We start from the raw sequence: 72,089 nt of genomic DNA, 5'->3' as shown, positions 1-72,089 counted from the left end.
TGGAGATGATCACAACACCTTACGATTTTGAAATGAATACTTGTTCTTGACACTAGAAAATTACAAATTCAGACCAAAAACAATAGTAACAGGATAATCGACCATCAACAGCAATCAAACTCTTTCCTACGATTGAAATCGACACTTGCGACAATTTCAAATCAAAGGACGACAGTACGATTATGCTACTTTTGCAAAGGAGAACTGAAAATGACTCAACAAACACACAAAAACATCTACAATTCTTTTGTACAAAGGAGGCGGAATAACAGCAAGGAAAAGGGGTTTCAAACAGACATATACTGATCACAGGCAGAAAAATTTAGGAATAGAACTAGAAATAATGAATCACAGAAACCAAAAATGCACAGAGCCTAGTCTGATCAGCGCACCTGTAACACAAAGAATTTGAAATGCAGTGCACCTTGTCCAGTCGGGAAGTGCGCTGAAGTTCAGATTCTCTGAACAGTACCTGCTCTGGGACAGAAATGAGATTCTGTTTGGGTTCCATGTCACAGTTTGCAGTTCAGTTCTTGGGTTTTGGCCAAGCAAAAAGCAATCAGTAATGCAACAATCAGGGTTAGATCTAAGGAGGATCTAAGAGCTATCACAAGGGCAATCAAATAGTTTGTGAATCAGTTGTTTAAATCATAAATAGATCCAGTAGATGGATTGAAGTAGCATTTATCTACTTTGCATTTGTTATAGCAAATGCAGTTCGAATACGACCTGTAAGTTTATGAAACAGACAACAAAGAATGATAAACAAACAAACTAATTCCTCCCCAACTGAGTCGCCATTTTGTTACAGGGAAAAGTGTCTATATAGAACTGCTTTATCCCACTAAGGTGTGGCAGCTACCTTAGAAACAAACAGAGAAAAGCTACTTTCGTTTTTCCTTTATGAATTATAGATAGAGAGGAACAGAAAGACCAACCTCTGTCTTGCGCTAATCTCTTGATTTGATTCCTTTCTTTTTTGATAGTCTTTAGCTACCTGCTCCCTTGCACGCCCAGCTTCACAAAGTACCTGTAAGATCACAGTAGCATAGCACTATACAAAGACATGGATCTATAATCATAAACAATCTAGGATCAGATGTAAATTGACCATACAAATGTAACAAACATCAATGACACAAGAGCATGGAGGAAAACTTGAATAGCTTTTATTGATAAACAAGAAAGAGCCAAGAGGAGTTACAACTAGTTGTTCTAACCCAGCATCAACCTCTCAGCAAGGAAGCCCCTCTTCACCTCATACAAAGCTTAGATCACCCAACAATCTGATGTTTGTCTCAAGAAACCAACAGCAATTCCTTACAATATGCAAAATTCCAGCCTCTGCATCTCTGGGATGAGGGATCCATATATAGATATCTATAATGGAGATGAGTCAGCTTATGATTTGATTAGTGTCTTCCCTCTGATAGTTCTTTCTTCCACTTGGAGATTGATGATCTCTTACTCATCCTTGGTCGAATTCAGAGAGGCAAGTGTCACAGGAGAATTTTCTGGAAGCTTCCATTGCCTCTCCACCTCGCGGAATGACACTGCCATTTGTCATTTCTCGCCCATCGCACCCCATAGAAGGGATTTTTGAAATGCAACGCACCCACACAGTGTATTTAGGTGAGATGCAACGCACTTGGCCAGTGGAGCAGCTGAAATGATCTTGTTTTGACCAATTCTGAGCAGTTTTTCATGGAGAACTTCTGGGAGAAGCTGTAATTTGTTGACATTGTTCCTTTAGGGGTTAGAACAACACTTTTAGGGACTTAGGAGCCCTTGGTTTATGGACATTTCATGCTTGGGGTTGTAGTGCCCAAATATGTCTATAACAATAATACAATCAACTTCGCTAGGAAAACTGAATAATTTAATAGATTCTTCATCCACTAAATTTAAACAATCAATAGTTTGCTCAACCTAATTCATTATTTCATCCATTGCAAGAATCTTGTTCTTCATGTTTATCTGAGAGTTAGCAATGATAATTGTTTCATAGTCAAGCATAACATTCACATAAGGTCTAATCCTAGTGATTCTTTCATTGACTAATTCCCATATTTTATTCCTTTCATCAGTTAGTGTGGCTCTATCAAACATTATAGTATTTTGTAAATATGTTTGAAAGGGCTGTAGTTATTTTTTGTTTTCCTTCAATACCAGTTGCACTCCTTCAATGGTATAATATTTACCATTAATTTCATTCACCTAACTCTCCACAAGCTCTTCCTTCTCGTGTTCCTAATTTTTAATTTGTTCTTCTAGTTCAAAAACCTTTATTTCAAATAACTTAATTTTATCTGGATCAATATTTACCACTATGCCTTGTTGAAGAACACGATCAACATTCACTTTATATTCATCTATTTTACTTTGATATGTTTTCTCCCTTTTTTGGGATTCTTTACGCTTCTTAACAATTTGTTTCTTAGAATATTTAAGCTATGATTATTTTATATTGATAATTATCTGCAATCCTTGCACTTTCTTTTCTTTATATTCTTTATATTGGTATGTAATTCTGAGATCTTAAAATTAGAAGAATCTAAAGTTGATTCAGATATTTGATTTCCTTATCCTTTGATTCTAATAATTATTTCATAATAGTTCCATTCTTAGGTAACCTTGCTAAGCTGACTATCTTATTTTCCAAGTCATTAATCTTATTTGCTTTACTTTTGAAAACTACTTTAGTATTATCCAATTACACTTCAACCCTCGTTAACGAAGTCTGCAACCTTATGTTACTAGTAGTAGACTCTATTAGCTTTTTAGAAACCACTTCTCTTGGTTGCTTATACCATTCAACCATACCGATATCATGCACCTGAACTTAATCAACATCAATTGAAGTAGTTATGGAACCAATGAGCTTTGTTCTAGACTTGATCTATGGATGAATAATAGTTAAACTAAAGATATTTTGATCAAAATTAGTGGAAATGTGAACTTGGAACCTACACTAAAAGACATTGCTTCACTACCCGATTCTTTTGTAACCTTTGTTCTCATTGCTACAATCATCACTTCCTTATCTTTTCCACTTGTAAATTTTTTATTATTTACATTTGTGGAAATGAGCACAGCTAGAACTTTGGATTCTTTAGGTCGCATTTATTTTAAGAAACCTTGTACCTGATCTGACAATTATTTATTAATCATTTGGAAAACAATATCCTCATCATATTCTTGTTGCTCTTAACCATGCGACTCTGTTCATCAAACTATGTATCAAATGCCCTTCCTTTTAGTGGTAGTTACTGATATTTCTAGTCACAAGAAAATAATTCTCCTTAGTGTCTAACACTTGTACAATAGCTTACTTTGCTACTTCTGTGTTCTAGGTAAAATTTTCTTGAACTAGTTCAATTTCCATGTCTGATCTCCCAGCTATAGCTTCTTTGACTACCTGTAAACTTTTTCCTTTATCATTGTTTTTAGGTCATGTATTAGTATTGGCCATCTTTTCAATCTCGGTATCAAACATATTGATATAAGTAGATACACCTTGCTTTCTTCATAAGTCAAAATAATATGCAATGGATCATATTTCCAAGCACAAGCCTTTTCCAAACCATATGAAATTAAATCATTTTCAATGATTTCCAAATCAGAACTATTTCTAATCAGTAAAGATAAAATTTCAAATGGAATTGCAATCATTGACTTTTTACTTTTAGACACAAGTGAACATCATCAGCATATAGCCTCTATCTAGCTACTTCTAAATAAAAAAGATATGCGGTAACAAATTTTGGTAGATGGTAGGGTTGACCTTCAAAACTATAGATTCTTATAATAACATGGTTCTCAAGATACTAGTCCCCTATACTGGTTTCCTTTTCTAACTGTGAAATCTTCCTGAAATCCTTTGGCATTATTTCGAGGGATTTATTAAGAAATTTTTCTTGAATGTGAAACAAGATACAATCTATAAATTTAACATAGCCTTACTATATCCTCTATGGGTATAATACTTCATTCCACTTGTCAAATTTCTTCAATTTCTGTTGGACATCTTTAATTTTTTTATAATAGTCCATTACTAATGAAATTATATGAATAACAAAATAAGATTGGGTGCATGAGATACTGTTGTAGCAGCTACAAACACCCTCCGAAATTTTTCCTTAGCTTCATTTTGGAGCGTCCCTACCAACCATCCTCAGTAACATATCTCGCATTGTCAAGGACATAGGCTTCAGGTGGTTCTCACTGTCCAGTTAGCCTGCGTATGTTAGTTTGCTTCACTCCCCTCATAGGATGTCTTCCCAGACTTAGACCATGTGCTAGCCAAGCAACTTCCCTAGAAAATTGTGCAATTATGGAGGGGAACCAACCTTCCCTCCCGAAATTGTGCAAATCAGCTAGCCAACCTATTGATCTCAAGAATTGCACAGAACAGTCTGTCGAGCTTACCTCAGAAAATTGTGCAATTCTAGGGGGGAAACAACCTTCCCTCTAGAAATTACACAAATCAATCAGGTAGCCTGTTGGGATCTAGAATTGCATAGAGCAGTCAGACTGGCTTCCCTCCCAAAACTACACAATCTTTCTCGACACAACAGCTCAACCCAAAAATTGCACAATTATGGGAGACAGTCACCTGCTCATCCCAGAAATTGTGCAATCCCTTTAGGACAACCAGCCTATCTCAACCCACAAACTATATAAATCCTTCTCCAAAGCTTGCAGACTATTTCATGTACCTTCAAGTTGACCGGTCCCCTCCAGAACTGAGAGAAATTGGTTTGCATGCATGGACTTTTGTTCCCGAAATAACACAAGGCAGCATGCAAAGGCATCCCTAGATACTAGGGATCCATTTTAGCAGCTGGAGGTCACATGCAAAGATCGTTTTAGAAGCGTCTCACTAAGTGTCTCTTTTTCCTATATTTGTGGCATCCGCGTCATGACCTCAATCTTATCAAAACTTATGTACTGAATGATGCATAGCTCATTCCTCGCATAGATCTTGCAGCTTTTACATCCCACATCGCATCTAGGAGTCATAGGCACATATAGCTCAGTTGTTTTGGGTAAGCCTGCTTTGCATGTCTTGCACTGTGTTTCTGTTACTTTTGGTTTTTCATTTTGTCTGAGTGTTGCATGCTTGATTTCTATGAATGCTTGCTATCGTTTGCATGCATGTTAGCTTTTACAAGCACTGTTTCATTTTTCGTTCACATCTCACTGTTGTCGCATGCATGACACTGTTTTTGCACTAACGGTCGTCATTGCAGTGACCTATTTCACACACATGCATGTTTTCTCATTTTCTGAATCTTGCACTTATTGTTTACATGCATGATCATTCACTCTTATTTACACTTAGTATCACCATACATTCAAAATTCTCATGTTTTTAGTTGCCCATCAGTGGATCTGGGCTGCCTTGGCTAGGACCTTGTCTTGCCCAGCTCGCACTGTGCATTTCCAAAAGCGAAGGCTTTGCCTTCCCTCCAGAAATTGCACAAGTCTATCCCAACACTGACATCCATGCTTGCATTACAGAAATCTTGGATGCAGTGTCCTACTGGCCCTAGAAACTCTGAAATGCAGTTGGATGGTTGCATGTCACTGCCGACTGAAATTGTGCAGTGTGCAGTTTCAGTCCTCAGCAACCGAGGATTGACTATGCATTGCATAGTTCTAACAATCAGTTAGCCTCCTGACAGCATGGACTGTGTCTTGCACAGTGTTGATAGTCAGTCTCCCGACCTCCTAGTGGAAATTACACAACCTTCATGATCAATCACACATGTATGTTGCAAGTCAATCCTCAAGTTTGTTTGGGTTTTCGACTGGCAGATTACTTGCCATGTGTTGCTACATATCTAGGCATCACAGATGTTCATTTGTCTCTCAGCAGCACTATAATAGCCTTTAGGAGAGCAGAGTCAAAAGACATCATTGAGAGCACAATGGCGGTTGTAGCGAAAAAAGTTTCTATGAGCTTGCCTACCTATGAAGACATCAAGTTGTTCATATACAAGGACATTAAGATGATATGGCAGTAGTGTCATAAAGAACAATACCATCAACAATAGTAGAAGATAGCACACCTACATGCAACAAATGCAAGAGGAAGGTTGTTGATAGCGTAGAGGCGGAAAAAAGTTGCAAGCTCAAGCAAATCCACTTGTGATGAAAGCAACTTTAGAGATTGAGCATATGAGGTGACAACACGACAAGAGGATCGCACAAAGATAGTGAGAGAAATGGAGGACTTATAGGTGTTGAAGAAGCAAATCAAGGAAGAATAGGAGTTACACAAACAACAGAAGGAGTTTCAGCAGGAATAGGCACAGCAGGAAGCGCAACATGCACAAACTGATGAAACTGTGCCCATAAAAGCTATATATCTATTCAGTAGTCAACATGGATCATACAAGATGAGTAGTGTCATTGATCACATGTGAGGGTGTTCAGAAGTATGGATTTCATTATGTGCATGCATGCGATACCACCCATTGGCACACTCACCGAGGCAAAGATAAGAAGCAAGTCCAACATGAGCTAGACATTTATTTCGACAAGTTGATGTTCATGGTCACCAACGCACACTTGGAGATAAGGACATACACTATGCATGAGTACGTTATTGTTCCAGTTGTACTCAAGGTGATGATGCGCATGTTAACAAACGAGTTGGACAGAGGAGCCATATCAGTGTACCAGGATGCAATGGAGGCAAGAGTTCGATTTCAGTAGGATGTCACCATTGAGAACGTGACCACCATCACAGATGACCAAGCTTGGTATCATTTCGCCACCGCCAATCATCGCAAGGATGTCAAAGAGTTGGTCTTACCACAATGGTCTGAGTGTTAGTGGGAGCTTGAACAGCTTTCTCAAGCCTATTTTGTCTCACATGGGTACATGTGAAGATTGTATGTAACATCTTGTAAAGTGGAAGTCCAAGTGTCGACAGTTGAATCTAATAGTCATAGAGTAGTTGAAGAGTCATGAGGGTAGGTGAATAGTCACAAAGGGGAATGTCAAGGGTCACCCCCACACTTTTTCTATTTATAGTACCTCATAACTTTCACTTGGTTGTGAATTTAATTGTATTTTTGTGATATTTTATTATCTTAATTTTATTTGTATTAATTATTTCATATTTTATTTCTATTTATTTTAATTATGTTTATTTCAATTAATTGAATTTAATTATATTTCTGTGATATTTTGTTATCTTAATTTTATATGTATTAATTATTTCATATTTTAATTCTATTTATTCTAATTATGTTTACTTCAATTAATTGAATTTCATTGTATTTTTGTGATATTTTACTATCTTAATTTTATTTGTATTAATTATTTCATATTTTAATTCTATTTATTTTAATTATGTTTACTTCAATCTATTAAATTTAATTGTGTTTTTGTGATATTTTATTATCTTAATTTTATTTGTATTAATTATTTCATATTTTAATTCTATTTATTTTAATTATGTTGACTTCAATTAATTAAATTTAATTGTATTTTTGTGATATTTTATTATACTAATTTTATTTGTATTAATTATTTCGTATTTTAATTCTATTTATTTTAATTATGTTGACTTCAATTAATTAAATTAGTTGTAATTTTGTGATATTTTATTATTTTAATTTTATTTGTATGAATTATTTCATATTTTAATTCTATTTATTTTAATTATGCTGACTTAAATTAATTAAATTTAATTGTATTTTTGTGATATTTTATTATCTTAATTTTATTTGTATTAATTATTTCATATTTTAATTCCATTTATTTTAATTATGTTAATTTCAATTAATTAAATTTAAATGTATTTTTGTGATATTTTATTATCTTAATTTTATTTGTATTAATTATTTCATACTTTAATTCTATTTATTTTAATTATGTTGAGCTCAATTAATAAAATTTAATAGTATTTTTGTGATATTTTATTATCTTAATTTTATTTGTATTAAATATTTCATATTTTAATTCTATTTATTTTAATTATGGTTAATTCAATTAATTAAATTTAATTGTATTTTTGTGATATTTTATTATCTTAATTTTATTTGTATTAAATATTTCATATTTTAATTAATTTATTTTAACTATGGTTACTTCAATTAATTAAATTTAATTGTAGTTTTGTGATATTTTATTATCTTAATTTTATTTGTATTAAATATTTCATATTCTAATTCTATTTATTTTAATTATCGTTACTCCAACTAATTAAATTTAATTGTATTTTTGTTATATTTTATTATCTAAATTTTATTTGTATTAAATATTTCATATTTTAATTATGTTGACATCAATTAATTAAATTTAATTGTATTTTTCTGATATTTTATTATCTTAATTTTATTTGTATTAATTATTTCATATTTTAATTCTATTTATTTTAATTATGTTGACTTCAGTTAATTAAATTTAATTGTATTTTTGTGATATTTTATTATCTTAATTTTATTTGTATTAATTATTTCATATTTTAATTCTATTTATTTTAATTATGTTGACTTCAGTTAATTAAACTTAATTGTATTTTTGTGATATTTTGTTATCTTAATTTTATATGTATTAGTTATTTCATATTTTAATTATGTTTACTTCAATTAATTGAATTTAATTGTATTTTTGTGATATTTTATTATCTTAATTTTATTTGTATTAATTATTTCATATTTTAATTATGTTTACTTCAATTAATTAAATTTAATTGCATTTTTGTGATATTTTATTATCCTAATTTTATTTGTATTAATTATTTCATATTTTAATTCTATTTATTTTAATTAGGTTGACTTCAATTAATTAAATTTAATTGTATTTTCCTGATATTTTATTGCACTAATGTTATTTGTATTAATTATTTCATATTTTCATTATGTTGACTTCAATTAATTAAATTTAATTGTATTTTTGTGATATTTTATTATCTTAATTTTATTTGTATTAATTAGTTCATATTTTAATTATGTTGACTTCAATTAATTCAATTTAATTGTACTTTTGTGATATTTTATTATCTTAATTTTATTTGTATTAATTATTTCATATTTTAATTTTATTTATTTTAATTATGTTGACTTAAATTAATTAAATTTAATTGTATTTTTGTGATATTTTATTATCTTAATTTTATTTGTATTAAAAATTTCATATTTTAATTCTATTTATTTTAATTATGGTTACTTCAGTTAATTAAATTTAATTGTATTTTTGTGATATTTTCTTATCTTAATCTTATTTGTATTAAATATTTCATATTTTAATTCTATTTATTTTAATTATGTTGACTTCAATTAATTAACTTTAATTGTATTTTTCTGATATTTTATTATCTTAATTTTATTTGTATTAATTATTTCATATTTTAATTCTATTTATTTTAATTATGTTGACTTCAGTTAATTAAATTTAATTGTATTTTTGTGATATTTTATTATCATAATTTTATTTGTATTAATTATTTCATATTTTAATTCTATTTATTTTAATTATGTTGACTTCAATTAATTAAATTTAATGTATTTTTGTGATATTTTATTATCTTAATTTTATTTGTATTAATTATTTTAATTCTATTTATTTTAATTAGGTTGACTTCAATTAATTAAATTTAATTGTATTTTGTGATATTTTATTATCTTAATTTTATTTTTATTAATTATTTCGTATTTTAATTCTATTTATTTTAATTATGTTTACTTCAATTAATTAAATTTAATTGTTTTTTGTGATATTTTATTATCTTAATTTTATTTTTATTAATTATTTCATATTTTAATTTATTTATTTGAATTATGTTTACTTCAATTAATTGAATTTAATTGTATTTTTGTGATATTTTATTATCTTGATTTTACTTGTATTAATTATTTCATAATAATTTAATTCTATTTAATTTAATTATGTTTACTTCAATTAATTGAATTTAATTCTGTTTTTGTGACATTTTATTATCTTAATTTTATTTGTATTAATTATTTCATATTTTAATTCTATTTATTTTAATTATGTTTACTTCAATTAATTAAATTTAATTGTATTTTTGTGATATTTTATTATCTTAATTTTATTTGTATTAATTATTTCGTATTTTAATTCTATCTATTTTAATTATGTTTACTTCAATTAATTGAATTTAGTTGTATTTTTGTGTTATTTTATTATCTTAATTTTTTGTATTAATTATTTCATATTTTAATTCTATTTATTTTAATTATGTTGACTTCAATTAATTAAATTTAATTGTATTTTTGTGATATTTTATTATCTTAATTTTATTTGTATTAATTATTTCATATTTTAATTACGTTTACTTCAATAATTGAATTTAATTGTATTTTTGTGATATTTTATTATCTTAATTTTATTTGTATTAATTATTTCATATTTTAATTCCATTTATTTTAATTATGTTTATTTCAATTAATTGAATTTAATTCTATTTTTGTGATATTTTATTATCTTAATTTTATTTGTATTAATTATTTCGTATTTTAATTCTATTTATTTTGGTTATATTTACTTCAATTAATTAAATTTAATTCTATTTTTGTGATATTTTATTATCTTAATTTTATTTGTATTAATTATTTCATATTTTAATTCTATTTATTTTAATTATGTTGACTTCAGTTAATTAAATTTAATTGTATTTTTCTGATATTTTATTATCTTAATTTTATTTGTATTAATTATTTCATATTTTAATTCTATTTATTTTAATTTTAATTTGAGGCTGCGATTGAAGAGCGACAATCCAATTTTGGGAGAGAAGTAAGAATCTTTATTAAATTTTATAAAGTAGAATTATTTAAAAAATTGATAAAGTAAATATGGTTAATGAATTAAGTGGACAATTTTCCCAGTAATTAAGCCGACAATTATGTGAGAAATATATTTACTAATAATAAAATGTTTTGAAAATTAATTAATTAAAAATTAATATCAGATTTTAAAAATTACACGAAGATCTTTTATTTAAATAAAAAAGAAAATTTAATATATTTAGTATTATAAAATAATTAAATTAAAATATATATATATATATATATATATATATATATATATATATATATATATATATATATTTATGTTACATGAGTTTTGGGAATGTTTTGAAATTAGGATATAAGTGTCCGAAAGTTTCTCAAAATTTATAGAAATCAGCTGATCAAGAGTGATAATATTATATAATAAAAAAATTAATTATATAATTTATATAATAATTAAAATTAAAATTAATATAAAATATTCAAATATTAAAATCAATTTAAATATATAAATATATAATATATAATTTTTTTTATATAAATATATTCTCTCTTTCATATATATAAAATGTTAAGTTTGTTATTAGTTTTTTGACATGTTTTTCTAATTATTTTTACTAGAGAAAACAACTCTAATGTGTAAGCATTGATTACCACATACAATATGCACACACAATGTTCAGTCATATATATATACATAAACCATAAAAGAAATACTCACCAGCATGACATTTCAAATATCCCTCTTAAATCAAGATGCTACATGCTTCCTTAACCCATCAAGACTCGTTAACCTATCAAAAAATCGCTCAAATTTCTCAATTAAAGATAAACTTTGTATTTCCCAACCCTAAAAAAATTCAAAAATCCAAAAAACAGTGTTCAAAACTCCCAACTTTCCAAACTCCAGTGAAAAAAATAACTTTACCATACAATTTCAAAGCTATCAATCGCAAACTCTCAAAAGCTATTCAGTGTAACATAGTATACTTTTAATTAAATAAATATATATATAAAAAATTAGAATTTAATAGTGTATAAGTTAAAGAAAATCTAAATTAGATAACTTACCTATCCTAATTGGATAAATAATATAAACAGTGATGTTCTCGTACAAGAGTTAGATTTAAATACGTTCATTAGTTTTTTTTTTTTTTTTAAAGATGGTTTATGAAATATAAAATAAACTTTTTATTAAGAATTTTATTGACCTAGTTTAATTGTTTTATGTTTTATTTTTTATATATTTTTAAATTAATTTTATTTAAAATTTAATAATAATTATGATTTCAAATTTATAAAATTATTTATAAATTTAAATAATAAAAAATTATAGTTTTTTTAGTTTTACTAATGTAATAAGAACACAAAACTTATGACCATCATATTAAACTCTTTTTATTTTAGTATTTATTATAAATTAAGATTAATTACTCATATTAAATTTCCTTATTACCATGGACTTACAACCTTTCCAACTTTGCAACACAAACTATCCAAATCCAATTATGCGAGCTGGACTCTGAAATAAATGCATTGAAACCCATTTCATTTCAACCTCATCACCAATTTAATTTAAAATTTTGACTTCGTAACTTCCGCCAATTCAATTACAGAGGGACTTGTATTACAATCTGAACGATGACTACCAACAATTTGTTGCTGGTTATCACGTTACTTGTAACAATCCTGAGCTGCAGGGTCAATGGTGAAGATAAGCAGGTAGTAATTTCACAAGTTCTGTATTTTCTGGACAAACTCGAATTTGCAGCATGTAAGATTTGTGCATTTTGTTTATTTTGTGTGACATTCTGCAGGTATACATTGTTTACATGGGCGGCTCCCGTGACGGTGGAAAGGCTTCCGTAGTTAGCAGCTATGTGTCCCTGCTGTCCTCTGTGATAGGAAGGTAAGGCGCGGTTTTAATCGTGGCACCAGTGTGATTCAACAGTACTGTTTTTACAATTTTTCAGTTCTAACATTATCTTCCGATGGCTTGCAGTCGCAAGGATGCAGAGTCATCGCTCGTCTATGGCTATAGACATGCTTTCGCAGGCTTCTCTGCAGTTATTTCCAAAAAGCAAGCATCTGCTATTTCTGGTATACCATTAAATTACGTCCTGGTTTTGTACCGTTAATGGATTGGATATTGGGAATTGTCTACGGAGGTGGAGGAATTGCCCGGAAGGTTAAAAGTGGTTGGAATTCGGGCAAAAAATTTCAAAAAATTTTGTGGTGGTTTTGATGGTGGAAATAGATTAGCACCATCACAAACTTATAACACACTTAAAATTTTTAAATTTAACAACTATAACTTGGATTTACAAAAATCCTTGCCAAATTTTCTCTAAATATGACCGGAATTTCCATAACTTTCCGAGCCATTCCTCCACTAGTTAGACTACGGCTACTGTATAGAATACGAGCCATTCCTCCACTAGTTAGACTACGGCTACTGTATAGAATATGTTTGAATGTGATTATATTGTACTTGATGGTTCGGACTGGTTCGATCAGAAAACGCTGGGGTCGTATCAGTTTTCCCAGATCCGTTGCTCAAGCTGCACACGACGCGTAGCTGGGACTTCCTGCAATCTGAATCCGGCTTGCCGCGGCTTGCCGAGACCTTCTTACAATATTACAGGAGACTCCATAATTGGCCTGCTGGATACAGGTTGTATATAGAATATATTTTTTACTTTAGTCAAAGTTTTGAATTCAGTTTACGCGTAGCTGGGACTTCCTGCAATCTGAATCCGGCTTGCCGAGACCTTCTTACAATATTACAGGAGACTCCATAATTGGCCTGCTGGATACAGGTTGTATATAGAATATATTTTTTAGTTTAGTCAAAGTTTTGAATTCAGTTTTGGTGAAATCAAAATATTAGCGGACCTATCCGGGTTCATTCGGGACGAACTGCTTTTATGGTTTTCTTTTTTCTATGATTAATGCGTTTAGTTCGAAGTGGAGAATGTGTTTTGCTTCCTTGAAAGACGCTAATAACATGGCTCATGCGCACAGGCGTCTGGCCTGAATCACTAAGCTTCAACGATGCCGGGATTGGTCCGGTTCCTTCTCGGTGGAAAGGAGTATGCGCTGGAGGAAGGGATTTCAAGTGCAATAGGTATGTAATTCTTCATCTGGTAGTTACTTAACTCTCACTTAACTTTTCCCATCCACCATTAATCTAAGGGGCAGGAAGAGAAGATTTTAGATCAAGTAAATGTCATTTGAAATATTCCTAGTTCAGATTCTTTCTTCAACTCAATATGATCTTCAGATCTGGGTTTTCTTTCTTCGGCCCGACCTCAATTTTATTGGTATGTATTAAAAACCTTAATCAAATTATTCCATTACACTTCAAATACTTTGCAGTCTAGATCAATTTCCCTCCATTTCCATTTAATGAATGTTTCTTCCAATATGCCGTCTTAATAGGTCAATGTTAAAGATGAATCTAGTCTCATTTATAGCAACATTCCATGCAGAAGACTAACTATTTCTTATATCTGGTCATGATGTATAAACAGAAAAATCATCGGAACACGCTTTTACAATACAACTAGCGGTGAAGGATCAGGGAACCATGCATCGTCATCGAGAGACGACAACGGGCATGGAACACACACAGCCTCAACTGCAGGGGGTAGTGTGGTGGCGGAAGCCAACTACTATGGAATTGCCAACGGATCTGCAAGAGGAGGATCTCCCACCTCCAGAATCGCAGTCTACAAAGTCTGCTCTGCTCAGGGCCGTTGTCAGGGATCCGCCATTCTAGTGGCACTGGACGATGCTGTGCACGATGGAGTGGATGTGATATCCATGTCATTTGGATTCCCTTTGAACTTCCAAACAGATTTCCTCTCCGACCCAATATCGATAGGAGCATTTCACGCGTTCCAGAAAGGAATACTGGTGGTATGCTCTGGGGGCAACGACGGGCCCGGGTTAGGCACAGTGGTGAACACCGCTCCCTGGATTGTGACGGTCGCTGCAACGACGATTGACAGAGATTTGGAATCAGACGTAATTTTGGGTAATGGGAAAATAATCAAGGTAAGTAATTGCAGGCAACGTTTTACAATTAGAATTTCTGGGTTTAGGCCAGAGATTAACACAGTGTGGCAGGGGGGAGCCATAAATTTTTCTAACCTTACCCGTTCGGAGCTGCTTCCTATTGTCAACGGAAATGTAAGGTAATCCATTTTCCACATTTCACCCCATGTTGTTTAGATAAGCGGATCCGAAATTATCAAATTCCGTGAAGTGGTCATTTATAATTAAATTAAGTCACAAATATTTTAATTTTGAATTAAACATTAAATTTTATGAAAGTAAAATGTTTGTACCCAAAAAAATTAAGAGTGACATTTGTATCTTTAATAATGAGTTATAAATTTTGAAAAGTAATTAAATTATAAATTTATTTTAAATAATAATAATTAATATAAAAAAATTAATATGTAACCAGATTTTTAATTATGGAGATTTAGATTATTATTTTAATTAGTTTTTGTTACAAAATTATGGGTTAATATTATGATTTATTAATATCAAATACTCAAAAAACTATAACTAATTTTATATAACACTAGTTCATATAACATTTTTGTAATTAAGTAATTTAATTAAAAATAAATAAATATACAACTCTTTTAAAATAAATCTTAATTTGTTATTATGTATATTACTAAAAACTAATTTTAAAATATTCCATTAAAAATAAATTCTTAACATTTTCATAATAATTATTAATACTTAAAATAAAATTTTAAAATCCAACCTAATTAATTTCAATATAAAATATTTTAAAATAAACTATAAATTTAATATTTGAATTTCTTTCAGCTATGTAGGTATGAAATACCAGAAAATTTTAGTATTTCTTTCATTGATGTCGGCGTGAAATACCAGATTGAAATAAATTTAAATGTAAAACTAAAATAAACTAAAACTAATTTAATGAGAAGAAGGTAGATTTAAATTTATTTAAATGTAAAATAAAAATAAAATCCAATTAATTTAATGAAATGAAGGTAGATTTAACTGTACGATTAAATCCCGAGTTAAAACAAAGTTAAAATTTTTAAATAATTTTATTAATTTTGTTAGAAACTTTATCTACAATTAAATCAGAGTTAAAACTAACCTAAAATACATGAGCGAGAAGATGATTGTAATTGCTGTGGCTGCTAGCGGTGGTTGTGGTTTTGGATCTTTGATTCCGGCAAAAGTAAGAGGAGCAATCGTGGTATGTTCAACCGAAGATACGAAGATAAAGACAGTCCACAGCGCAGCGGCCAGAGGGTTGGTTCTCATCGACGATTATATCAGAGCTGTAGCTTACGATTATGGCACGTTTCCCTTAACAGCAGTCAGCACTGAAGATGGATCGCGGATTAGATCTTATATAAAATCTGAACGTTAATGTACCTCTGGATCCTTCGCAATCCATTTTCTACCTTGTGGATCTTTTAATGGTTTGCCCTCGTATTTAGCTCCGAATATTTGTGTGGATGTCTCAGAAATCCTGTAGCAACAATTCTCAGTACTGTAACAGTCTTGAATTACAAGCCCGCACCAGTCGTTGCCGAATTCTCGTCGAGGGGTCCCGGATTATTCACTCAAAGCCTCCTCAAGGTTGAACTTCAATTCAATCGTTCCCTGAAAATAAGCGTCGTATGTTACATGATAATATTAGAAAACTAATAAACTTAAACAGCGATTCTACATGTGGAAAGAACTGAAAAGAATCACTGAAACTTAATGCCCAGGGATACGAGTTACCTCCAGCCATTGGTGAAACTGTTGATGCAATTTCCTTCTGAAACACCACGCTCCAGCTGCGCATGCAAAAAGAAAAGAAGACAACTAATCTGAAGGCACTTCCAAGCTCTTCTATCTCAGCTAGATGGTGTAAAACTGAAGGGGATTGAGATGCAAGCTTGGGGACCAAACAGATGAATTTATAGCTAAGCTTCCATCAAGCTTTTGATAGCTATGTGTCAGATGTCCCACAGATCAAGGCAGAGAACTCCAGATGGGAGTAATGGACCACTTCAGTAGCTCCTAACAATAAATTTATTAGTTGTAGTTGATTTCCTTAACTTAAGGAAACTACTGCAGTTGGTTTCCATAAGTTAAGGAAAGACTGCAGTTTAAATTCCATAATTTTAGGCAGCAATTTTGCATAAACGAATGGAGCTTAACATTCTCCCACTTGGTCCATACTTCCAAACTTAATGTCTCAACTTAAAAACCATTGATAATCTGTATTAAGTAATAGATACATGAATCATGGCGATAAGTCCTCTAATGACGAGTATTATCTTCCGTGTATTACTATGTATTTATTCTTATTATAATTTATGTGGCAACAATTTCTTAATGAATAAACCCTATGTTTATTCTTGGTCCTTCTTAAATGAATTTTCTCAAATCAACTTAAGGTGCACATAAATATGAGAAAAAACATCACAATAATTAAGAATTTCATTAACATTGTCCATACAATGAAAAACTGCATAATGGAACCAAGTCCCATATTCAATACATGATCCTTGAATTTAAACGGTGGCATGCCCTTGGTCAAAGGATCAGTGATCATTAACTCAGTGCTAACGTGCTCAATGACCACTTTCTTTTCTTTAACACGTTCCCTTATAGTTAAATACTTAATGTCGATGTGTTTATTTCGACTCCCACTTTTTAGCCATAAAACCAGCAGCTGAATTATCACAATATATTCTCAATGGCTTAGAGATAGAATCCATAATTCTAAGCCCAGAAATGAAATTCTTAAGCCATACACCATGTAAAGCAGCCTCAAACAGGATATACATAAGCATGTAGTCTTTGGTCCCTTGAAGGTACCTCATTACTTTCTTTGCAGCTCTCCAGTGGTCTAAACCTGGATCACTCTGACATCGTCCCAACATTCCCAATGGGAGCTACACTTGGTGAACAATCCTTCATCCGAAATTTCTCTAAAATTTTATTAATATAGGTTTCCTGTGACAGACCCAAGATGCCTCGAAATCTGTCTCTATGGATCTTAATGCCAATAACATAAGATGCCTCACCTATATCCTTCATATCAAAACTTTTAGAGAGGAATTGTCTCACCTCATGTAGCAAACCCTTATCATTGGTTGCTAGCAAAAAGGTCATCCACATATAAAACAAGAAAACAAATTTTACTCCCACTAACCTTCAGGTATATACATTGATCCATAATGTTTTCTAAAAAACCAAAAGAAGAAATTACATTATGGAATTTCAAATACCATTGGCAGGATGCTTGTTTTAAACCATATAATGACTTCTTGAGCTTGCAAACCAATTGCTCACCATGACTAGAGGGGAATCAATGAAGATGTGTTATTAATGAAGAAGTGTTGTCAATCATTAATGACGAAGTGTTATTAATGAAGAAGTGTTAATAACCATCATCTTTTAGTGCCAGTGTGAACATGCATTGAATCATATGTGACATTGTTTTGTAAATTAATGCAGTAAAGACCATTAGACAAAATACCATTCCCAACATAATCAGATTTATAGAATAGACTGAAAGATTCTTTTCTGAAAAGTTTAAGGAATATCCAAAAGGTACAAGCCTTGAAACTGAGATCAAGTTTCTAGAGAAACTTGGAACATAAAAAGTCTTTTCTAACTCCAAAACAAAACCACTACTTAAAGCTAAATAACATGTTCCTATAGCTTCCACATGCGAGCCCATCTTGTTTCCTGATAAGATGCTTTGCTCACTTCCCACTGGCTTCCTTAGGTTCTGCAAACCCTGCAAGGAATTCAAAATGTGAATTGTCGATCCAGAATCAATCCACCATGTGTTAATATCAACGTTAACCATATTAGATTCATAACAAACAAACGAGATTAAATTACTTTTGTCTGCAAGCCATTTCTGATATTTGGCGCATTCCTTCTTTATGTGTCCCTTCTTCTTACAGAAAAAACACTTGGAAACCTTCTTGATATCAGCTTGGGGAGGTGCTTTACCTTTCCCTTTCCAATTGGCTTGAGATTTGCCCTTTCCACGCGTTGCCAGCATTGCACTCTCTCCCAGTTCCATCACCAGTCTCTCTTCCTCTTGAACACACATGGTCATGAGTTCATTAATTGACCATTTATCCTTATGTGTGTTGTATGAGATTTTGAAAGGTCCATATTGGTGCGGAAGGGTGTTCAGGATGTAGTGCACTAGGAAGGACTCCGATATTTCAACCTCGAGTTTCTTCAATTGAGCCACAGTGTCCCTCATCTGCATGATGTGCTCGCGCACACCTTTCACACTGGTGAGCCTTAGGGACGAGAACTTCATGATTAGGGTGCTTGCTAGTGCCTTGTCTGAAGAGACGAATTGTTCATCAATGGCCTTCAACAAGTCTCGGACCTTATCATGCTGATCAACGGAACCTCGAATACCAGCTGAAATTTTGGTCTTAATGAACATCATGCTTAGACGATTGGATCGCTCCCATCGTTCATAAAGCGCGACGTCCGCTGCAGTGCTGGTATTAGTGAGTGTCGATGGTTCATCTTTCCTGATAGCATAATCTATGTCCATCCACCCTAAATGAAGGAGAATTCTCTCCTTCCAAATCTTGTAGTTATCTCCCTTAAGTTCGGGAATGTCACAAGGAATTTCAGAGAAATTTGCAGGTTGTACTGTTGCATCAAAAGGATCACATGCTTATGTTAAAATTGAGGCTTAATAACTTTCATGTTTTACCAATGTAAATCATGCAAAAAAATTGAATCAAATGACATGAAAATTGCCTGTGGGCTAAATTTTCAATTCAAACAGACTCAATAAAACTTTATGAACTTTCATGTTTTACCAATGTAAAACATGCTAAAAAGAATTGAATCAAATGACATGAAAATTGCCTGTGGGCTAAATTTTCAATTCAAACAGACTCTAAAACTTTATGAACTTTCATGTTTTACCAATGCAAAACATGCAAAAAAGAATTGAATCAAATGACATGAAAATTGCTTGTGGGCTAAATTTTCAATTCAAACAGACTCAATAAAACTTTATGAACTTTCATGTTTTACCAATGTAAAACATGCTAAAAAGAATTGAACCAAATCACATGAAAATTGCCTGTGGGCTAAATTTTCAATTCAAACAGATTCAATAAAACTTTATGATAATGTTAAAAAGAATTGAATCAAATGACATGAAAATTTCTTGTGGGCTAAATTTTCAATTCAAACAGATTCAATAAAACTTTATGATAAAACTTATTAATTCATAACTCCTGTGGGTAGGTTATGAAATTTTATCCTAATTAATCACATAAATATAATAAAAATTCCTGTGGGATAAGATTTATTATATTCAGTGTAATTAATTACAATTTAATGTCTAAATAATCTTTATGTGATCTTGCCAATTAATATATAATTTTATTTAATTAAAGATGCTGTGGCTATTCTCTAATTAATTAAAATCATATGGATCACTAGACATTATTTTGTTGCATAAACAAAACTTAACCAGAGAGAAAAATAATGTTTACTGAAAGGAGTAAGTCAAAATGACATTTTAATAAACTCCATATAACTGTAATATTTTTCCAGCAAAATCAAATTTACATTCCTTAGTCTAACTGTCCCATAATTTATTTAAGACTAATTCTTAAATTAATTACAAAAATGGGCTCTAAAAAGTTATAATTATTTCTTTAAATAATTTGCAAAAACTGCAAATTTGAAATAATTTGAAACAAAAGACTAAACCATTTCAAATATTGAAATATTGAAATATTTAAGAATGCATAAACTATTTCCTTTAACATGACTCATATAAAAAAGAATAGACTTCACAAAACATTTCATGTTCATACCTGAGACTTTGTGGAGAGCCTTTATGTCATGAATGTTCTTGAATGAATCAGGTCATATATTGACCTTTCCATTTACTTTAAATATACATTTATAAAATCATCTAAAGTTATATAACCAAAATATATATAACCAAAGTTATAACCGAAATATATCTAAGTTTCCAAAATTATAACCAAAATACCGTGTAACGAGCATTTTGCCCGTTAAATCAAATTCTAATCCTCATAGGCATAACATAATTACGGGTCGAATCTCATTCTTCCCTTAACAATATTATCGGTGATGGCAACTGTAAGTTTGAAGCTCTCATGATATCTCCTATAAAAATTCTATATTTATTAGATGCCATATTTATTAGTTTGCAACAATGATTCTGCACATTACAAGCTTCATTGTTCCTGGTTTCCTTCAATTTAAATATTATCAATGAGATAGCCGTGTTATGTGCTCATGCTTTTCAAAGCAAAAGGCAAATTTATTACATAAATGCAGCACATATTCATATGTTTATATTTAGACATGTTCCCATAACTTAAATATGCAGGCTGTGTAGAAATTGCTTAGAGGAGTATTTCCATTTAATATTATTTAAAATGAATTTCACGTTTTTATTTAAAACAAACCAAACAATATGGTATATCATCAAAAGTAAAAAGAGTTTATACAAACCTAACTCTTATAATCACTCAACGTAGTTATATAATTATGAATTTAATAATTATATTATTTTATGGAGCCCACTTTGGGATCCTTGAGTTAGTTGCGTGAATCATTACTCAAAAGAAAACGTGTGTTTCAGTGGGGAACGGTTTGTCCGAACTTGAGTTTCGATTCTTTTATTCCCACACGAAACCCTTTGTTTCAACTATGCGTAGACAACCATGTAACTCCATTAATCCTACCCTGTTAAAGGTTAACAACTACCAGAGAATCAATTTACTCCATTACGGGAATCAATTTAATGACCATAGTCAGTACACCCATCTGCGAATGCAAAATTAGCAATGCGCCTTTATATTGCAATCACAGCAAGATTATATGATAACAAGACCACCATTGTGTCAGATGTATTTCAAATACACCCATCACAAATGCGGATCGCTTCTGTAAGTACGGTAAATGACTGATGAAAATAAAAGGCAATACAAGATTCTCTGAAGAGAGATCTGTAGGGTCTCTGCATCAGATTATTTTCAGTGAAATTGCGCGAAATGCAATTATTCGCATTAGGGTATTGTAGTTCCACATAGGATAGGATTATGTGCATTTTATTGACATAAATATTATTTTCCCCAACATGCATTACAAATCAGATTCCAAATATATGCAACAAAAGCTAACTATGCAGCCAATCGCAGAAAAGAAGATCTGTACGCAAGCTATAGACTTCATTTCCAAACCCACAAAAAACATGCCAAAGTAGAGGCGTTAGATCAATCAAGCTATCTATGGCCACTCACTCTACCCTGCTACGGCTGGACAGATTAAATTAAAATAGCTTCTCAGCTGTATTATAAAAGACATTATAAGGGCGAATGGCACGAATCCGGGGTCGAGCAACAAAATGAAGCCATACAATAAAATGCAAGTCGAAAAGCAAGCAGAACTCATGCATGTCGTTCTTGCTCTCCAACGTTTTGGGCAGGACAAGGGATGCAGGACGTGGAGTTTGAGGGTTTCTAAACAGCGCAAGGCCGGAACCCTCTGAGAACGACATGCATATACTGAAAATGACTGTTATGCTTAATAGGCCATGCCCAAAATTAAGAATTCGTTTCTTGGCCAACACACAGCAAGGCAGAGGTAAAAGTGCTCTGATACCAAATGTTAGAAAACTAATAAACTTAAACAGTGATTCTACATGCGGAAAGAACTGAAAAGAATCACTGAAACTTAATGCCCAGGGATACGAGTTACCTCCAGCCATTGGTGAAACTGTTGATGCAATTTCCTTCTGAAACACCATGCTCCAGCTGCGCATGCAAAAAGGAAAGAAGACAACTAATCTGAAGGCACTTCCAAGCTCTGCTATCTCAGCTAGATGGTGTAAAACTTAAGGGGATTGAGATGCAAGCTTGGGGACCAAACAGATGAATTTATAGCTAAGCTTCCATCAAGCTTCTGATAGCTATGTGTCAGATGTCCCACAGATCAAGGCAAAGAACTCCAGATGGGAGTAATGGACCACTTTAGTAGCTCCTAACAATAAATTTATTAGCTGTAGTTGATTTCCTTAACTTAAGGAAACTACTGCAGTTGGTTTCCATAAGTTAAGGAAAGATTGCAGTTTAAATTCCATAATTTTAGGCAGCAATTTTGCATAAACTAATGGAGCTTAACAGATAATTGTGGGTTTTGCTGTAGCCAGACATAGGCGCGTCGGGCGTGGATATCCTCGCAAGTTGGATACCTGCTAACGCTTCTGGGGATATTCCGCCTGGACAAAAGCCGTCGAACTTCGCAGTGGTGTCTGGAACATCCATGGCTGCTCCTCACGTGAGCGGGACAGCGGCACTCTTGAAAGCTGTACATCCCACTTGGAGCACGGCTGCCATCAGGTCGGCCATCATCACCACTGGTAAGACTCTAGCAGAAGTCATTGATGTCACGATTTCAAACTGGGGTAGCATATATTCTATAGTATTTCAAATGAATATTTGATTGAATAAACATTGTAGTGAATCTGAAGGAGTTGTCTATAATGCGATTTTTGTTGGAATATTAATTCCAACTGCAGGCACCGTGGACGCAGCATGGACAGCAACGGCAGGGAAGCCTTCAGCCGGATTCTGCCATAAACTCAGCCAGCACGCAGCAACGAAACTGCTCGGCAAAACCACTTGACTTTTCGGACCTCCTTTTGGTGCGAAGTTGTTTCCGGACAGTCGAGTCCCATCCAGTGAAATTTCTCCACGCGTCCAGGACTTTTTGCAAAACCACCTGCCATATCGGGACGTAAAGTTCGGTAACAAGGGGCCTTCCGATATTCATTCTAGCCGTCCAATGGGGTTCTTCGTTCTCCGCCGTCCATCGTTTAAACATGCACTCGAAGCTGCATTAAATACTTGCGTGGAGTAAAGTCGAAGTTTGGTTGACCGCCGGTAAAGAAATTCAATGCTTTAATTGTGTGTATTGGTAAGAGTCTTTACTTTTAATTTTTTTTTATAAGTCGGAAGTATGGGCATATGCTCTTACGTATTATATTTTTTTTTGTATGGCATACATATTATATATGTTAAGTTTTTGTTGCGTTGACCATTGAGAAACGAAGCAGCAGCGAAAACGAAGGTTTTTGCACAGCAGTGCAACCTAAGAAAAACAAGGGGGAGCGGGGAGCGGATAAGTTTAAGAGATGTAATACTTTACATTTCGCACATGGAAGGAAATCAGAGCAGGCGCCAGCAAAAGAAAACAAGGTTATTGCACAGCAGCGCATAAAGACAGAACAGAGGGAAGCGCATATGTTTTGGTAGAAAGTTTTTATATGCGTTGTTTTTTTATGAAGCAGGGAGTATATACATTGCACAGCAGTGCGAGGAGTGTGAGCACATAATGCTTTTTTATTATTACTGCACATGTAAAAATTTGTTTTATAGCAGTATGAGTAAAACAGTTTTCACACTAGTAAATGTAAAAGGGTTTTACAGCAGTAAATGAAAATGGGTTTTTACACACCAGCAGTGTAAATTCTCAGGAGGAGACAGAGTTTTATTTTTGTTGGCTAAATGTATTTTTGGTGAATCTCTCTCAGTAAAAGAGGATGAATATGTATCAGGCATTATATTTTAATGAATACAAATATCTTTGTGTGGGTGTGTAATACTCTGTTCTCAAGAAAAAAAATTTAAGCTTCCCTGTGCAAAAGATCCTGTGGAAAGAAGGAAACAGAGCATTGCCTCTATGTGTTTAGTTTGTTTGTTTTTGGGATTTTACCAGAAAAAATCCCAATAGTGGTATCAGAGTAGGCTTAGGCTCTTTGAAGGTGTTCAAGACACTGAAGAAAGGAGTTCTTTTGCTGCAACAACTTCTCCAGCAGAGTGAAGTCTCAGGCAAAAGGATTCAGGTATTTCTCAAATTAATTTTCTGTGTTGCTATTGAAGAAACAGTGAGTCATTTTAAAAACACAGTCAAGTATTTTAAAAATAGTCAAGAATGACAAGGTCAAAGAAGAAAGCCTCCAATCCTCCTAAGGTTGTGTCTCCCTCTACTACTAAAACATAAGATAATCTATTTTAAAGCATTCTATTTGAGGCTTCAAAGTTTAATGGAAATTTTGATATGTGAGAAATAAAAATGAGGACTGTCTTACAGTCTCAAGGGATTGAAATTTGGCAATCAGTGATTGATGATAGCAAGATGGATAGAGAATCCAAGGAGTATAATTCACAAGCAAAAAAAATAATCTTGGATGGACTGCCTGATTCTGTAAAGAAGAATCTAGGAAAATATTCATCAGCAAAGGATATATGGGACAGACTTCATAACCTTGATGCAAAGGGAGCACTGACCATGACCATCAATCAAGAAGAAAATTCTGAACCCATCATAGAAGCTGAAAGTGAGAAGATTGACCTCATCAAACTTCAAGTAAAAGAAAGGGATGAAGAGCTTGCCAAGCTTAAGAAGGAACTTGATCAAAGCAAGAGGAAGCATCATGAAGAAGTCATCTCCATGACAAATCAGTTGAATAAAGTAAAAAAGCAGGAAGATATCTTGTCAAATCAACTTGAACAAAGGCACAAGAGAGTGAACAAACTTGTAGAAGAGATTGGATAGTACAAGGCAGAGGTCTCCTCCCTTAAGTCTAAACTACAAGAAGCCAGGAAGCAGGCACAAGAAGCTGAAAAGAAAATGGAGAGCAGTCAAGCGGAAATCTCTAAAATGAAGACAGATATTATCTCCCTTAAAATAGTAGCAACTGAAGCTACTCGTAGCAAAGAAGAAATTGAGGAACAACTTGCAAAGAAGAATAATGAGTGTGAAAGATTGGAAGAAGAGATTGTCCTCCTCAGGAAAAAGGTTGAAGGGATGAACAAAATCATGAAGAGCTCTCAAGCCTTGGATGACATGCTCAGCTATCACAGATCTCATTCTGATAAATTAGGACTCGGGTATGTAGGTGAACCTTCAAACAAGAATGAATATGCTTTAAGCAAAGGAGATGTGAAAAAGCCAGAAAAAAATTGTGATGCTCCTAGTTCCAGCAAAGGCAAGGAGAAAGATCATGGGTACAATAGAAGAAATCCTACTCCAGCAGAAAACCAGCTCCAAGAAGAAATGTAGCTGATGTCAAAGAGGCAAGAGGCGATGGTTATCATCAAAGGATCTCAAGGCAATAAGGCTTCAGAAGTACATCAAGAAAACCTCCATCTCCCAGGTACCAAAGTTCATTTTTTGGCTATTGCTATTCTTGTTCAAACTTTGGTCATATGGTAAAAGACTGTAGAGCATTTCATAGAGATAGATGTTGTAGTCTCAGACAACATTCAAGAAATAATTTTACAAGAAGAAATCATGAAATCTTATTCATGAACAATGTAGAATGCTTCAAGTGTCATAACATTGGGCATATGGCACATGATTGTAACTTAACATGGGCACCTACGCAAGCTAGACCCATGCAAAAGAAGAAAGTTACACAAGTATGGAGAAGGAAGGAAATACAGTATGAAAGCCCCTTGAGCTCCCCAGTCGATCTAAGTTTCTTTTGAGAAAACTTTGCTGAAAGAAGATGATGCATACAGTTAAGGGGAGCTTGTAATTATTGATCATTATTGCTGAACTGTTTTAACAGTCATTCTTTGATGAAGATCTTGTTATAGGGGAGAGATATGGAATTAAATCTGCCATAAAAGCAGAGAAGAAAAGTCTGCAGGGCATGGAGACTGCGTGGAGGATGTATTGCAGCGCAGCAGAGCGCAAATGAAATCTTTTTGTTAATCCCTCTGAAATGTAATACGCAACGGTGTTGAAAAATGTAATGTTTTTGCTTTGTTTTTTATCACATATGCAATGCAATATGCACAGAAGTGCGGAGAAGAAAAAGGGGCAGCGTTGAAATGTGAAGTGCAGCAGCGCGGTGAAAAGAAATGTTTTTACGCACAGCAGTGCGAATGTAAGTGCAGTGAAGTTTTTTGGTTATTGTCCTTTTTGAAAACAAAAGGAAGAAAAACATGCAGCAGTGTGCAGAAGTGAAATTTTTTTTGTGGTAATGAGAAGAGGGCAAAACGCAGCAAAGCTTAAATGCCCAGTGTTTGAGAATGCAGTGAAATTAAACACACAACAGAGTGAGTGTAATATGCAGCAGATGGAAATTTTTTTTGGAAGTGATGAAACGCACAGCAGTGCGAAGAAGTAAAAGAAAGGGAAACATGTGCAGCGCAGTGTAATTTTTTTTGCTGAGACAAAGAATGAAATGCACAGCAGTGCAGTCAGTTTTTTTTACAGTAAGTGTGAAAATTTGTAAGCTGGGACAGAGTAATTGTTCCAGAAGAGACAGAGTATTTTGTTTTTGAAAAATGCACAGCAGTGCAGACACAGCAGTGCTTCAGCAGTGTTAATTTTGAAGACAGAGAGCAGAGTAGACGCAGCAGCGTAGAGGAGCGCAGAAAAGGAAAAATGCACAGCAGTGCAGATATGGATTGTAATGTAAGTTTTGTGGTTGTCTGTTGAGAGAGAAGGTAGAAGCGCAGCAACGCATATGAATGCAGTTTTTGTTGTTTGCATCTGAAATGCAAGTGAGACACAGCAGCAGTGCGATTGTAATCAATGAAGGGGAGCAGGCAGCAGCGTGAAGTTTTGGTTGTTGTTCATTGTGAAAACAACAGGAAGGGAATGCGCAGTAGCGCAAGTGAAATGTAATGCAAAGAAAACACAACAGCGTGAAATCTTTGCAGTTGTTCTGTTGAGAAAACAAAAGGCAATACGCTGCAGCGCGTATGTGCTAAATGAATGTAAGAGACAGATTGAAGTGCCTCTGAAGAAGGCATGTTGGAGAATCCCTCTGTCAAGAGGAAGATGCTTTTCAGCATATACTGGTGAATCCCTCTGTCAAGAGGAAGGTGCTCTTCAGCACAGTCTCAGGTGAATCCCTCTGTTAAGAGGAAGACTCTTTTGATTGGTTGTGTAACTGCATCTGAAGCAGTTGGTGAATCCCTCTATGTGAGGAAGATGTTCTTGTAACAGCAGTTGAAATTAAGGGGGAGTGTTGGAATATTAATTCCAACTGCAGGCACCGTGGACGCAGCATGGACAACGACAGCAGGGAAGTCTTAAGCCGAATTCTGCCATCAACTCAGCTAGCACGCAACAACGAAACTGCTCAGCAAAACCACTTGACTTTTCGGACCGCCTTTTGGTGTGAGGTTGTTTCCGGACGGCCGAGTCCGATCCAGTGAAATTTCTCCACGCGTCCAGCACTTTTTGCAAAACCACCTGCCATATCGGGACGTAAAGTTCGGTAACAAGGGGCCTTCCGATATTCATTCCAGCCGTCCGATGGGGTTCTTCGTTCTCCGCCGTCCATCGTTTAAACATGCACTCGAAGCTGCATTAAATACTTGCGTGGAGTAAAGTTGAAGTTTGGTTGACCGCCGGTAAAGAAATTCAATGCTTTAATTGTGTCCGTAGAAGTATTGGTAAGAGTCTTTAGTTTTAATTTTTTTTATAAGTCGGAGGTATGGGCATATGCTCTTACGTATTATATTTTTTTTGTATGGCATACATATTATATATGTTAAGTTTTTGTTGCGTTGACCATTGAGAAACGAAGCAGCAGTGAAAACCAAGGTTTTTACACAGCAGTGCAAGCTAAGAAAAACAAGGAGGAGCGCATAAGTTTAAGAGATGTAATACTTTACATTTCACACATGGGATGAAATCAGAGCAGGCGGCAGCAAAAGAAAACAAGTTTATTGCACAGAAGTGCATAAAGACAGAACAGAGGGAAGTGCATATGTTTTGGTAGAAAGTTTATATATGCGTTGTTTTTTTTATGAAGCAGGGAGTATATACATTGCACAGCAGTGCGAGGAGTGTGAGCACATAATGTTTTTTTATTATTACTGCATATGTAAAAATTTGTTTTACAACAGTATGAGTAAAATAGTTTTCACACCAGTAAATGTAAAAGGGTTTTACAGCAGTAAATGAAAATGGGTTTTTACACACCAGTAGTGTAAATTCTCAGGAGGAGACATAGTTTTATTTTTGTTGGCTGAATGTATTTTTGGTGAATCCCTCTCAGTAAAAGAGGATGAATATGTATCAGGCATTATATTTTAATGAACACAAATCTCTTTGTGTGGGTGTGTAATACTCTGTTCTCAAGAAAAAAAAATTAAGCTTCCCTGTGCAAAAGATCCTGTGGAGAGAAGGAAACAGAGCATTGCCTCTGTGTGTTCAGTTTGTTTGTTTTTGGGATTTTAAGAGAAAAATCCCCAACAATTTTTTGGAGATTTCGATGACCGAATCTTGTGGAAGCAATTGAGGTTAAATCTTGATTTGTTGCAATTAAAATGGCTTTTTAACTGCATATTTGGATTTAGCACCTTGAAAAACCCTTGGGACCCTTTGATTGTGCAGAAATTAGCTATCAAACTTGGGATTCCAATAAATTACTGCAGATTTTGATCGGAAAAACCCACCGGAAAGACTTTCAAAAAGTCGCACTATAGACAACTGCGAATCTGAACAGGTGGTCTACCACCATAGAAAGCCGGGAATACTGACAAGCTCTGTAATTGAAATGATATTCTTTGCAGCCACTTTCACGAACAATGTGCACAAACCTGTGACAAACAGTTCCAACATACATGCTTCCCCATTCGACTTCGGAGCTGGCCAAGTGAACCCTGCGAGAGCGCTAAATCCAGGCCTCGTTTACGACACAACCGTGCACGACTCCGTGCTGTTCCGTTGCAACTTGGGATATAACACATCATAGATCACTTCCGTGTTGGGCAACCAGAACTTCAGCTGCCCGTCGGATGCCACTGACGCGAAGATCAGCAACTTGAACTATCCCTCAATCACCATCGCGACGTTGAAGTCCGCAAGAACGATCAAGAGAACCCTGACAAACATAGGATCCGCTGCTGATGTGGTGTACAAACTAACCGTAGATTCTCCACAAGGATTAAATGTTAAAGTGTCGCCGAGCCAGCTCGCTTTCTCGCAGAGTTCTGACAAGATAACATTCAATGTAACATTTACCGCCAGCAGACAAGCCAACAAGGGATTTAATTTTGGCTCGTTTACCTGTGCGGATGGAACCCACAACGTCCGGTCTCCCTTTGTCGTTAACATAACTGCCTAGGATGGCAGCAAGTGAACTTCCCTTTGCATCAAACCAGTGCCTGCATATCTTCTTTGCATTCCCCTGTTCGATTGTTTGTTTCTGCTTTGCTCTGCTCTGCTGGATTATAATAACCTCCACCTTGTGGAAATTTTATCATCAAGTTGATAAAGTATTTTGTTTTGGTTTTGCTTTGCTCTTCTCTACCCTGCTGGATTCTAATAATCTCCCTCTGGTAAATTAATAAAAGGGACAAACTTTATATCTAATAAGGCCAGTGTCTCACGATATTACCGTGCGCTGATCACATGCATATATCATTACTCAACATTATTGTGACATTAGTCAACATTATTTTGATAAAGAAATAACACATTCTGGAAATTCCAGTGCCACAAAAGCATTATTGATTTTCTTCCCTAAATAATAAACTTAGATCCTGTCACTATAAATTGAATGACAGTGATTGCGTAGCACACACGTACATTCTCGAACTTTTGCCACAAAGTTGCTTCAAGTTTGGAACACTGAGTCACATAATAATAGTGGGTCATTTCCAATATAGTATTTGTTGCTGAAACATAATTTCAATACAGTTCGGGGTTGAACTACATAATCAACTGATCTATCATTATTTTCTCCCTCAAGTGAATCTAATACGCAGATAATGTGTCTTCACAGCCAGAAAGGGATTCTCCAGATAATCTAGTATACAGATAATGCGTCTTCACAGCCAGAAAGAGACTGAATGGTAAGTGGGAGTATTGCTTTTGGTAACAACTTTTATTACTAGAATTTATTCGCAAGAAATCGTTACTTCACTTCTTGTTGTGGAAAACGTAACACAAAATTTTGGCCATGATCAATCAGCTATTGAGAAATACCAACCACTCTACATAAAGGAAATTTGAAAGCCCAACATTATAGGTTTCAATTCATTTGACTCAAAAGCTATTTCCCATCACCCTGCGGCTTACAAAAAAAAGCACTTGAATAACTGGAAACACGAATCTTTTTCTTTGAATAGCATGATTTCTATGTTTAACATCCTTATCTAAATCATAGTTACCCAATTCCAATTCGGATTCGATTAGATACGAAAAAAATTTGACGGAAAAGATTTGGCATTATACATCAAATACTTAAACTTTTTTTTAATGAACAATTATGATGTAAAAAATCATTAAAATCTTTACATTTTTGTTTACTTATTTCTAATGTTACTTTGACCTTCTCGGTGTTATTTGGGAGCAGGAGCGAAAGCGAAAGCGGGGAGCGGGAGCAAAAACGGGTGCATGGGAGCGACATTTTCAAAATTTCTGTGTTTGGGAACGAATCCAGGAGCGTTTTTTATATAATATATATATATATATATATATATATATATATATATATATATATATATATATATATATATATATATATATATATATATATAGATATATATATTTATTTATATTTTTATATTTTGATACATATATGTCAACAAAAACATGTAGACTAATGAATTAGATATAAAAGACATAAAAAAAACATAGATTGAACCATATAACAACAATCATCTAGAAGTTATAATATTCATCAACCACATCCACAGGTTAGAAACATAGCAACATACAACATATTGAGTCTCATGATTCATCAATCTTAAAGTTTCAAACTTTCAAAATTCGATATATAACATTTATCATCATCAATCACCAAAGTTGTACTTGTAAGTTATGTGTAACCATTACAACAAATAATATCTAACATTAAATGAAATGTTATAAAATGAAATGAAACAACTTTCAACTTTCATGAAGCATCATATTCATAATTCAGTACTAATGAGTTATAATTGCCAAGTTCAAACTTAAATTGTCATATATTGTTTAAAAAAAATCATAATAAATATGAAAGAGTCAATAGTTATAAAACCTACTAGAAACTAAAAAAGACAAGTAAATCTATTATCTATTGCTTATGCTTGGGCCTCTTGCCACCGTGAGAAATGTCCAACTTTTTAGTCTTGATGGAAAATCATCTTTGTCATTAATATCCAGAGGTATATTTTTCATTACCTCTGTATCTGTATAGGGATTTTTGTCATTAATATCACCTTCTATGCATTAACATAAGATAGAAAAAACGTAGCATGTCAAGTCAAGATTTTGTTTGAGTGATGCGTACATTTTTAAGAGGGTCATGATAGAGGAGTTCGACAACCAATGTCACTAACATCAAGGTACATAGAGGGATTGGTGCTCTTGATTAAGTACGAGTTCCATACCCTAATACATGACAAAATTCAATGGAAACATTACAATCTTGAAATCATGAAAAACGGATAAGTCTACTGGATTTTGAATGAAATATAAAATTCTACTTTCTCCATATGAAATCCAATGAGGTCGAAACTACTCTCAAACATCCTGAACCATTTCATGGTAATGTTAAAAATTTAAGTAAAAAGATGAAAATGAATCAAGGAGAATGTCACTTTTACTTTAAGAATTTAACATTACCATGAATCATATGTCAATACTAGGGCCATGTACTTGATCATTAAGCTGCCCCACTCAAAACTTATTTGTTTCTTTGAAAAAAAAGTGCATTTGGAACATCATTGCAAAAAATTCAAAACACTCCCGAAAAGGCTGGGAGCGTTTTTTTTTTAGGGAGCGCACTCCCGAAATCACTCCGCGCTCCTAACCCGCTCCCGAGTCACTCCCGCCCGAAGCGCGAATTGGGAGCGGAATCGAGGAGGGGGGTGGGAGGCGCTCCCCTGCAACACTGGTCCTTCCTAAAACATTATAGATCCATTCTTTTGTTTGTTTTTTTTTTAACTGATGCATTTGCAACTAAAGATTGCTATTTTATAACTTTTATAATTTTTTCCAATATAGAAGTTATGATTTTTTGTCTTTTATATAAGAGTTATCAATTTGCAACCAGTTTACTATTTTATAATTTTTTTTAAGATAGAAGTTATCTTTTTTATTATTATTATTGTAATTTGTCATTATATAGAAATTACTAACTAGTTATCCATTTAACTACTAAAATTTGTCAGATTATAATAAATAATTTGCAAGGAATTTACTATTTTATTGCAATTTTTCATTATATAGAAATTACTAACTCGCTGCTCTCATTTAAAGCATCTATATTGATTGCCTCAAAGGGTAGACTTAAAATTCAAATTTGAGTCACATCTGGTTAAAGGATGCCTCCTATATATGTATGGGAGCTATTTCTATTATTTAATGTCAATGGCAATTTGATACATTTTTAATTAAATTAATTATTTAATAGATTTTTACATTCTTTACTTTTAAGGATCAACATGTAACGACTTAAACCTTATAAACCATACACCATTTACGATATCGCACATTCATTAGATTTGATTGAGTTCATGTGATATTAAAACATATACGTACAGTTCACAATAAGGCTTTGCACGGGGATGCTCCTCCATGCAGTGCAATGTGTGGCTATCTTTTGTCACTTCCTTGTTCAACGACTAGACCTCAGCTTGACACCTATATTTGCTACCTGCATTGATCTGCCAGGGAATAATTTGACGATGGTGCGGATTTGGGTTGGGTCCAACTATACTTCTCCCGCCTTCAATTGGATGGGGAGGCATCTACATTCGATGGGTTTCGATGGTTTGGCCACTCTGTAGCAAGTTCAGTTACCTGGTTCTTCCTCGGTTCTGCAAGTTGTTGCTTAAGCGCCATGGTTTTCGTTGGAGGTCCTTCTCGGTGAGGTAATGGTACACAGTCATTTTTATACAGTTTTTGGAGTCTAAATTCTGGTTTCTTCTATGATTTTTACTCCCTCTGGTTTGTTGATGGTTTGACATGCAAACCTCCCCGTCCAAGGGCTTCGCCATAATGCTCAGTTTCATCAATGGTTGAGGATAAACGAGAGCGAGCCCAGGGAGGTGAAATTTTTACTTCACAAGGCATTTTCTAGTTCACAAAAGTGATTCCATTATCTCTACATATCGTTAAAGTCATTCTTCTTTTGTTACACAGGAAGATTACACCCATTGGCAACCGTAAGAGGTCAGGTAAGCTTATGCCAATGGTTACTCTATTTCACTGTGTCTTTATGCTCAAGTGATATGTATCTCTGATATTAGGGTTTTGGGTTTACACAGGTAACTTACTGCTCCTACCTAGGTTCAAGCGGGATTGATATGGCGCCCTCCCGAATCCTGAGGTCTAACACTATGCACTACTTTGCACAGGTTGGATTGATTCACTGTAGTTCGCCCAGTTTGCATGTTAAGGCATTACGATAAATCGTATGGAAGGGTTTTTGGGCCAGAGTCTAGCCTTTAATTATTTTTGGACAAACTTTGTAAATATCAACTATCAAGTCGGTTGTTTTCAAGGTTGATTTGGTTGCTTTCCATTTAGTTCAAAAGACTATTCTGCCTTTAGTTTTAATAATTTATGGTAAAATTCCTTGGGACCACTCTTTCTTAAAGCAGTTGAGGATTTTAAATGTCTCCTCATGGCTCTAAGCCAAAAGCTTTTAGCACTAGATTTCTTCTAACATTTAGATATTTGTTAGTACTTAGATCTTTGAACACCCTTGCTCTTGGTGATTATAGACTGAGTTGTGGTGAGGAAAGGAGCTTGTTTTGGAGATGATATGATCAAACCTCATTCCACTATTGGATTTTGATGGGTTTATGGTGCATGTAACTGGATTTATAGTGTTACTAATGAGAATATATTCAATTTTGGCATCAATTCCCATGCCCTTTCATGGCAGTTGTAATGGCTATCTGGTACTTCTATTGTGTGTGTGCGTTTGCTTACATATTGGGTATATGTTGATGAACTAATTCATGGCTTATCACTCATATGTTTTCTTTCAATCTTTTTTCTTTCATTCTGTGCTACACTAGTAACCTATTGTGAACTAATTTGCAATTAACTTCTAGTACTTTCTTATTCATGTATTCCTTAGATCGTTTCAACTCACCAACTCCTCTTGAGACATAATTCTTCTCATTTCTTTTTGCAAACCCTTGTGCCTTGTACTTTGAGTCCAATCATGGGTTGATTTCGTCCTCATTCTCTCAGAATTTCACAATTTCTCTCATACTAACTTATGTTCACCTGACAACCAAGAGGAAAACAATCATGGTGGAAACCGAGCCCATATACTTGATGGGGCTCCTAACCCAAATGGTGTGAGGTATAATTGGGCATTCACACTTTGGGATACCCCCTTATTATTGCTGGTAATTTTTTTTCCATCAACACTACCTTATTATCAAATAAACATGATGGGATCCAATGCGTGGAATTTATATAGGCGTGATTTCTATACATGTAGTCAGATACACCATCCAAAGAAGTAACACACTATGATTCCAATCTCTAGAGGATGATGACTGAGAAGTTGTGGTTGGACTATTGATGAGACAAAACTAAATTTGAGTGGGGGATGATGTTAACACCTAGAATTAGGAACACCTCTAACGAGGTATGCGTGAAGGAAAACATCCCCATCACACCATTTACGATCTTTTCATCGCAAACAATGAGACAATATAAGTTTTCTTGATGATTGAGCTTTGGGCGGATGCATCAATGAAACTAAGTTGTAGTGGAGAAAACCCAAGATTCACAGGAAAGGGTGCACCCAACCTGTTTGATTCTCACCTCACACACAACACTGACCTCTGAAATAACTGCAATCCTGAAGGAGATAATTCCTTCTGCATGGATGAGTTTCCTTTATAGGAAAGTTCCTCCAACTGATAGTACAATGTCCCTGTCTTTAATCTCAATTGGTTCTTTGTCTAAACTGACATGCATTGCTTATTTATGAGAGAATATTCAGTTATCTGGAGAACACTAGTTACATGCATGCATGCATTAACTAACTGAACTCATAATTAGTTCCTCCAACTGTTTGGAACTAATTTAACTAGACTTAACTCAGTTAACTGAGCTAACTAATTACAACTCAAATACAACTCATCCTTATCTCCTTAATTAAGGGATAACTTCCTCAATCAAAGGGATAACTGTTGCATGTCTTCACACAGACTTCATGTTTGATTTTCTCCTACTAATTAACTCAAGATGAATTAATTAATTATTTTTCAAATAGCTAGTGAGACTAAATTCAAATTTTAATTCAAGGAAAAATTATAATTGGAATATATCCCGAAATGCTATTTATAGCAATGCTATTTTTAGCATTTCTATTTTTTGTTATTTCCAACAGAGTTGGAGTATATCCTGAAATGCTATTTATAGCAATGTTAGTTTTAGCATTTCTATTTTATCATTTCTTGTTGTTATTTTCCACACTCGTACCTGAAATGCTATCTACATCAATGCTATTTATAAGATCTCTATTTTTAGCATTTCTTGTTGCTATTTTCAACAAATAAGTTTACTTGCACTATATTGAAGAGTTATGAGATTTTACTAAGTAACTAATATCAAGCTTAAATAGGTGAACATCTTGGGATGCATAGTTCAGGCGATTAACATTTTGATACACTAGGTAGTTGAAAAACGCATCAGTGCCACACACTCGAGGGATCACAGTGTGCCCAAAAGGAAGCTTATAATAATTTGGAGCCCTTGATGTTTTGAAATTGGGACACTAGTGATTTTCCTCCCGTACCTAACAAAAACATTATAATGTTCTAGCATGGCATGCAAATATGGTAGGTCGACACGGCATACTAGTGTGGAAATTTTATGTGGAATGGTTTTGTATGAGGGGGACATGGGGGAAAGGGACTACCATGTATCTTCAACATGGCAATAGTATAGACACCAATGTGGCACAAACGAAAATCTTCTAGTGACCATAGCTTTAGATCTAGAGCTCGAATTGGGATGAATTTTATATCATTCGAAATCTAATATTTAGCATATGATGATGGTAGTCTCAAAAAAACAGGTTTAAGATGGTTAAATAAAGTAGGAATTTGACAACCCCATATCCATAAATCAATCTTGGAGGTTAGGTCTAGATACCTTGTATCCTTTTCCAATGATTAAGGGACTAGGTATGTGATGGCCAACAAGAGGAGATTCATATTATGACTGATGCCAAAAACTTGTGCTTCCAACCTCACAAATATCTCTTTTTCCCAATCTTGAAGGTTGTTGTGAATATACTAATCGATCATGGTTATGGTTCTACAACTTCCTTCTTAAATTGATTCCTATATCCCTTTCAACTTCCTACAAAATACCGCAAAGAAACATACTTTGATACTAATATGATCTATAAAGTTCTATGGATATTCCACAAGAACAATTTGTCACAACATATTTGATAAAATAACTAAAATTAAACTATTAAGGGTAATTTTCCATTAGATTGAAGATTCTTTAATAAATAGATTAAGTGAGTAAATATTTTAGATGCAATAAATAAAGAACATAAATCAAATAAATGCATGCACCATCCACCCTAGAAAACCCTACTAGAAGATGAGACCACTATGATCTCTTGTCTATGCTAAGGAAATATGCAAGTATGAAGGAAGATGTACTCTTTATGGAGTTACTTGAAACTTGTGACCTATTAGGATAGTACAAAACTTTAATCCTCTTTATTCTTCTTTCTAATTTCCCATTCTTAATTACTCTACTAAACTATGGAACAAACTACAATAGCATAAAAGGGAACCCCAAATCCTAGCATCCTTGTATTTAACATAGCATAATAGCCAAGAAAACTATAGGGGTAAAGTTTGACTCCATCAACCCTCTAGAGTCTTCTTGGAAGTCCACATATGGCTATCCACATTTTCATGAGGAATTGAAGATGATGTAGAATCCTCTCATACCATGGTAGTCAAATTGCGAGTAGCATAAATTTTACATACAATCTCTTATTGAAGTGATTCTTTCATTATTGGAAAGGTATCTGACTGTGAATTAGAATTCCAAGATCCTACACTAAATAGGGAATTTTTTAACCTCAAAAAATGTCATTTCATGCCTCAAAATGGGCATGGAAGGTTTCATACCATATTTCTCCAAATTGAGTCTCACTATCACCATGACTCTATACATTGCTTCCTCCAATTTTCTAACTCTGAAAGCCTTGAAATAGATAGAAAATAATAGAATTGATGCAATATAGATCAATTATAATCACTAGTGAATACCTCTCTCTCTCTCTCTGTGTGTGTGTATATATATATATATATATATATATATATATATATATATATATATATATATATATATATATATATATATATATATATAAAGTCTAAAGAATTTAACCAATGCATGTCCATTTGAAACTTGTATATATCAATAATGGAGAGGTATCAATTTTTTGAAGGTGTACTTTATTAATATTATTTAATATGTAATAATTATACATTATGTGGAATTAAATGCTTCAAGAAAAATTCACCTTAAACATTCCAACATTTATCAAAGGTTATGTAAACAAAAGTGAGTCAAAGTTAACCACATACTATAGTCGGCTATTGTTAACCAACATAAAACAAATTCAACCACACACTACAGTCAACCATTTTAAATCCAATTTAACTAAAATAACCTAAAATATACCATAGTTAGACATTATGATCTCTACCGAACCAAATTAACCATCACACTCAACCATAGTCACATTTACTTAACAATAGTTAATCTTTAGCTAATCTTTGACACTCAAATACATTTAACCGTATTCAAACACTATTAAAAATACTCAATCATATTTAACCACAATCAACCAAAGATAATATACTCAACTATAGTGAACTATGAAGAACCATAATGGACCAAAGTCAGCTATTGTGAGCAATAATTAGCCATAGTCAAACAAAATCAATAATGATCAATCATAGTCAACAATGATCAACCCTATCAACATGGCATACTATAGTCAACCATACTCAACCATCGTTAACCAAATTCAACCTAATGTGAAGCATATTTAACCATTATGGTCTATACTTGACCAAATTCAACCATCATACTCAATGACAATCACATTTAATTAACCATATTTTCTATTTGACAGAGTCAAATACACTTAATTATAGTAAAAAAATTGTCAACCATAACCAAATATAATCAATTATCAAACATAGCTAACCACTCCAAAGTCAATTATTCTTCACAATAGTCAACTAACTTCAACCCTATCAACATGGTCTACTATGGTCAACCAAACTCTACCATCATCAAATATAGTGAACCATAGTCAAACATGGTCATCCATAGTCCACCATTGTTAACCAAAGTTAATCAAAGTCACCCTATGATCAACTATAGCTAATTACACACATTTCTATTTTGGAATAGGGCTTCTAGTATTTTATTTTAACTGGCGTGGCCATATAAATTAAATGGTTAGTAATTGTCAACATGCATCAACCCTTAGTAAGCATCAAAGTGATTACTTCATGATACATCTCATGTTTTTAAAATTAAAAAAAAAATCATAAAAATTAACTAAATTATAAATTTATTATTATTATTATTATTATTATTTGTAAAAGAATTAATATTTAAGTTAAACATATATAGAAAAATATGTAACAATATTCTTAAGGGTGGAGATTCATCCCCACTTTTCCATGGAGATTATTATTCTATACATATGCTTTGTTATAGTACCAGGTGCAATACCATGACTTATCAATACCACATGCACAGAAACCCACAATTCGTTTCATATGAACAAGTATCAATACCACATGCACAGAAACCCACAATTCATTTCATATGACACTTGTTCAGATGATATATTTTTTTTAATTATCAATAATTATTAGTTAGATGGTATGGATGTAACCTCCATGGAATATTATAAAATATTCCTAGTAGTAGTCACAAATCAAAGGTTGAAAATTACCTCAAAAGTTGTTATGTCATATGAACATGAGTTGTGGTATTTTTGGCATGTTGTATTAGTAATCCATGGATATTATGAGAAAGTGTGTTAAGAATTTCAATGGTAAAGTGGGGATGAATCTTTATGGTTAAGAATCTTGTTACGTGTTCTTTTAAATATATATAGATTTAACTCATATAATAATAATAGTAAAGTTATAATTTAACTAATTTTTATGATTATTTTAATCTTGCAATTTGAAATGTATCATGAGGTAAGTGTTTTAATACTTATCGGTATTTATCAACTATTTAATTTATATGTTTTTTCTAGTTGTTATGATGTTTACTGACTCATATTCAACTATTCATACTCAACCATAGTCATTTTTTCTTAACATTACATAATCTTTGACATACTCAAACACATTTAACCAACCACTAAATTTCTATGATAACATTTTCTGCAAAAGAGATGTTTTTTTTTTAATGTAAAAAATGACATTATATGATTGTAAACCCAACACATACCAGAGCAATGAGCCTGCAAATCCTTTGAATTTACCCATACAAGTCCAATGACATTACTAATTTCATTTTAAATTTAAAACAATAACTTTTGAAAATTTGTTCTCATTCACATATTTGAAAATAATTTCTTTTATGTTCTTACCCGTAGACTTTGGAAGGAACTTTCTTTTATCTAGTTATATTCAAACCTCGTCACAGGAACTTTAACTTTGACCACAAAATATCGGCAGATTGCTCATCTAAAGATGCAAGACAAGACATATAATTCAAAAAATCTCATCACGAGCCTCTTTTCAATGGTTTTGCTAATAAAGACACCTAAACTAATAGCTCCTTTACAATCTATAATATTTTAAATATGAATTGAAAAAATACACTCGCTCAACTTGATCACCAAAATTTATATTATTTATAATTTATTTTAAGCTCTTTTCAAGGGCAATACATGTGATGACTACAGTTGTCCAAAAGCTTCCATGGATCTTAGCCATTTTTGGATGAAAAAAGTGGTGATGTTTTTAGTTTAAAATATTCTAGTTTTTTCTCATTATTAAAACCATTTTACACAATAAAATTTTATAACATTTCCCTTTCTCCTGGAAAAGGAACATTTCAGAAAGCACAATGTGCCACATAAAAACAAATTTTTTTTCAAATCAAAATGCATGAGAAAGGTACGCAAAGGAAGGTGCTTGGGAGCAGCTGTTCGCCCCCTCTCGCCTTGATATGATGTCAACTCACACAAAAGGGGGTTTCATCTCCCATTATACTTAGTGCATTGCATGTTCTCTCGTCACATTTATAGCACAAATCTGGCACAAGGTTAAATTTCATTTGAATATTGCAAGTGGTATAGGGAGATATAAGAGGACTCAAGAGGAGAATTCTATTAGATTGGCACAGCTAGAGGAAATTTCTCAAAATATAAAATGCAATATGAGAATTCTAGCAGGGAGATCCACCAACATATCCTTCTCTTCCCATGAGGATACTTACTAGCTAGTGCAGATGCTTGGAGATTCTGCACAACAATTGTTATGACTCACTAGTTTTTCTCTTGCAGCACTAGTAGTCTTTTTTGTCTTCTCATATAAGTGTATGTCAAGGTCTAGCACATCCAAACTATTTTATAAGATTTTATTTATAAAATGTTTTACTTAGACAACATCTTAGCAACTTCAAGGCTCTAAATTTATCTTACTGGTGTGGCTTCCCTTTGTGCAGAGTAGTAGGATAAATTTTTGGTTTATATAATCCTAGTTCAAAATATTGCAAAGTTCCTGAGTTCAAAAAAGAAAATGTACGAGAAAGGAAATTTTGAAGCAATGTGACATGTCATGGCTGAAAGCATTTGAAGTATGATACAAAATGTATCATGATGAAAGAAATTTTGAATAAGTGAAATGTGTTGCATGAAAGGAAATGTATTGAAAAAACTTTGACACTATACGATATATTGTAGCCAAAAGTGCTCCAGGTGTGATATGTATTGTCAAAATAATGGAAATTTTGAGAAAGTGTGTTGTGTCACGTGCAATAAACTTTGAAATGCCTTTTGATGTGTCACCATGAAAATTTGGAGTGATTTATATGTCATATAGCCAAAGAATCTTTACATTTGATATGGTGAATGCAAAGAAAATTTTTAGTAGATGCAAAAAGTAGCTTTCAAACAATGTGATATGGTGCAATGCAGTGTGTTGTGAAGATATTAAAAAACACATTGGTTGCTAGCAGATATCGAAGCATTCAAGTTGATAAGCTTCTTGAGTTCGAATGACATCAAAGACTGCAATCTTCTGGTTAAGAAGATGTTGAAATAAGTTCTTTTTGAATTCAGCAACTACAGGCTCACGTGAAGATGCAAAGTTGAAAATCACCAGCCACGCAATGCTGCAGCAAATGAAACAACACTGTTTTTTAAAGGCACTAAAAGCGTCTACCTTCCGTTCTCAAATCTCCGCTGACAGAATCACCATGTTCGAGATTGATAAAGCAGCACTCGGCGACCTGTGTGTGGCCTTGCGAGATGATGCCCATTCCGGAAAATCATTCAGAACCAACACTTCATCTACGTCCACGTTCAAGTGCTCAGGAAGGATTCAACCTTCGGAAAATAGGTTTCCAAGTTCACGATCCTGTTGTAGAGTTTGACGAGAAGCATTAGCATTAGCATTAGTTAGCAGCGATTCTGAGGCATCCCTCGATTAGAAGGCGCATAGTTCCAGGCTGCCATTAGAAAGATGCGTTGTGCAAGCTGCATGGGAGTGAACGTTCAATACAGAAGGCAATCCAATCTGAAATAATATAATATGCTACAACAGTGATCTTAATGTGCAACTGCAGTGTAGTGTATATAGTAAACAATATAGTTTAACCTAAAATCCAAGATGTTTTTCTTGGAAGATTGAGATTAATTTTCAGATAAAATTCATGCGAAAAAGTAAGAAAGAATAAAAACAAGAGTAAGCTACATTATATGAATATTTTAGAATCTCGGGAAAAAAGTGAAATGAAATTAATTATTTGATATGGTTTTTGTTTATTTGATAATATTTTCAAAATAATTAATTGTTTAATCTCGATTTCTTATAGAATTCCAAAATATTTTAAAAGTTAATAGAAATCACTCATCTAATAAAAAATAAAAATGGAATGTTTCAATGTGCAACCACAGAAAATAGAATTACTGCTCTTAAATTTATTTAGGCTATTGAGTTTAAGAATATTTAAAATCCAATACAGATTCTCTATGTCCCTCAAATCCCAAAATAATAGAAACAAGGAAGGCTGCGAAGCAGCTAGTCCCTGCACATAGCTCAGAATGATCCAACCAGCTTAAACATATGTACAGTGCCGATATAAACCAAAGTTAAATTAATAGATAATATATAAGTAAAAGAAAGATGAAACGGTTGTTGGTGGAAGGTTTTGCAGGAAATGAATCACTAGTATAGCCGTAAAATGCCAGTCTTTTATTCCTCAGATATGCATAAAATACAAAAGACGTGTGCACAATTTCAAGAAAATCAAGAAAAGCTAAATTTATGTTTATGAACACCATTACTGCAATTACAACTGTTCTTCTTTTTCAAACCCAAGTCATCGCCATCAAAGTGTTCAGTCTGAAATCTGTATACAAATGAACCAATATTATAAACCTACCAGTGTCTCGCACAGTTGCTCTAACACTATATCCTCGCTCAAGCAATCGCATGATGAGCCATGACAATCACTAGTATAGCCGTAAAATGCCAGTCTTTTATTCCTCAGATATGCATAAAATACAAAAGACGTGTGCACAATTTCAAGAAAATCAAGAAAAGCTAAATTTATGTTTATGAACACCATTACTGCAATTACAACTGTTCTTCTTTTTCAAACCCAAGTCATCACCATCAAAGTGTTCAGTCTGAAATCTGTATACAAATGAACCAATATTATAAACCTACCAGTGTCTCGCACAGTTGCTCTAACACTATATCCTCGCTCAAGCAATCGCATGATGAGCCATGACCCTATGAACCCAGCAGCTCCTGTGACGCACACTGTTCCTCGATGGACCGGAGGATTCAAAGGCGTTTCTTGTGTTAAGGCAGTCTGCTCTTCGCCAAAAGCCATTGCAGTATCCTGAATCAACCGGCGAGCTAAATTTCCAACCAGCTTAAACATATGTACAGTGCCGATATAAACCAAAGTTAAATTAATACATAACAGTGCCGACTGTAGAATTGAACCTGCATCAAGTTAACCCTTGTCCGGCCGGAAGTGTGCACACTAGCGTTCTCCTCTAAGCTTCTGCAACATCGACTTAGAGAGGTGGAGTTAGAAGATCGATTCCCTGCCCTTCAAACAGAAGACGGACAGAAGACGGGCATGTCAAAAATAAGCACTGGAATATTATTGAGCAAGACAGGATTGAAAATTATATATTGGAATGGATTCTATCGAGCCCTTGGTTGTTGTAATAGCAAATTCTTGGCTCGGTTGTTGTTCAAGAGTGCTTCCCCACACACCTGGGTGTTATGGTTGTTGCAAAGCATAACGCAAGAAACCGGCTATATTTCAGGCCAAAATTGTGATAATGGAGTTGTTAGACACAGTCAGTTGTAAATAAAATTCAAAGCACAGATATCGCAAGGAGAAGACCTTAAAATAAGTTAGAAAAGTAAAAGTGGAGCCCATTTCACTCGACAGATAAAGATTCAACGGACTTAAGGTAAGGGTTTTTTGATGGTAAATATGCAAAGAACTCTAGCCGCAAAGTGACAAAACCAGCAGAAGACTCCAGAGACTCATGAATACGGCGTATAAATCCAAAATTCATTGCATGAGATTTGATACAAACATTAACATAAATATAACCCATTAAAACCACATTCACGAACCATGAGAGACTAGTGTCATTTATTAAAAAAATGCCTCATTAAAACATTACAGTGAGCCAGCATGCAAGTTTGGACTTATAATAATGCAAAGTTTGGACTTATAATATATGTAATCAAATGTTTTAGATATATTAAGCATATTGTTTTCACCGTCACATAGACTTTGTGTTAAGCGTTATTAATGGTTTTCATTTAGTGTGCTCCAACTGGCTGCTCCTCGTCTCTTCCAAACTCTCAACTGCCAACACTTGGCAGCGTGAAGATTGTCGATCTCATAAGGGTAACAATTGCCCTTTTCGTGCACTCCGGCCATTCGTGCCTCTGCCGCAAGGAGGTCTCGGCTCATCCACTAGTTGCAGCCCTCTACGGTGACTCTTTCTCCATCTTTGGAGAGAGGAAGATTGATGCTACTTCCTATGCTTTCCCTGCTTCCTCACGGTAAACAGAGTGCACCAGAGTGCACTGGCTTTGGCTCTGGATCTGCTGCGGAATTCAGGAAGCCCAATGAAGGAAAGGGATAATGGCAGAAGTTCTCCAAGGGCACAGTCTCCAAAGCCTGCAAGACAAGTTGCTAGCAGAAAGATTGCATCGGACAAAGAACACAGGTCTCCTTGCAATAAAGCGAAGATGAAGGAAGTTTCTGCACTGGAACCTGATGAAAGTGAACTGAATCCAAGCTTGGATAATCTGCTGGTAGATGAGACCTCCCAGCGTTCAGACAGTAACAGAAGTATAATATCTAATTTAGATTTGGAGGTAATTTTTTTCCCTTATAGTATACAATGAATTAGGCATTTTCAACCTTCGAGAAAGAGATTCTTGTTAAGTATTCAGAAATAATTTTCTAACAATTTTTCCTTGATTTGTATACACATGCACATGCAGAAACTATCTTCTGCAAAAATCAGACAAGATGATAACTGTGAAGCAGAAAGTGATTATCTCAGAGGAAAAGATTTAGATCGCTGCGAAAAATCATTGGTACCTCCAGAGATTCCTGAGCAGCCAAGCCCAGTGTCCGTTCTTGATCCATCGCTCTATAACGAAGATTGTTCTCCACCTCCAATTGTGAAGCGTTCCATCACTTTCACAGGTAGCATAATGAAGCTTTTAATCATTCTGTTAATCATGTTATCTTCAAATAAGCAACATCTGATAAAAGTGCATTATGTTTTAGAATTCCTAGTTTATATGGCTCGAAAAAATTCAGCTTTCATGCTTCAATAAGTAAGAAATAGATTTTATATATTCCCGGACCTCGAATTAATTGATCGCTTGTAATTTCTTTCTATATCTGTTATCACTGCACCCATGAGCAACTTGTTACTACATAATAAAATTTTTAACAGAAAATGATAAGGATGTGACACCAGTTCAGGTTTCTATATGGATGGGTGTGAAAGGTGTTTTATTTTAAAAAGTCGTTTTTCCTTCACATCAAAATTAAAAAATTCTCTATATTTTCTTTTCTTTATTTCAATGGTGAATTAGTAATTTGTAATAGTAATTTGTTCTGAAAGACTGATATTAAATTTAGCTAGATCATTAACCAGATATACTAGAAATTTAACTTAACAAAAAACTTAAATCTTACTGAACTAAAAACTTTAAAAACTTAAATCTTACTGAACAAAAAAACTTAAATCTTACTGAGAACCTAATCCTTGAGCTTTATAGCAACAGATCAAAAATGTCCATTATAAAATTGCAGAACAAGAAAATGACCCACCTACCTTATCTTGAATGAATGAACTACAGAAACGTTGGAACCTTGACATCTGATTATGTTTATGTATTCCTTCTCTTTAATAAATGAATTACAGCAACATTGGAACCTTGATATCTGATTTCCTAAATGAGTGATATCTGATGATGTTCAGGTTGATTCAGAAGCTTAAATGGTCAACAGCAGGAAAATATACAGGATAGATACACACCTGGAGAAGGGCCGAACTGATGAGATCCGCGCCATTTCATATGAGCATTATCCTGCTCTTCGCTAAGAGAAATTAGACGCCTCTGTAGGCGCAAATCTTCAATCAATTTCTGGTTAAGCCTCGCAGTACTTGTCATGGCGAATCCACAGAACAAAATTTCTTCACAGCTCGAAACTGAAAATATGAAGAAAATAAACCTGCACAGCAAAAAATCAACAATATACAGAGATCTCAATGTATGGAATTCATTGAAAAAAATAATAAATTTCCACGTACGAAATTGACGAAGAGACCCTGAGTCCTTACCAGGCAAAGACTTGGAGTCGACTTACAATGCGGCATCTTCGGAGCAGCAGCGTTCCTAACACTGAATATACTGACGAAAGTTAGGAGAGGAAAGTTGCTTTAATGCAACAGCTGCAGTGCATTTTGGGCTTTGACAAGTGCGACGAAGGCTAACAGCTGTTGAACCATGGTGCATCATGGCATGCACCAGCTGCCAATGTAGAACATTGCAAGAGGGAACACCGAGCTTTACTAAACCGCATACCGGGCAGAAGTAATGCTAGCATTAAAACCAGACACCGTGACGGTTAGCGCGAAAATGCACCGGGTTTATTCCTTTAAGCTATGGTCCGGCCTCTTCCGCCTCGGGAAGAGGCCAAATAAGATGGCGCACGATGGCCAAAGAATAACTGCAAACGAAACTTAGCATATCTCCTCTCTAACCGCCGTATAACAGAGAAACGCAGGGGTCAAGTAATGCTAAGTGGGGGTCCTATCGATCACTATAGTCCCTGCCGGATGCCAGATGGCAGGGACTAATAAAGATACCGATGTCGATGATGTGCGAAATCTGAGGCTGGATACGGAATGGGCTCTGATAGAGGGGTTTAATTAGTCTGAAATTAGAAATTTTATTAAATTTTATAATGTCAAATATAGGTTATTAATTAAGTTTTGCCGCCAGCGCGTTGACTTCTCTCCGCTATTCAAGAGAAGCTTCTTATTTTGAGGCCGCGATTCAATAGCGACAATCCAATTTTGGGAGAGAAGTAAGCATCTTTAGTAAATATGGTTAACGAATTAAGTGGACAATTTTCCCCGTAATTACGTGGACAATTATGTGAGAAACATATTTACTACTAATAAAATGTTTTGAAAAATAATTAATTCATTTTAATATCAGATTCTAAAAATTACAATTAATTATTTTTAAATTAATTTTATTTAAAATTTAGTAATAATTACAAATTTAGATTTCAAATTTATAAAATTATTTATAAATTTAAATAATAAAAAATTATAATTTTTTTTAATTTTACTAATGTAATAAAAACACAAAACCTATGACCATTATATTAAACTCTTTTTATTTTATTTTTTATTATAAATTAAGATTAATTACTAATATTAAATTTCCTTATTACCATGGGCTTACAACCTTTCCAACTTTACAACACAAAACTATCCAAATCCAATTATGCGAGCTAGACTCTGAAATAAATGCATTGAAACCCATTTCATTTCAACCTCATCACCAATTTAATTTAAAATTTTGACTGCGTAACTTCCGCCTGAATACGTGGAACTTGTATTGATTTAAAGAATTGTTCCGCCAATTCAATTACAGAGGGACTTGTATTACAATCTGAACAATGACTACCAACAATTTGTTGCTGGTTATCACGTTACTTGTAACACTCCTGAGCTGCAGGGTCGATGGTGAAGATAAGCAGGTAGTAATTTCACAACTTTTGTATTTTCTGGACAAAATCGAATTTGCAGCATCTAAGATTTGTACATCTTGTTTATTTTGTGTGCCATTCTGCAGGTATACATTGTTTACATGGGCGGCTCCCGTGACGGTTGAAAGGCTTCCGCAGTTATTAGCTATGTGTCGCTGCTGTCCTCTGTGATAGGAAGGTAAGGCGCGGTTTTAATCATGGCACCAGTGTGATTCATCAGTACTGTATTTTTACAATTTTTCAGTTCTAACATTATCTTCCGATGGCTTGCAGTAGCAAGGATGCAGAGTCATCGCTCGTCTATGGCTATAGACATGCTTTCGCAGGCTTCTCTGCAGTTATTTCCAAAAAGCAAGCATCTGCTATTTCTGGTATACCATTAAATTAGGTCCTGGTTTTGTACCCTTAATGGATTGGATATTGGGAGGCAAAGGAATTGTCTAGACAGTAAAAAATGGTAGGAATCTCGGTAAAAAAATTTCAAAAAATCTTGCAGCGGCAATGTTTGAATCGTGTTTTTGATGGTGGAAATAGATTCAGCACCATAAAAATGTCTACAAGACTTAAATTTTTGAAGTTTAACAACTATAATTTGGATTTACAAAAATCCTTGTCAGATTTTCTCTAAATATAACCGAAATTTCCATAACTTTCTGGGCAATTCCTCTCACGAAATTTCCATAACTTTCTGGGCAATTCCTCCCATGAGTTAGACTACGGCTATTGTATAGAATATGTTTGAATGTGATTATATTGTGCTTGATGGTTCGGACTGGTTCGATCAGAAAAAGCTGGGGTCGTATCAGTTTTCCCTGATCTGTTGCTCAAGCTGCACATGACGCGTAGCTGGGACTTCCTGCAATCCGAATCCGGCTTGCCGAGACCTTCTTACAGTATTACAGGAGACTCCATAATTGGCCTGATGGATTCAGATTGTATATAGAAGATATCTTTTAGTTTAGTCAAAGTTTTGAATTCAGTTTTGGTGAAACCAATATATTAGCGGGCCTATCCGGGTTCATTCGGGAGGAGCTGCTTTTATGGTTTTCTGTTTTCTATGATTAATGCGTTTACTTCGAAGTGGAGAATGTGTTTTGCTTCCTTGAAAGACGCTAATAACATGGCTCATGCGCAGAGGCGTTTGGCCTGAATCACTAAGCTTCAACGATGCCGGGTGGAAAGGAGCATGCGCTGGAGGAAGGGATTTCAAGTGCAATAGGTATGTAATTCTTCACGCTGTAGTTACCTAACTCTCACTTAACTTTTTCCATCCACCATTAATCTAAGGGGCAGGAAGAGAAGATTTTGGATCAAGTAAATGTCATTTGAAATATTCCTAGTTCAGATTCTTTCTTCAACTCAATATGAATTCAACTCAATATGATCTTCAGATCTGAGTTTTCTCTCTTCACCCCGACCTCAATTTTATTGGTATGTATTAAAAACCTTAATCAAATTATTCCGTTACACTTCAAATACTTTGCAGTTTCGAGTCATGTTAGATCAATTTCCCTCCATTTCCATTTAATGAATGTTTCTTCCAATATCCCCTCAAAAGTGTTGAAATATTAATTTCAAACTGCTGTACTGCGCACATTTAAATCAGCGAAACCACCAGTCTCCCATCGGACCGCTTTTTGTTGAGCTAGTGATTTTCTTGTGAGGGGCTCCGCTACTGTACACCTTTAGACGCGTCTCCCCAGTACATTTTGCAAAATAGCGTTTTATCGCGACTTAACGTTCGTTTTGTTTGGGCAAGCAATATTCGTCCGATTCCAATGATGGATGATGACTGTTGATTAAACCAAAGTTAATGTACATGCCTGCAGCAAATCGAGATTAGGTGAAGTTGAAGTTTCATTTTGACCGTCGACCTTATGAATAAAATATTTAATGAAATTTATTACGGGATGGTAAATGTAGGTAGCCTTTTAATTTTATTGGTTTTTTTTCATGTAAGAGAAGTATGGTCATGTTTTTTTCGTTATTAAAAATATATGTAATGTAATATGTTTTTTTTTGAATTGACCATTGTAATGCAAGGGGAAGGAACACACAGCCGTGCGAAACAAAAACCAGAACAGAGCAGCGTGAAAATATTATTGAGAAGGAAGCATTGTAAGCACGTAGCAGTGAGTGAGTAGGGAGAAAGGGAATGCTCGGCAGAGCCTGAATGTAATGTTTTTTTTTTTTTTTTTTTAATTGAATATGAATGTAAAACTGCAGCAGCATATGTAAGAATTTCTTTTATTTACAACAGTAAATGTAAATGAAAAATTTACACACAGCAGTGTAAATCTTTTCAAAAGAGACAGAGTAATTTTATTGAAATGTTCTTGGTGTAATCCCTCAGGCAGAGGAAGAATATTTTTTGTAACAACAGTGGTCTTTGATTAATGAATACAAAACTTTTGTGGGTGTTTGTAATACTCTGTTCTCAGAAAATAATTTATTTATAGCTTCCCTGTGTTAAGATCCTGCGGCAAAAACAGAGCATTGTTCTTTGTTCAGTCATTTTGTTTTGGAATTTACTAGAAAATTCCCAACAGTGGTATCAGAGCTTGTCCATGCTCTTTGAAGGTGTCAAAGAAGCTGAAGGAAGGGTTTCTTGTTGCAATAGCCTCTCCAGCAGAGTGAAGACTCAGTCAAGAAAGATTCAAAGGTATTTCTCAAGTTTTTTTTTTTGTGTTGCTGTTGAAGACACTCACTGATTTTTAAATACACAGTCAAATATTTGAAGCATAGTTAAGAGTGCAAGAATGGTTGGCTCCAACACCAGCACTAGCATGGGTATCTTTAATATTCAGCTCCCACAATTTAATGGGAAAAACTATGACTATTGGGCAATAACCATGAGAGTCTTGTTTGCCTCACAAGATTTATGGGAACTTGTTGAATATAGGTTTGAAGAACCAAGAGATGAAAAAGAGTTTAATAACTTGACTCAGGAAGAGAAAGATCTGTTGAAGGGTTATAAGAAGAAGGACTCAAAAGCCCTCGTATTTTTGTATCAAGCAGTGCATGAGAGTGTGTTTCCAAGGATAGCAGCAGCCAAGACATCCAAAGAAGCATGGAAAAATCTCAAGACAGCCTAACAAGGCATGGAAAAAGTGAAGATAACAAAACTATAGTTGCTGAGGAGAGATTTTGAGAATCTGTGCATGAAGGAGTCAGCCAATATTGACTCATTCTTCACACATGTGATTGGTCTAGTCACACAGATAAGGACTCATGGAGAAGTTCTTGAAGAAAAGAGGATTGTGGAGAAACTGTTGAGGGTCCTACCCTCAAAGTTTGATGTGATTGTCACCACCATAGGAGAGACAAAGGATCTCACAAACTTTTCAGTTGATGAGCTACATGCATCACTGATAACACATGAGCAGAGATTGAGTAGAAATGAAAACTCATCTTTAGAGCAAGCCTTCAAAACCCAGATGTCCTTTGGACGAGGAAGAGGTCAAGGCAGAGGAAACAAGAGAGGAAGAGGCAGAAGCCAAAACAGAGGTGGAAGGAATAGTTCAGCGAATGCTCAAGGAAGAGGCAACAATCCAAATCAGAACCAAGGCCAAGGCAACAGTCAACAAAGTGGACAACATCATGCTCAAGGACAAAGGTATGAAAAATCCAATGTCCAATGTTATTACTATAAAAAATATGGGCATTATGCAAATGAATGTAGGAAGAAGCAGCATGATATGAATAATAGATCTAGTGCAAATATCACTAGAAAAAATGTCAGCCAAGATAATGTGCTTTTAGCTTGTAACATGGCTAAAACAAACAGTGAAGATATATGGTTTCTAGATTCCAGTTGTAGTAACCATATGACAGGAAACATAGCCCTGTTTTCTGCTTTAGATCAAAATGTGAAATCACAAGTCACACTTGGGACTGATAGTAAAATTTTTGTTATGGGAAAAGGAGAAGTAAAAATATTTACAAAGAAAGGTGAAGAGAAAACCATAGGAGATGTCTATTATGTTTCTGGAATGAAATGTAACCTCCTAAGTATTGGACAGCTTGTTCAAAAGGGGTACAATGTTTTCTTTGAGAATGATGTATGCACCATCATAGATAGAGCACCCAACAAACGATGTATTGCTGAGGTGAAGATGACGAGGAACATGATGTTCCCTCTCAGAATAAAGACAGATTTAAAAAAGAAACAAGTAATAGCAGCAGTGACACAAAAGGCTTTCCAAAGCGTACCAAAGGATGAAAATTGGTTGTGGCACTTGAGATTTGGACATCTCAACTTTGGAGGTCTTAATTTGTTGAGTAGAAAAGGAATGGTAAGAGGAATACCATTGATAGAGAAATCAGACAACCTTTGTGAAGGTTGCATCTTGGGGAAACAACACAGAGAAAGTTTTCCATCAGGGAAAAGCATAAGAGCAAAGGCACCCTTAGAGATTGTCCACTCAGACTTATGTGGACCGATGCAAACTCCATCACTAGCAAGCAGCCAATATTTTCTAACATTCATTGATGATTTCACCAGAAAGACTTGGGTTTATTTCCTGAATAACAAAAGTGAAGCGTTTAAAAAATTTCGAAATTTCAAAGCACTTGTAGAAAACCAAAGCGGGCTGCATATAAAAGATTTAAGAACTGACAGAGGAGGTAAATATATCTCCAAAAAATTTCTGCATTTTTGTAGAGAAAATGGAATTCATAAGAAATTTACAGCTAGGTACACCCCGCAGCAAAATGGAGTAGCTGAAAGGAAGAATAGGACCATCATGGATATGGCAAGGAGTATGCTAAAGGCAAAGCATTTGCCAAATTATTATTGGGCTAAAGTTGTACACTGTGCAGTATATATTTTGAATAGATGCCCAGCAAAAGCAGTCATGAATAGAGTGTCGGAAGAAGCATGAAGTGGGAGAAAGCAGGGAGTCACCCACATGAAAGTTTTTGGTATTGTGGCTTATGCACACATTCCAGATCAGCTAAGGAGGAAGTTGGACAGCAAAGGGGAGAAATGTATTTTCATTGGATACAGTGAGGAATCTAAAGCTTACAGGTTGTATATCCCATCTACCAAGAAGTTTTTTGTGAGCAGATATGTTGAATTCATTGAGGAGGAAGCTTGGGATGGAAGAATAGAGAAAACAAAGAATGTTAAAAACTGTTTGTCTCATGATGAAGATGATGATGAGATGGCTGAAATACATCCCCAAACAGCAGCGCCAACACAAGGGCAGCAAGGGACACCCTTGAGGAGAAATGAAAGTGCTTCTCCAAGCACACCACAAGGAGGAAATTCAAGTGCATCTTCAAGCACTTGTACACCAAATGAAAGAGGTAAGAAATTCAGAAATTTAAGTGACATTTATGATGAACGTATGAATTATTTGTTTGCTTTATATTGTCATGTTGATGACCCTATTCATTTCGAAGATGCAAATAAGGATAAGAAATGGATAGAAGCTATGGATGAGGAGATTAATGCCATAGAAAGAAAAAAGACATGGGATTTGGTTGAAATACCAAAAGGAAAAGAAGTCATTGGAGTTAAATGGGTTTACAAGACCAAGAGTAATGATGAAGGCAAAATAGAAAGACACAAGGCAAGATTGGTTGTTAAAGGATACAAGCAGCAGTATGGGAGAGACTATGAGGAAACTTTCGCACCAGTTGTGAGAATGGAGATAGTGAGAGCAGTGTTGTCCATAGCAGCACAAAACAAGTGGAAAGTTTACCAAATGGACGTGAAGTTAGCATTCTTAAATGGAGTGTTAATGGAAGAGGTTTACATTGAACAACCTCTAGGCTATGAAAAGAAAGGCCAAGAGCACAAAGTGTGCAGATTGAAGAAAGCTCTTTATGGCCTGAAGCAAGCACCAAGAGCATGGTACAGTAGGATAGATTCCTATCTACTATAAAATGGATTTGACAAATGTGAGGGAAAACCCACCCTCTACATCAAAGAAAAGGATGGTAAAATACTAATTGTTGTGTTATATGTTGATGACGTTATTTTCACAAGCAATGATGTCTACCTCATTGAAAATTTCAAAACAGTCATGAAAGAAGAATTTGAAATGACTGACATGGGTTTGCTGAGATACTTCTTAGGAATAGAAGTAGATCAAAATGAAAATGAGATTTTTATCTCACAAGCAAAATATGTTAATGAAGTATTGGAAAGATTTAACATGCAGGATAGCAAGGCAGCAATCACTCCCACAGTGATGGGATTAAAACTCAGCAAAGAGGACAGCAGCAAGGATTTTGATCCTAGTTTGTACAAGAGCATAGTTGGCAGCCTCATGTATTTGACTGCAACTAGGCCAGATATAATGTTTGCTGTTAGTTTAATTTCCAGATTCATGGAGAGGCCAAAAGAAGCACATTGGCAGGCAGCAAAAAGAATTCTGAGGTATGTTAAAGGTACTAAAAGATTTGGCATTTTATATACTGCTTCAGAATGTTCAGATTTAATTGGATACATTGATAGTGATTGGGATGGAAGTGTAGATGATCGGAAAAGCACATCCGGTTATGTTTTTCACATGGGTTCAGGAGCCATTTCACGGGCTTCTAAAAAACAGCCTATTGTAGCGTTGTCTACAGCAGAGGCTGAATATGTGGCAGCTACAGCAGCAGCATGTCAAGCAGTTTGGATGAGAAGAATGTTAAGGAGCTTAGGCCAAGAGCAGACAAAAGGAACGGTGATTTTTTGTGACAATAGCTCAACTATTGCATTATCCAAGAATTCAGTGTTTCATAAGAGAACGAAACACATTGACACAAGGTTTCATTACATCAGGGAATTGGTAAGCAATGGAGAAATTGTTTTAAAACATTGCAGGACTCAAGAGCAGATTGCAGACATTCTGACAAAGCCATTGGACCAGAAAAGCTTTGAATTTTTGAGGAAATGTTTGGGTATGACTGATAACCCAGCAGTTGAAATTAAAGGGGAGTGTTGAAATATTAATTTCAAACTACTGTACTTTGCACATTTAATTCAGCAAAACCACCAGTCTCCCATCGGACCGCTTTTGCTGAGGTAGTGGTTTTCCTCCGAGGGGCTCTGCTACTGTACACCTTTTGACGCATGTCCCCAGTACGTTTTGCAAAACAACTTTTTATCGGGACGTAACATTCGTTTTGTTTGGGCAAGCGATATTCGTCCGATTGCAAGGATGGATGATGACCGTTGATTAAACCAAAGTTAATGTACATGCCTGCAGCAAATGGAGATTGCGTGAAGTTTCATTTTGACCGCCGATCTTATGAGTAAAATATTTAATGAAATTTATTACGGGATGGTAAATGTAGGTAGGCTTTTAATTTTATTGTTTTTTTTTCATGTACGAGAAGTATGGTCATGTTTTTTTTTGTTATTAAAAATATATGTAATGTAATATGTTTTTTTTTGAGTTGACTATTGTAATGCAAGGGGAAGGAACGCACAACAGTGCGAAACAAAAACCAGAACAGAGCAGCGTGAAAATATTATTGAGAAGGAATCATTGTAAGCATGTAGCAGTGCGTGAGTAGGGAGAAAGGGAATGCTCGGCAGAGCCTGAATGTAATGTTTTTTTTCTTATTGAATATGAATGTAAAACTGCAGCAGCATATGTAAGAATTTTTTTTATTTACAACAATAAATGTAAATTAAAAATTTACACATAGTAGTGTAAATCTTTTCAAAAGGAGACAGAGTAATTTTGTTGAAATGTTCTTGGTGTAATCCCTCAGGCAGAGGAAGAATATTTTTGTAACAGCAGTTGTCTTTGATTAATGAATACAAAGCTTTTGTGGGTGTGTGTAATACTCTATTCTCAGAAAATAATTTGTTTATAGCTTCCCTGTGTTAAGATCCTGTGGCAAAAACAGAGCATTGTTCTCTGTTCAGTCATTTTGTTTTGGAATTTACCAGAAAATTCCCAACAAAAGGTAATATCCCATGCCGTCTTAATAGGTCAATGTTAAAGATGAATCTAGTCTCATTTATAGCAACATTCCATGCAGAAGACTCTTAACTATTGCATTAAAATATTTCTTATATCTGGTCATGATGTATAAATAGAAAAATCATCGGAACACGCTTTTACAATACAACTGGCAGTGAAGGATCAGGGAACAATGCATTGTCATCGAGAGACGACAACGGTCATGGAACACATACAGCCTCAACTGCAGGGGGTAGTGTGGTGGCGGAAGCCGACTACTACGGAATTGCCAACGGATCTGCAAGAGGAGGATCTCCCACCTCCAGAATCACAGTCTACAAAGTCTACTCTGCTCAGGGTTGTCAGGGATCTGCCCTTCTAGCAGCACTAGACGATGATGTGCATGATGGAGTGGATGTGATATCCATCTCACTTGGATCCTCTTGGCTCTACCAAAAAGATTTCCTCTCCGACGCAATATCAATAGGAGAATTTCACGCGTTCCAGAAAGGAATACTGGTGGTATGCTCCGCGGGCAACGAAGGGCCCGGGTTAGGCACGGTGGTGAACGCTGCTCCCTGGATTTTGAGGGTCGCTGCAACGACGATCGACAGAGATTTGGAATCAGACGTAATTTTGGGTAATGGGAAAATAATCAAGGTGAGTATTGCAGGCAACATTTTACAATTAGAATTTCTGGGTTTAGGCCAGAGATTAACTGTGATCAGTGTGGTAGGGGGAGCCATAAATTTTTCTAACCATACCCGTTCAGAGCTGCTTCCTATTGTCAACGGAAGGGACATCAACGGAAATGTAAGCACCCCTGTTGATTCAAAGTAATCCATTTTCCACATTTCACCCCATGTTGTTTAGATAAAGCTGAGAGTCACTTTTTCATTCGAATTTATCAAATTCCGTGAAGTGGTTATTTTTAATTAAATTAAGTCACATACATTTTATTTTTGAATTAAACATTAAATTTTATGAAAGTAAAATGTTTGTACGGGAAAAAAAATTAAGAGTGACATTTGTATTTTTAATAATCCGTTATAAATTTTGAAAAGTAATTAAATTATAAATTTATTTTAAATAATAATAATTAATATAAAAAAATTAATATGTAACAAGATTTTTAATTATGGAGATTTAGATTATTATTTTAATTAGTTTTTGTTACAAGATTGTGGGTCAATACTATGATTTATCAATATCAAATACTCAAAAAATTATAACTAATTTTATATGACCCTCGTTCATATAACATTTTTGTAATTAATCAATTTAATGAAAAGAAAAATAAACATATAACTATTTTAAAATAAATCTTTATTTTGTATTATGTATATTACTAAAAACTAATTTTAAAATATTCCATAAAAATTAAATTCTTAACCTCTTCATAGTAATTATTAATACTTAAAATAAAACCTAATTAAATCCACGATTAAATCCCGAGTTAAAACAAAGTTAAATTTTTTAAATAATTTTATTAATTTTGTTAGAAACTTTATCTACAATTAAATCAGAGTTAAAACGAACCTAAAATACATGAGTGAGAAGATGATTGTAATTGTTGTGGCTGCCAGCAGTGGTTGTAACTTTGGATCTTTGAATCCGGCAAAAGCAAGAGGAGAAATCGTGGTATGTTCAACTGAAGACCTTACCGTCAGCATAGATGCGAAGATAGATACAGTCCAGTGTTGGGAATTCTCTGTTTAATTCCAAAACAAAAATAACTTGAATAGAGAATAATGCTCTGTTTTGTCACAAGATCTTAACACAGGGAAGCAAAAAATTGTTTTCTGAGAACAGAGTTTTTACACACATACATAAAAGATTTCTATTCATTAATAAAACTGCTGATACAATATTCTTCCTCTCACAGAGGGATTTCACCAGGAACACTTCAGTTCCACACAACAAAAAAATTACTCTGTCTCTTTTGAAAATTTTGTCTCTACTGCAAATATTTTTACTGCTGTGTGCAAAATTTTCAATATATTTATGCTGCTGTATATTCCATTACAAAAAAAACATTTGTGTTGTTCTTCACAATGGCTCCCAGGCCATAATATTTATCCTTCAAAACTGATACAATACAGTCTCTGCACTGCTGTGCATTTCAATAATAAATCTCTGTGATTCTGCTTGCAAATTTACACTTCTGTGTAAACAAAATTTCATTACATTCGCGCTGCAGCGAATTCCCTTTTTTTTCACAATGAACGAACAACCACTAAAACAAAACATTACAATGCCTTTTTACTTTTGCCGTAAAACCAAAAACTACACCCGTGGATAAAAAACTAATAAAATTAAAAACTTACCTACATTTACCAACCCATAGTAAATTTCATTAAATGTTTTACTGGCAGTCAAAATGAAACTTTTACTCCACGTCAATTTCATGTTGCAGGCCTGTACATTCAATTTTGGTTTCAATCGTTGACCTCCATCGAATGGCTTCAAACCAAGATTTCAATCGAACGGTTGATGGACCATATCGCAAGGGCTTATTTGCTGAAGTTTACGCTCCGGGAAAAACCACTTTTGCAAAACTGCCAGCCACGTGTCAAACGATGGATGTTATCGCTGCCCCTCCGGAGAATACCGCTGCTTGGTGAAAGGCGGTGCGATAAGAGACTGGTGGTTTTCCGGAAAAGTACGCAGCAATTGAAATTATAATTTCAACACTCCCATTTTATTTCAATTGTTGGGTTATCAGTCATACCCAGACATTTCCTCAAAAACTTGAAACTTTTCTGTCCCAATGGTTTGGTCAGAATGTCTACAACCTGCTCCTGAGTCCTGCAGTGTTCTAAAAAAATTTCTTCATTGTTTACCAATTCCCTGATGTAGTGGAACTTTGTGTCAATGTGTTTCGTTCTCTTATGAAACACAACATTCTTGGATAATGCAATAGCTGAGCTATTGTCACAAAAAATCGCATTTCCTTTTGCTTGCTCTTGGCATAAGCTCCTTAACATCTTTCTCATCCAAATTGCTTGACATACAGCTACTGTAGCTGCCACATATTCTGCCTCTGCTGTAGATAATGCTACAATAGGCTGTTTTTTAGAAGCCCATGAAATGGCTCCTGAACCCATGTGAAAAACATAATCAGATGTCCTTTTCTGATCATCTACACTTCCAGCCCAATCACTATCATTGTATCCAATTAAATCTGAACATTCTGAAGTGGTATATAAAATGCCAAACCTTTTAGTACCTTTAACATACCTCAGAATCCTTTTAGCTGCCTGCCAATGTGCTTCTTTTGGCCTCTCCATGAATCTGGAAATTAAACTAATAGCATACATTATGTCCGGCCTAGTTGGAGTCAAATACATGAGGCTGCCAACTATGCTCTTGTACAAACTAGGATCAAAATCCTTGCTGCTGTCCTCTTCGCTGAGTTTTAATCCCATCACTGTGGGAGTGATTTCTGCCTTGCTCTCCTGCATATTAAATCTTTCCAACACTTTATTAACATATTTTGCCTGTGAGATAAAAATCCCATTTCCATTTTGTTCTACTTCTATTCCTAAGAAGTATCTCAGCAAACCCATGTCAGTGATTTCAAATTCTTCTTTCATGACTATTTTGAAATTTTCAATAAGGTGATCATCATTACCTGTGAAAATAACATCATCAACATATAACACAACAATTAGTAATTTACCATCATTTTCTTTGATGTAGAGAGTGGGTTCTCCTTCACATTTTTCAAATCCATTTTCTAGTAGATAGGAATCTATCCTACTGTACCACGCTCTTGGTGCTTGCTTCAGCCCATAAAGAGCTTTCTTCAATCTGCACACTTTGTGCTCTTGGCCTTTCTTTTCATAGCCTAGAGGTTGTTCAATGTAAATATCTTCCATTAACACTCCATTTAGGAATGCTGACTTCATGTCCATTTGGTAAAATTTCCACTTGTTTTGTGCTGTTATGGACAACACTGCTCTCACGGTTTCCATTCTAGCAACCAGTGCAAAAGTTTCCTCATAGTCTCTCCCATACTGCTGCTTATATCCTTTGACAACAAGTCTTGCCTTGTGTCTTTCTATTTTGCCTTCAGCATTACTCTTGGTCTTGTAGACCCATTTAACTCCAATGACTTCTTTTCCTTTTGGTAGTTCAACTAAATCCCATGTCTTGTTTCTTTCTATGGCATTGATCTCCTCATCCATAGCTTTTATCCTTAATTGCTTCTTTGAAATGAACAGGGTCATCAACATGACAATATAAAGCAAACAAAGAGTTCATACCTTCATTTGCTGCCTCTTGTTCATAAATGTCACTTAAATTTCTGAACTTCTTACCTCTTTCATTTGGTGTACAAGTGCTTGAAGAAGCACTTGAATTTCATGCTTGTGGTGTGCTTGAAGAAGCACTTTTATTTCTCCTCAAGGGTACAGTCCCTTGCTGTCCTTGTGTTGGTGCTGCTGTTTGGGGATGTATTTCAGTCATCTTCTCATCATCTTCATCATGAGACATAGAGTTTTTAACATTCATTGTTTTCTCTATGCTTCCATCCCAAGCTTCCTCCTCAATGAACTAAACATCTCTACTCACAATTAGCTTCTTGGTGGATGGGTTATACAACCTGTAAGCTTTAGATTCCTCACTGTATCCAATGAAAATACATTTCTCCCCTTTGCTGTCCAACTTCTTCCTTAGTTGATCTGGAATGTGTGCATAAGCCACACATTTAAAAACTTTCATGTGAGTGACTCCTTACTTTGTCCCACTCCATGCTTCTTCCGGCACTCTGTTCATGACTGCTTTTGTAGGTCATCTATTCAATATGTACGCTGCACAATGTACAACTTCAGCCCAATAATCATTTGGCAAATGCTTTGCCTTTAGCATACTCCTCGCCATATCCATGATTGTCCTATTCTTCCTTTCGACAACTCCATTTTGCTGCGGAGTGTACCTAGTGGTAAACTGCTTATGAATTCCATTTTCTCTACAAAACCGTAGAAATTCTTTGGAGATATACTCACCTCCTCTATCAGTTCTTAGAACTTTGATATGCAGCCCGCTTTGGTTTTCCACAAGTGCCTTGAAATTGCAAAATATTTCAAACACTTCACTTTTGTTCTTTAGGAAATAAACCCAAGTTTTTCTAGTAAAATCATCAATAAATGTTAATATGTAGTGGCTGCCTGCAAGTGATGGAGTTTGCATCGGTCCACATAAATCTGAGTGGACAATCTCTAAGGGTGCTTTTGCCCTTATGCTTTTCCCAGATGGAAAACTTCCTCTGTGTTGTTTCCCCAAGATACAACTTTCGCAAAGGCTGTCTGGTTTCTCTATCAATGGTAATCCCCTTACCATTCATTTTCTATGCAACGAGTTAAGACCTCCAAAGTTGAAATGTCCAAATCTCAAGTGCCACAACAAATTTTCATCCTTTGGTTCGCTTTGGAAAGCCTCTTGAGTCAGTGCTGCTATTCTTTTCTTCATTTTTTAAATCTGCTTTCATCCTGAGAGGGAACATCCTATTCCTTGTCATCTTCACCTCAGCAATACATTGTTTGTTGGGTGCTCTATCCATGATGGTGTATACATCATTCACAAAGAAAACATTGTAACCCTTTTGAACAAGCTGTCCAATACTTAAGAGGTTACATTTCATTTCAGGAACATAATAGACATGTGCTATGGTTCTCTTTTCACCTTTCTTTGTTAAGACATTTACTTCTCCTTTTCCCATAACAGAAACTTTGTTATCAGTGCCTAGTGTGACTTGTGACTTCACATTCTGATATAACATAGAAAACAGGGCTATGTTTCCTGTCATATGGTTACTGCAACCGGAGCTTAGACACCATACATCTTCACTATTTTCTTTAGCCATATTACAAGCTAAAAACAAATTGTTTTGGCTGATATTTTCTCTAGTGAAATTTGCACTAGTTCTATTACTCATATCATGGTGCTTCTTTCTACATTCATTTGCATAATGCCCATATTTTTTACAATAGTGACATTGAACATTGGATTTATCATCCCTTTGTCCTTCAGTGTGATGTTGTCCACTTTGTTGGCTGCTGCCTTGACCTTGGTTCTGATTTGGATTGCTGTCTCTTCCTTGAGCATTTGCTGGACTGTTCCTTCCACCTCTGTTTTGGCTTCTGCCTCTTCCTCTCTTGTTTCCTCTACCTTGACCTCTTCCTCTTCCAAAGGACATCTGGGTCTTAAAGGCATGCTCTAGGGATGAGTTTTCATTTCTACTCAATCTCTGCTCATGTGTTATCAGTGATGCATGTAGTTCATCAACTGAAAATTTTGTGAGATCCTTTGTCTCTTCTATGGTGGTGACAATCACATTGAACCTTGAGGGTAGGATCCTCAATAGTTTCTCCACAATCCTCCTTTCTTCAAGAATCTCTCCATGAGACCTTATCTGTGTGACCAGACCAATCACATGTGTGAAGAATGAGTCAATATTATCTGACTCCTTCATGTGTAAATTCTCAAAATCTCTCCTTAGCAACTGTAGTTTTGTTGTCTTCACTTTCTCCATGCCTTGATAGGTTGTCTTGAGAGTTTGTCATGCTTCCTTGTATGTCTTGGTTGCTGCTATCCTTGGAAACACACTCTCATGCACTGCTTGATACAAAAAGCAGAGGGCTTTTGAATCCTTCTTCTTATAGCTCTTCAATAGATTTTTCTCTGCCTGAGTTAAATTATTAAACTCATCTTCATTTGCTGGTTATTTAAAACCATCCTCAACAAATTCCCATAAGTCTTGGGAAGTAAGAAAAGCTTTCATAGTTATTGCCTAATAGTCATAGTTTTTCCCATTAAATTGTGGGAGCTGAGTATTAAAGATACCCATGCTAGTGCTGGCTTCAGCCATTCTTGCACTCTTAACTATGCTTCAAAATACTTGACTATGTGTTTAAAATAACTGACTGTGAGGACAGTAACACAGAAACTAACTTGAGAAATACCTTGACTGAGTCTTCACTCTGCTAGAGAAGCTGCTGCAACAAGAAATCCTTCCTTCAGCTTCTTTGACACTTTCAAAGAGCCTGGACAAGCTCTGATACCATGTTGGGAATTTTCTGTTTAATTCCAAAACAAAAATAACTTGAACAGAGAACAATGCTCTATTTTGTCACAGGATCTTAACACAAGGAAGCAAAAAATTGTTTTTTGAGAACATAGTTTTTACACACATACATAAAAGATTTCTATTCATTAATAAAACTGCTGATACAATATTCTTCCTCTCACAGAGGGATTTCACCAGGAACACTTCAGTTCCACACAAAAAAAAATTACTCTGTCTCTTCTGAAAATTTTCTCTCTGTTGCAAATATTTTTACTGCTATGTGTAAAATTTTCAATACATTTATGCTGCTGCATATTCCATTACAAAAAAAAAAATATTCGTGCTGTTCTTCACAATGGCTCCTAGGCCATAATATTTATCCTTCAAAACTGATACAATACAGTGTCTGCACTGCTGTGCATTTCAATAATAAATCTTTGTGATTCTGCTTGCAAATTTACACTTCTGTGTAAACAAAAATTCAATACATTCGCGCTCCAGCGAATTCCCTTTTTTTTCCCAATGAATGAACAACCACTAAAACAAAACATTACAATGCCTTTTTACTTTTGCCGTAAAACCAAAAAAACTACACCCATGGATAAAAAACTAATAAAATTAAAAACTTACCTACATTTACCAACCCATAGTAAATTTCATTAAATATTTTACTGGCGGTCGAAATAAAACTTTTACTCCACATCAATTTCATGTTGCAGGCCTATACATTCAATTTTGGTTTGAATCGTTGACCTCCATCAAACGGCTTCAAACCAAGATTTCAATCGAACGGTCGATAGACCATATCGCAAGGGCTTATTTGTTGAAGTTTATGCTCAAGGAAAAACCACTTTTGCAAAACTGCTAGCAACGTATCAAACGATGGATGTTATTGCTACCCCTCCGAAGAATACAGCTACTTGGTGAAAAGCGGTGTGATAAGAGACTGGTGGTTTTCCGGAAAAGTACGCGGCATTTGAAATTATAATTTCAACATCTAGTACGCAGGAGGCAAAGGGTTGGTTCTCATCGACGATGTGTCAAGAGCTGTAGCTTTCGATTATGGCATGTTTCCCTTAACTGCAATCAGCACTGAAGATGGATCGCGGATTAGATCTTATATAAAATCTAAATGGTAATGTACCTCTGGATCCTTCACAATCCAATTTCTACCTTGTGGATCTTTTAATGGTTTGCCCTCGTATTTAGTGACTAACATTTGTCTGGATGTCTCAGAAAGCCTATAGCAACAATTCTCAGTACTTTAACAGTCTTGAATTACAAGCCCGCACCAGTCGTTGCTGAATTCTTGTCGAGGGGTCCCGGATTATTCACTCAAAGCCTCCTCAAGGTTGGACTTCTAATCTAAACAATTTTCAATTCAATCGTTCCCTGAAAATAAGCCTCATATGTTACATGATAATTGTGGGTTTTGCTGCAGCCAGACATAGGCGCACCGGGCATGGATATCCGCGCAAGTTGGATACTTGCTAACGCCTCTGGGGACATTCCGCCTGGACAAAAGTCGTCGAACTTCGCAGTGGTGTCTAGAACATCCATGGTTTCTCCTCACGTGAGCGGGACAGTGGCACTCTTGAAATCTGTACATCCCACTTGGAGCGCGACTGCCATCATGTCGGCCATCATCACCACTGGTAAGACTCTAGCAGAAGTCAGTGATGTCACGTTTCTCAAACTGGGGTAGCATATATTCTATAGTATTTCAAATGAGTATTTGATTGAATAAACATTATAGTGAACCTGAAGAGGTGGTCTGCCACCACAGAAAGCCGGGAATACTGACAAGCTTTATAATTGAAATGATATTCTTTGCAGCCACTTTCAAAAACAATCTGCGCAAACCTATGACAAACACTTCCAACTTACCTGCTTCCCCATTCGACTTCGGAGCGGGTCAAGTGAACCCTGCGAGAGCGCTAAATGCGGGCCTCATTTACGACACAACCATGCATGACTCTGTGTTGTTCCTCTGCAACTTGGGATATAACACATCGCAGATCACTTCCGTGTTGGGCAACCAGAACTTCAGCTGCTCGTCAGATGCCACTGACGTGAAGATCAACGACTTGAACTATCCCTCAATCACCATCGTGACATTGAAGTCTGCCAGAACGATCAAGAGAACCCTGACAAACATAGGATCCACTGCTGACGCAGTGTACAAACTAACCGTAGATTCTCCACATGGATTAAATGTTAAAGTGTCGCCGAGCCAGCTCGCTCTCTCGCAGACTTCTGACAAGATAACATTCAATGTAACATTTACAGCCAGCAGACAATCCAACAAGAGATTTGCTTTTGGCTCTTTTACGTGGGCTGATGGAACCCACAACGTCCGGTCTCCCTTTGTCGTTAACATAACTGCCTAGGACGGCAGCAAGTGAACTTCCCTTTGCATCGAACTAGTGCCTGCAATATTGTAGCTGGATGACCCCTACGCATGGGGCCTCCATATCTTCTTTGCATTCCCCTGTTCCATTGTTTGTTTTTTCTTTGCTCTGCTCTGCTGGATTATAATAACCTCCACCTCGTGGAAATTTTATCGTCAAGTCGATAAAGTATTTTGTTTTGGTTTTTCTTTGCTCTTCTCTGCTCTGCTAGATTGTAATAATCTCCCTCTGGTAAATTAATAAAAGGGACTTCGAGGGGAGTCTGCAAAGGATTTTGCTTCAAATCAAACTTTATATCTGATATGGCCAGTGTCTCATGGTATTACTGTGTGCTGATCACATGCATATATCATTACTCAACGTTATTGTGACATTAGTCAACATTATTTTGATAAAGAAATAACACATCCTGGAAATTCCAGTGCCACAAAAGCGTTATTGATTTTCTTCCCTAAATAATAAACTTAGATCCTGTCACTATAACTTGAAGGACGGTGATTACATAGCACACATGTACATTCTCGAACTTTTGCCACAAAGTTGCTTCAAGTTTGGAACACTGAGTCACATAATAATAGTGGGTCATTTCCAATATAGTATTTGTTGCTGAAACATAATTTCAATACAGTTCGGGGTTGAACTACACAACCAACTGATCTATCATTATTTTCTCCCTCAAGCGAATCTAATATGCAGATAATGCGTCTTCACAGCCTGAAAGCGATTCTCCAGATAATCTAGTATACAGATAACACGTCTTCACAGCCAGAAAGAGATTGAATGGTAAGTGGGAGTATTTCTTTTGGTAACAACTTTTGTTACTAGAATTTATTCGCAAGAAATTGTAACTTCACTTCTTGTTGAGGAAAACAAGACACAAAAGTTCGGCCATGATCCATCAGCTATTGAGAAATACCAACCACTCTATATAAAGGAAATTTAAAAGCCCAACATTATAGGTTTCAATTCATTTGACTCAAAAGCTATTTCCCATCACCCTACGGCTTACCAAAAAAAAGTACTTGAATAACTGGAAACGCGAATCTTTTTCTTTGAATAGCATGATTTCTATGTTTCACATCCTCATCTAAATCATAGTTACCCAATTTGGATTCGGATTCGGATTCGATTCGATACGAACAAAATGTGACGAAAAAGATGTGGCATTATACAGGTTACAAATACTTAAACTTTTTTTTAATGAACAATTATTATGTAAAAAATTATTAAAATATTTATATTTTTGTTTACTTATTTATAATGTTACTTTGTCCTTCTCAGTGTTACTTGGGAGCACGAGTGAAAGCGGGGAGCGGGAGCGAAAACGGGTGTAGGAGTGACATTTTCAGAAGCTCCCAATTTGGGAACAAATCCGGGAGCGTTTTTTATATAATATATATATATATATATATTTATATATATATATATATATTTATATATATATATATTTTTATATATATATATATATATTTTATATTTTTATATTTTGATACATATATGTGAACAAAAACAAGTAGAATGATGAATTAGATATAAAAAACATAAAAAAAAAACATAGATTGAACCATATAACAACAATCATCTAGAAGTTATAATCTTCATCAACCACGTCCACAAGTTAGAAACATCGTAACATACAACATATTGAGTCTCATGATTCATCAATCTTAAAGTTTCAAGCTTTCAAAATTTAATATATAACATTTATCATCATTGATCACCAAAGTTGTACTTGTAAGCTAAGTGTAACCATTACAACAAATAATATCTAACATGAAATGAAATGTTATAAAATGAAATGAAACAACTTTCAACTTTCATGAAGCATCATAGTCATAATTCATTACTAATGAGTTATAATTGCCAACTTCAAACTTAAATTTTCATATATTATTTAAAAAAACCATAATAAATATGAAAGAGTCAATAGTTATAAAACCTACTAGAAACTAGAAAGGACAAGTAAATCTATTATCTATTGCTTATGCTTGGGCCTCTTGCCACCGCGAGAAATGTCTAACTTTTTAGTCTTGATGGAAAATCAAGATCTTTGTCATTAATATCACCCTCTAAGCATTAATATCCAGAGGTATCTTTGTCATTACCTCTGTATCTATATAGGGATGTTTGTCATTAATATCACCCTCTAAGCATTAACATAAGATTATAAAAAGCATAGCATGTCAAGTCAAGATTTTGTTTGAGTGATGCGTACATTTTTAGGAGGGTCATGATAGGGGAGTTCGACAACCAATGTCACTAACATCAAGGTACATAAAGGGATTGGTGCTCTTGATTAAATATGAGTTCCTTACCCTAATACATGACAAAATTCAATGGAAACATTGCAATCCTGAAATCCTGAAAAACTGATAAGTTTGCTAGATTTTGAATGAAATCTAAAATTCTACTTTCTCCATATGAATTCCAATGAGGTCGGAACCACTCTCAAACATCCTAAGCCATTTCATGGTAATGTTAAAAATTCAAGTAAAAGGATGAAAATGAAGATCAAGGAGAATGTCATTTTTACTTTAAGAATTTAACACTACCATGAATCGCATATCAATACTAGGGCCATAGACTTGATCATTAAGCTACCCCACTCAAAACTTATTTGTTTCTTTGAAAAAAAATTGCATTTGGAACATCATTGCAAATTTATTTTTGCAAAAAATGCAAAACGCTCCCGAAAAGGTAGGGAGTGTTTTTGTTTAGGGAGCATGCTCCTGAAATCACTCCGCGCTCCCGACCCGCTCCTGCCGTAAGCGCTTATTTTGAGTGGAATTTAGGGGGAGTGGACGCTCCCCCGCAACACTGGTCCTTCCTAAAATGTTATAGATCCCTTCTTTTGTTTGTTTGTCTTTTTTTTTCACTGATGCATTTGCAACTAAAGCTTGCTATTTTATAACTTTTATAATTTTTTCCAATATAAAAATTATGATTTTTAGTTTTTTATATAAGAGTTATCAATTTGCAACCAATTTACTATTTTATAATTTTTTTTAAGATAGAAGTTATCTTTTTTATTATTATTATTGTAATTTGTCATTATATAGAAATTACTAACTAGTTATCCATTTAACACTGAAATTTGTTAGTTTATAACATATAATTTGCAAGGAATTTAATATTTTATTGCAATTTTTCATTTTATAGAAATTACTAACTCGCTGCTCTCATTTAAAGCATCTATATTGATTGCTTCAAAGGGTAGACTTAAAACTCAAATTTGAGTCACATCTGGTTAAAGGATTCCTCCTATAGATGTATGGGAGCTATTTATATTATTTAATGTCAATGGAAATTTGATACATTTTTAATTAAATTAACTATTTAATAAGATTTTTACATTCTTTACTTTTAAGGATTAACATGTAACAACTTAAACCTTATAAACCATACACTATTTATGATGTCGCACATTCATTAGATTTGATTGAGTTCATGTGATATTAAAACATATATGTACAATTCACAATAAGGCTTTGCACGGGGTATGCTCCTCCATGCAGTGCAATGTGTGGCTATCTTTTGTCACTTCCTTGTTCAACGCCTAGACCTCAGCTCGACACCTATATCTGCGCACCTCCATTGATCTGCCAAGGAATAATCTGACGATGGTGCGGATTTGGGTTGGGTCCAACTGTACTTCTCCCACCTTCAATCGGATGGGGAGGCATTTGCATTTGATGGGTTTCGATGGTTCGACCACTTTGTAGCAAGTTCAGTTACCTGGTTCTTCCTCGGTTTTGCAAGTTGTTACTTAAGCGCCATGGTTTCTGCTGGAGGTCCTTCTTGGTGAGGTAATGGTACACAGTCATTTTTATACAGTTTTTGGAGTCTAAATTCTCGTTTCTTCTGTGATTTTTACTCCCTATGGTTTGGCTGACATGCAAACCTCCCCGTCCAAGGGCTTTGCCATACTACTCAGTTTCATCAATGGTTGAGGATAAATGAGGGCGAGCCCAGGGAGGTGAGGTTTTTACTTCATGGGGCATTTTCTAGTTCACAAAATTGATTCCATTATCTATACATATCGTTAACGTCATTCTTCTTTTGTTACACAGGCCGATTACACCAAATGGCAATCATAAGAGGTCAGGTAAGCTTATGCCAGTGGTTACTCTATTTCGCTCTTTATGCTCAAGTGATATGTATCTCTGATATCAGGGTTTTGGGTTTACACAAGTAACTTACTTCTCCTACCTGAGTTCAAGTGGGATTTATATGGCGCCCCCTGGATCCTGAGGTCTAACACTATACACTACTTTGAACAAGCTGGATTGATTCACTGTAGTTTGCCCAGTTTGCATGTTAAGGTTGATGCCTACGATAAATCGTATGGAAGGGGTTTTGGGCCAAAGTCTAGCCTTTGATTCTTTTTGGACAAAATTTGTAAATATTAACTATCAAGTCGGTTGTTTGTAAGGTTGATTTGGTTGCTTTCCATTTAGTTCAAAAGACTATTCCACCTTTACTTTTAGTAATTTATGGTAAAATTCCTTGGGACCACTCTTGCTTATAGCAGTTGAGGATTTTAAATGTCTCCTCGTGCCTCTAAGCCAAAAGATTTGAGCGCTAGATTTCTTCTAACACTTAGATAGTTGTTAGTACTTAGATCTTTGAACACCCTTGCTCTTAGTGATTATAGACTGAGTTGTGGTGAGGAAAGGAGCTTGTTTTGGAGATGATATGATCAAACCTCATTCCACTATTGGCTTTTGATGGGTTTATGGTGCATGTAATTGGATTTATAGTGTTACTAATGAGAATATATTCAATTTTGGCATCGATTCCCATGCCCTTTCATGGAAGTTGTAATGGTTATCTGGTACTTCTATTATGCGTGTGTGTTTTCTTACATATTGGGTATATGTTGATGAACTAATTCATGGCTTATCACTCATATATTTTCTTTGAATCTTTTCTCTTTCATTCCATGCTACACTAGTAACCTATTATGAACTAATATGTAATTAACTTCTAGTACTTTCTTATTCATGTATTCCTTAGATCGTTTCAACTCACCAACTCCTCTTGAGACATACTTCTTCTCATTTCCTTTTGCAATACCCTTGTGCCTTGTACATTGAGTCCAATCGTGGGTTGATTTCGTCCTCATTCTCTCAGCATTTCACAATTTTGCCCATACTAACTTATCTTCACCTGACAACCAAGATGAAAACAATCATGGTGGAAACCGAGCCCATATACTAGATGGGGCTCCTACCCAAAATGGTGTGAGGTATAATTGGGAATTCACACTTGGGATACCCCCTTATTAGTGGTGGTAATTTTTTTTCATCAACACTACCTTATTATCAAATAAACATGATGGGATCCAATGCGTGGAATTTATATAGGCGTGATTTCTATACATGTAGTCAGATACACCATCCAAAGAAGTAACACATTGTGATTCCAATCTCTAGAGGGTGATGACTGAGAAGTTGTGGTTGGACTATTGATGAGACAAAAATAAATTTGAGTGGGGGAGGATGTTAACACCTAGAATTAGGAACACCTCTAATGAGGCATGTGTGTAGGAAAACATCCCCATCACACCATTTACGATCTTGTCATCACAAATAGTGAGACAATATAAGTTTTCTTGATGATTGAGCTTTGGGCAGATGCATCAATGAAACTAATTTGCAGTGGAAAAACCCCAAGATTCATAGGGTGCACCCAACCAATCTTTGAAAAACTAAACATTAGGGTTTCCACTTTAGAACATGAAAACATATGGCATGTTGACTTAGTGACACAGGCACCACAAAGGGTATTAAACCTTGGAGTTTGGCACACCTATAACCGAGCGCAAGACAAGGGAGACATCCTCATAACACCATTTATGATGTTTTCATCACAAATAAAGAGATGATATAGGGTTTGATTGATTATTGAGCTTGGGGTCGAGGCATCAACAAAACTAAGTTGTAGTGGGAAAAACCAAGATTCGCAGGTCTGGTGCACCTAAGCAAGTGGAGAAAAATTGAAAATTGGGGTTTCCACTTGGGAACATGAGAGCACATAACATGTTGGCTTAATGACATGGGCATCACAAAGGCACTACATGATCAAGAAACATGCCCAAATGCACTGAAGTAGATTCAACCCAAATAATGGAGGAACTGTGTATTGAAGTCACATGTTGACCCAAACGATGGAGGAACTGAGTGGTAGAAGAAACAAACAAAGTGGAAAAAGTTCATGTATCAACCTGAATGATGGAGGAACCAGGTGGCAAGCGAGGCGAACCGATTGTACCAAAGTCACACGTCAACTTGACAGG

General features: G+C 34.8%; 1 long non-coding RNA gene and 2 pseudogenes across 1 annotated transcript; 2 read left to right on the top strand and 1 right to left on the bottom strand.

Moving 5' to 3' along the window:
• Window positions 1-12,413: 12,413 nt before the first annotated feature.
• Window positions 12,414-29,970, top strand: LOC149167195 (CO(2)-response secreted protease-like; annotated as a pseudogene).
• Window positions 29,971-45,957: 15,987 nt separating this feature from the next.
• On the bottom strand, window positions 45,958-47,456 carry LOC149167194 (uncharacterized). Its single transcript, XR_016260540.1, has 3 exons — window positions 46,960-47,456; window positions 46,654-46,850; window positions 45,958-46,019 (listed from the first exon to the last, which is right to left on the bottom strand). It is a non-coding gene; the product is annotated as an uncharacterized LOC149167194 (long non-coding RNA).
• Window positions 47,457-48,311: 855 nt separating this feature from the next.
• LOC149167193 (CO(2)-response secreted protease-like) lies at window positions 48,312-65,770 on the top strand (annotated as a pseudogene).
• The last annotated feature ends 6,319 nt before the right edge of the window (window positions 65,771-72,089 follow it).

This window comes from Pinus tabuliformis, chromosome 5_1, assembly GCF_031772625.1.
Source record: "Pinus tabuliformis cultivar Carrire ecotype Pingquan chromosome 5_1, CPIR1, whole genome shotgun sequence".
Classification (NCBI taxonomy): Eukaryota; Viridiplantae; Streptophyta; class Pinopsida; order Pinales; family Pinaceae; genus Pinus; species Pinus tabuliformis.
This window is presented reverse-complemented; position numbering and strand designations above follow the sequence as displayed.